At 37.6% G+C, this 72,089-nt stretch overlaps 1 protein-coding gene across 1 annotated transcript; it reads left to right on the forward strand.

Moving 5' to 3' along the window:
- Positions 1-9,129: 9,129 nt before the first annotated feature.
- Positions 9,130-53,859, forward strand: LOC149210892 (uncharacterized). Its single transcript, XM_089399130.1, is given in 5 exon segments — positions 9,130-11,844; positions 43,778-44,983; positions 51,436-52,553; positions 52,636-52,748; positions 52,751-53,859. Coding segments are annotated over 5 exon segments (5,487 nt in total). The 3' UTR covers positions 53,086-53,859.
- The last annotated feature ends 18,230 nt before the right edge of the window (positions 53,860-72,089 follow it).

The following is a 72,089-nucleotide window of genomic DNA, read 5'->3' on the forward strand; positions in this document are numbered from 1 at the left end:
TGCAACTAGAGACATTTTAGCCAAGGAACAACCAGATATATATATGATCCAAGAGACCAAACTAAACAAGAAAGAAAGTAAAAAATGATTCAAAAACTAAAAAATTATGAAGAAGTAGCGTTAGAAGCCATAGGAGCATCAGGAGGAATCAACACCATCTGGGACAAAAGAAAATGGGAATTAATGACCCACAAAACCAGTAGACACTGGATTTGAACAGAGTTAAGGAACCTCAATACAAAAGAACAATATAGCATTATAAATGTGTATTCCCCAAATCACTATAGAGAGAAAGAATAATGCTGGAAATCAGTTAAAGAAGAAATAGCATATAGACAAAGTGGGCACTTAATCCTGGGAGGGGATTTAAATATGATAAGGAACATAGAAGAAAAATTTGGCGAAACCTCCCACAATGATCCTATTAGCTCTGCTATGCAGCTCCGACTTTCTAAGGTCAGAGGGAAGCACGGTCTGTTTGGTTGAGTCCAAAGGGGGCTCACGTTTGGTCATTTTTTTCCCTTTCTTCCTTCACCCCGTGAACCTCTAAACCCCTTCCCATTTCCTAAATAAACCATAAAACCCTACCCATATGCCCTCATGTGCTCATAAAACCCTCATCGCATCCTCGCCGTTGATCACCCGGCCGATCCAATGACTCCCGTCACACTCGATAAAGGCGACCTGCTCTACCACTCCCCACCGTCATATCATCTCCGCCAAGATCTGACAGTCTTCGCTTTCATTGCGCTGGCAACTTGATTGAGCGATAGCGCGCGATGAGAGCGGTTTTTCTCTCTCATCCGCTGCTACATTTCGATAGCTGAGTGGAATCGCTTAGCCTCGGGAATTTACCACTCAGCGCTCGGAAGCAGTGCGATGAACACCATTACCGCTTAACCAAACCACCCTCGCCCGTTAAATGCCCATGCAATTCCGACGCCCGATGACCGTCCGATCTGCCCGCTGAAGATCCAACGGTCCTAACACACCCCGCTCCCACCTCAGCTGATAGCTTCTGTCGAGCCATCTCCACCGTCCATTTCCCCGATCCGACGGTCATTCTTCTCGTTCACCCAAATCATCCACCTACCCATGCATTCCACGTCCTATGACCATTCTGTTTTCCCGAAGAAGGAGATGACCAGCTCTGCCAGTATCAGTCACAGTTAGACCCCCAACAACCATATTTAACAGAAAGCATGGCCAAAGGAGAAAAGGACACAACACGACTCTGTAACTGAATTTATTAGTCATGGACTCCACCGGTACGAGCACTCCAACCGCCTAAAGGACAACACAACACCTGAACAGATCAGATTCACCCACTGAATCAAGTAACCTTGTCCAGAGACTCCATCAGGCGGTTAAATGCAGTTGGTGGTCAATTATGACCCCTCCATACCTGAACGACCAAGTGCCCTAGTATTGTAAACTTATAAATATCCAGAAGCAAGATGTAATCAAGGTTGGCATTTGATGTAAGGTTCAACTTCTGGAGACTGTAGACATTTTGTCACTTGCAGCGTCTCATCTTCATTTTCAGCAAATACAAGCTTCTTTTGCTGTTAACTGCTCACTATCCATCTTCCTCTGTTCTAAGCTTGTGCCTAATATGTTGTGTTCTTGATCTCTTGATGTTCAGTACTAGATAACTATCATCTTATCTCTGTGTTAGAATGTTGAATGCATCATTGAATAGGTTACTCAGGTTTCTTTCTATCTAATGCAGGAGAGCTGTCATCCTGTCTTTGCATTAATAGATTAGATTTACAGGTTTCTTTACTAGTTGCAGCTGGCCATCACATGGTCTTGTGTATCTGCTGGTGTGATTAGTATTCTCCATATTCACCTAATATCTAAAAGACTGTGAGTATTGGTGGTCTAAAGCCTTGTAGTCTGAGGGTGTTCATGCATGTCTGGAGTGAACAGAGTAGAAGTGGTTATCTGGCTTGAACCAAACCATCATTCCATCCATTAAACCTACAACAATAGTTGAATTTATATGTTACCAGGCATCTCTGAGCTACAACCTAGGAGAGTTTCTTGGAATCCTAACAGATCCGTTAAGAGAAGCTCTTGAAGAAATAATAGAAGATTACAAATTAATAGACATTCTGCCAAGCAATGGAAAATGCACTTGGAACAACAAAAGAATTGTAAAAAACAACGTAAAAGAAAGGTTGGACATAATTCTTATTCATGAAAGCATAGCAGCTGCTTACACTCTTGTGAAAAGTAAAATTGTTCATAATTTAGCTTCAGATCACAAGCCGGTGGTGCTAACAATGCGAAAACTGGAAAATCAAGGACCTCTCCACTTCAGATATAATCCAATTTGGGACAACAAGGAATATTTTGGCAAACAAATAAAGGAAAGTTGGAAAAAAAGTGTCACAGGATCTCCCGAGTATGTTTGGGAAACTAAGCTAAAAAACCTAAGGATGCACTTAAAAAACTGGGCAAGAGAAAATGATCTTCGAGACAAAGCTAGGAAGGTCGAACTGCAAAAAAAGTTGGATAATCTTTGCAAGGAAAAAGAGAACAAGGAAGAAAGTAAGCAAGACCAAATACAAGAAAAGGAAATATATATGGAAATATATAAGCAAAATAGGCAACATGAAGAGGAAAGCAAACTGAAATCAAGATGTCTCTAGCTAAAATCCAGAGATAAAACACAACCTTCTTCCACAAAACAATGAAAATAAGGAGGTCAAAAAATCAGATAGAACAGATACAAGTAAATGGTAAGAAATAAAAGGAGTAGAAGCAGTAAAATACGCAGCACATAAACACTTCAAAGAACTCCTCTCAACAAGTGACCAACAGGTAGCTAATGAAGAAATTTTGCAGCATATAAAAAAAATAAGTGACCAGCAAAATAAGGAATTAGATAAAGAAATTATTAAGGAAAAAGTCAGAGAAGCTGTGTGGAATCTCCACCCTGATAAGGCACCAGGTCCAGATGGGTTTACAATAGCCTTTTACAGACAAAATTGGGAAATTATCAAAAAAGACCTAATGAGAATGCTAAAAAATGCTTTCCAAATTTTTTTTTGGAGGAAATACAAACTCCTTCCTAGCCCTCATTCCCAAAGAATCCAATCCTACAACTTTTAACAGATATAGGCCAATCTTCTTGTGCAACTCTTCTTATAAGATTCTTACCAAAATTCTAGCAAACAGAATGAAGAAATTACTTCCGAAAATAATCTCAGAAAGCCATGTAGGATTTGTCCCCAAGAGGCAAATCACAGACAATGTGATAATTGTTCAAGAGGCTATCCACATCAGTATACAAAGAAAAGAGAGATGAATGATTGTTAAGTTAGATATGGCTAATGCTTTTGATAGAGTTAACCATAACTTTCTTGCAGCAGCCCTCAAAAGGTTTGGCTTCTCAACAAACTTCATAGAGATTATCCAGGCATGTATTTCAAATCCTTGGATAGCCCCTTTAATCAATGGTCAGCCCAGTACATTTTTCCTAAGCACTCGAGGGCTGAGGCAAGGCTGTCTTCTTTCTCCATTCTTGTACATCATCATGGCTGAATCGCTGAGTGCTATGCTAGAAAACTAGAGAAAAGAGAAAAAAATAACAGGGATCCAAATATCGAGAGGAGTCAAAGATATAAACCATTCTCTCTTTGCAGATGATACCCTTCTCATAGGCGGGGCATCCTGCATTATAGCGAAATGATTCAAAAAAGTCCTAGATGAATTTCTTCTAGCTTCAGGAGGAATCTTAAGCAACTCCAAATGTAGAATACACTACTGGAACACCCCATCAAAAACAATGCAGCGTATCTCTCAAATCCTGGAAATACCTTTACAAATAAATTGGAGCCACTTCACTTATCTTGGGCTACCCTTAGCAAAGGAAGTGGTAAAATCAGAAGTCTGGAACAAGCAAGTAGAGAAAATGAAGGGAAAGATTCAAAATTGGGGAGTGATGTGGCTCAACCTGGCAGGAAGAGTGACATTGATTAAAGTACTTCTCTCGGCCTTGCCTATATATCAATATGCAATCATTATGGCTCCGGAAAGCGCCCACAAGCAAATGGAACTGATAATTAGAAGCTTTCTCTGGCAATGAGGAAAACAAGATAATAAAAAATTCAGCCTTGTAAAATGGGAGCAAGTCACTCTTCCCTATGAGAAAGGAGGTATAGAAATTCGTTTGCCAAGACTAATGAACATTTCCCTAGGGACAAAAATTATCTGGAGAATGATAAATGGGAATGGCCACTGGTGGTCAAAAGTACTATCAATGAAATACTTAAACTGTCATAGAACAAAACTGCTCACTGAAACTATTCTAGACAAGCCATGCACCCAAATCTGGAAACTGGTAAAAAGGATAACCCCTCTCATTAGAGACCAAATATCCAAAAATCCAGCGAATGGAAAAACAATTTCTATATGGGAGGATAGAATAATGGGGAAAAATCCCTTAAATCAACAACAAAATTTAAGGTGACTACAGAGATGGATGGAAGGGAAAATTTTAACACTCTTTATTCTATCTCGGATTGGGATCAGAATAACTAGGTAAGATGGAAAAAGCTGGCAACACCACCAAGACTAAAAAGTAAGTGGGAAATTTTAAAAGCCCATCTGGTAGGGGCTGCCCCCATCAACATAGAAGAGCAGGATGACTTTGTTTGGGATCCAAATGGAGGGTATTACATAGCGAAAATGGGGTACAACCTCCTCCAAAAACTCCACAATCAAAACGACTGGAGCCTTTGGAAGGCAGCTTGGAATTCAGAGAGTTTGCCCAAAACTAAAGTCTTCACATGGATACTTCTCAAATCTAGGAAAGATCCTAGCAAAAACTTGGAGTCAAGTTGTAGAGATAATAAGTACAAATGGAATCTCAAAAATGGACCAGAATGACCTACAACAAGAAGAGAAAGACTGGTACAACAAAGCAATGCTAGAAAACAAAGCAAAAGCAGCAATTACAACAAAAAATAAAGAATATCACACAAACAAGAATTGGAAAATAAGACTGGATGATAAAAGAATTTGTAGAATGGATAAAAGAGCAGGAGAGACACATTCTCTTTTTTGATGGAGCTGCAACAAATAACCCAGGTAAAGCAGGGGTAGGAGGAGTCATCCTAGATCCAAATGGAAAAAAATAATAACCTATGAATGGAGCCTTGGAGAAATGAAAAACAACAGGGCTGAAGCATACAACCTTCTCCTAGGCACAAGGCTTTTAAACAAAAATGCAATCAAGGAGCCTACAATAATAGGGGATTCGGCTATCATAATAGCAGCTTTGGATGCTAAAAGGGACTTCAAAAGCATAGCCATCAACAAAATCTATCAAAGGATCAGAAAAAGCTTTGAAACCCTGAGAAAAATAACCATAAAGCATGTCCTGAGAAATCAAAATAAGGACGCTGATAGTCATGCCAACAAAGCAACTGACAGACCAATTGGGATTGTCAAAGAGAATAATGAAGTTTATGAAGAAAGTATACCTTGACCCCACAACCAGTATGAGGATCAAGAAAGAGGACATAATCCAAAAAATCTCACAAGAACCTTTACAAGGGGGAAAAATATAAAAGAAGAATCAAATACCAACTCAGGTTGGAGAGTACATGAAGAAAGAAGAGAATATAAGTCAACAGAGGTTCTCAACTGTAATCAGCATTGCATAGAGCACTCGACTCTCAAAATCCCAATTTGCTACACTATATGATGAAACAAGATTCCAATTGTCCTCCTCTACTGGGCAAGGTCGGCTTTAGTCGTGTCACCCACGAACCCCTGGATAGTAACAGTCAGATCTCCATGGTCGACTGTGCAAGCTCCCAAGCGACCCGAGATAGCAAGGCATTCAACAACAGCAAGTCTCCCCTCATCCGAGACCAATACATTAGGACAAGAAACCACAAAAGATGTGAAGATTTGCCGCAAAGAAAGCATGAGGAGACAAATGAAGAATCCTTGCACAAGAACTGTTGGATTCGGGGATCAATGGATAAGGAGTGCCAGTAGAGGTATCGGGAGAGGAATCCGATGGAGGCAGATCAAGGGTCATCGGGCGCTAACTTGCACGAGACTTAGTCAAAGCGAAAAGGTGGGAATTCGCAGGAGCGGATATCAGAAGGGGATTAAGTGATAAATGGTTTCTAGTGGGAACCCCCCGATTCCACTCACTGCTGGACACGTAGCAAGCTGGTGGGGCGAGAATACCGCTTTATCGGGCGGGTATTCTCCGCGCGGTTTGCCCACCCGATATCATTGCCCACCGTTGGATATACTGCGTGGGGATCGACGGTTGTGGAGAGACGTGTAGTTTGAATTGATCGACATTAAGTGGTGTCCGTCAGATTTGATGGAGGAAACTTACAGTGGAGATTGAGTCTTTTAATGGCCAGTTTTGATATTCACGCCAAGTTTGTGGAAAAGCGGATCTATAGCCTCATGTGTTTGTTTTATTGCTCGCCTTTTTGAAAGTTAAGTGCGGGTTCTTTGGCTTAGACCGCTGCTTCAACGCTAAGTGTGGGTTTTTGTATTTTTTGAAGTTTTTAAGAAACAGAGTTGTTAAAGTAGTTGTGGGGACTACGCTCCTTGTTGTGCACTACTTTGATCCTGCCCTCCTCGGATTGTACAAGGAACTAGCTTCCTTTTCCCCTTTTTTTTGCAATATATAAAAAGTAACCGACTGTGTTAAAAAAAAAAGAATCTTGTTAGATTGTAAGTATTACATTTTAATTTAACAAATGTTATAAAATTAAATTAAAATAAAATATTTGATTTTGAAATGAGTTATGGTTTTTGAACGTGGTATTGATAAGTTATGGTATTGGAACAAAACCTATATTAGTATGACACTTGACGAATATAATTTTTTTAAACTATTATGGAGGTGGTGAAATTTTTTTGTAGAGGCAGTTTTTGAATCGTGTTTTTGATAGTGGAAATGGATTCAGCACCATAAAAAATGTCTAAAACACCTAAAATTTTAAAGTTTAACAACTATAACTTGGATTTACAAAAATCCTTGCCATATTTTCTTTAAATATGACTAGAATTTCCGACTAATTAGACTACGACTTGTGATCTTAATGTCTCGGCGCTTCATTTCTTCCTGCCATTTCCGTAATTGCTTCTAAAAGTCACCTCCACTTCTGAGTACCTCTACTTCTTCAAGACTCTTGAGGCTCGCTAATCCTTGGGGTGTGTTTGTCAGTTTGTTTCAGTATTTGAGTCGGAAATACTTTAATAATGGCATTGTTGTATTTTGCAAATTTGGAAACCTTTTTAAACGGCTAAAATGTTTTACAATGAGCTCCTCTAGCTTTGGAAATGCTATAGCTTCTCCAAATTCCTCTCGAAATTCAACACATCTGTCATTGTGCGACAACCTTAGTCTTCTCAAATTAGGAATTTTTGCAGTCCTTTATAAACAGTGGCCAGGGAGTCATCGTATTGTAACTCCAAGTCATAGGTTCTGAAGCGCAAATATTTGAGAACAATTATTATTAGGTTAATTTGTTTATTTTAGAATAAAGATTAAGGAATTTTAATTTAATTATTAGGTAGATAGTAAGGATATAATATTTACAAATAAAAAGTTGAAATTTATATCTAAAATATTTATGTTTTTTTTCCTTTTTAATTAAATTAATTAATTAAAAAAATATCACATGTCATATGAAATAAGTTATGATTTTTTGGGCATGTGATATTGATAATCCGTGGTATTGACCCATACTATTACAGCAAAGCTATGGTTAAAAATCTTGCAACAAGTTTTTTTTAAACATTTATTTAACTTATATATTAATTCTTTTATCATTAATAATAATATGAATAATAATAATTTAGTTAATTTTTATAATTTTTTAATTTTAAGAATATGAAATTAATGAAATATATACTTTGATGCCTATATAGATTAAAGTGTATCCACATATATAACCATTTAATTTATATCGCTATATTAGTATTATTTTTTTATTATTAAAATTAATGTTCTCTTTATTTTTTTATACTTTAATTAAAAAACTGTGTCTTTTTATACCTTAATTAAAAGACCTAGAAGAAAAAGTTAGTTAACAAAGCAAAATATTGATAAATAAATGAAATAGTGGAAGAGGTTTTGCTTTACATTGATTGATTAAAGATAAGTTAGTTAATGAGGCAAAGTATTGATTGATAGATGGAATAAAGTAAGATGTTTGGCTATATTGATGGATGGTTTTTTAAATGAAAAGAACCTTATTTGTTTAGTAAATTTATTTTTTTAATAAAAAAACTTTTTCCGTTTAATAAATTTATATTAATAATATTAATTTTTTTAATAATTATATTTAATAAAATGAAATATTAATTAAATTTAAATTAATTAATTAAAAAATTTAATTAGTTATTATTTATTTATTTATTTTTATTTTTTTACCTTTATCACATAAATATTACATAAATAATTAACCATTTGTTTAAAATGAATAGATTCATACATACACTCAGGAAGACAAGTAGTTATTTCTTTGTTTTCTTAGGAGGCTTAAGAAATAGCTATCTTTTCATTTCTTCTATACATTGGCGATCGAAGAGATTTCGAAACAAAAGCAAATCAAAGAAACTAAAAATAGTACTAGTCGTTTGGGTTTTAGAGGTTAGATTGGTACTTGGAAGTTGGGTATGTATAAGACTAGGTTTGAAAATTGAGTCTGGTGTCTCTGTCAGGAGGTATCACGGAGGTACGTAGGTTCAATTCTTACTCTTCGAATGGTTTGTCGCGTCAAAATCAGATATGCCGAGGCCCCATAACAAAAGACAGTCTGTGATTTTCAAAATTCTCCTTCCCTTTAATCTTTCATTATGATTGGGATTCCACCCAACGATACGTAGGTTCAATTCTTACTCTTCGAATGGTTTGTCGCGTCAAAACCAAGGCCCCATAACAAAAGATAGTCTGTGATTTTCAAAATTCTCATTTCCTTTAATCTTTCATTATAATAATGGTTTGTCGCGTCAAAACCAAGGCCCCATAACAAAAGATAGTCTGTGATTTTCAAAATTCTCATTTCCTTTAATCTTTCATTATAATTAGGATTCCACCCAAGGGTACGATGATAGCGTTCACGACAAGGAATCATGTCGTTAATCCACGATGAAGGTCAGATTGCTCCCTCACTGCTTGTTTGTTTGAAAAAGAGTGGGGAGACAAGTGAGAAGGAAAAGAGGAGATTGAAGGAAAGGAGTCTCGTCGAAGAGGAACAGAAGAAAAACATGGCAGAAACAGATTTTCTTGTTTCGTCTATAGAAGATATGACTTCAATGCTCACTGAAAATCTCTTAGAAGAGAGTTTCAGAAAGGATTTCAAGTCTCTCTGTGACGATATTGAGAAAGTTGAGGATTTTCTGTCAGTGGAGCACTGCGGAGCAGCTGGCAATGTCTCCAAATTTTTTTTCAGCAATGGGATGAGTCGCAAGATTAATAAGTTAAATTGCAGATTTGTGAATTTTCAATTACGCTGGTTCTGTCCTCCATGTGAAGGCGCAGATATGAATCCTTCTGCTGAAACAAGTAGACGGAATGCAAGTGCTCATATTCCTAAAGAGCAACCAATACCAGTGGGCATGGAAATTGACATTACAAAGATTTCTGATCTATTACTGCAACAACAAGGCCATCAAGTAATTGCCGTTGTGGGCAGGGAAGGGCAGGGCAAAACTCTTCTGGTCCAAACAGTTTTTAACATGCAAAGTGTGGAGGAACATTTTGAACATCGTTTTTGGGTGGTAGTATCTCAGAAATTGGATGTTGATAATGTGCTCAAGCAAATGGGAAGGGCTCTAAAACGTGAGGATTTCAGCAAGGAAAAGATTAGGGAGCCCCATGTTGATTTAGAAGGAAAAAGGTGTCTGTTTGTTTTCGATGACGTGTGGGATAGAGATGCTCTAGTTCAGCTACTTGAACCAATTGTGTTTCCAATCCAAAGCAATTATAAGATTGTCATCACCAGCCGTAATACGAATGTTGCAGAAGGTTTGCGATATGTTCACACCCACCACCTAAATCGTTTATCTGAGGATGATAGCAGAACATTGTTCTCCAATTATGCTTCCGTAGAACTCCCAGAAGAGGAGCTGAAGAATTTAGAAAAATGTTGTGGGTCGCCTTTGGCCATCAAAGCAATTGGGGCGTCTATGGCAAGCGGTAGATGGCTTCCCAATGATTCGAAAGCTTCTGTGAGCTGTCTGAATCAACTCGGCGCAATGAGCGGCAGCGACAGCGTTATCCCGGCTTTAAAGTTAAGTTACGAGGTTCTGCCTGATGACTTGAAGCCTTGTTTTCTGTACTTTTCTGTGTTTCCTAAAAATATGGAAATAGAATGTGAATATTTATTGCATATGTGGATTGCCCAAGGATTTGTTTCTGGCGCTTCTTTATACAACATAGGGCGTTTTTACATAGAGGAACTTATTGGGCGATGCCTTATTGAAGTTTCCCAAGTTGGTGGGGATGGGCGAGTAAAGGTTTGCAAAATTCATAATTTGCTGCATGATTTAGCTGTTCGTGAGTCACATACTGAATGTTTATTAAAGCCAGGAGAATGTTTGTTAAATGCCGAAGAAGAAGTGGGGAGATCAAGAGTACAAGGGCGGGGCCTGCGTACAATTTCATTGATTAAAAACGATATATCTGCAATCAAAGAGGCCTTCAAGTGTCCAGAGCTCCGTATTTTATTGTTATCTCAAAATTTTTCCCTTAAATCAATCTCTGCAAGTTTTTTTAGCAATCTAACATATCTAACAGTGCTAGATTTAAGCGACACTGCCCTCAGTACATTGCCCAAATCCATTGGTAAATTAAAACATCTGAAGTTTTTGAATTTGTCGAGCACAGGCCTCTTGGACATGCCAGAGTGCTTGAGTGGTCTGGTGCGCCTTCAGTATCTGAATGTTAGTCATTGTTCCAATCTAAAAAATCTGCATTCAGGGATAAGTAGGAACAAGCTTATGCTATATCTGAATATGGAGGGTTGCGGAAAATTGAAGTGGCTGCCTAAGGGAATATCGAAGCTGAGCCATCTGCAGACACTCAAAGGTACTCTATCTGGTGCTCGTAACGACGCCAAAGCTTTGCAGCTGAGCGATCTCAAAGGATTGATTAATTTGCGACACCTTGCATTAGAAATCGGTCGGCCTTCAGAAAATATTGCTCAACCAGAGGAGGGAACTTTTGGGGAAATGAAAAAGATGCAGAACCTCTCCGTGATAAACAACGGTTCAAGCCACCTCAATCTTCCGAGTGACATGGGAGACATGGATCGCCTTCAAGTAGTTTGCTTACGTAAATGTGTGATCCCAAGTTGGATATTTGAGCTTCCTAGCCTCACGGAGCTTGATTTACAAAAAGATGATTCCATAGGCAGTGTCTATAAAAGACTAGCCTTCATCCCTAATCTGAAGAAGCTACACTTGTCGGACAATGACACCTGTATTGAGTTTCCAAAGGAGTTTGGAGAATGCACGGCGTTTCCAAAGCTGGAAGAGCTCATGGTAGACAGTTTTAGCCGTTTGGAAAAGTTTCCGTCGTTGCAGGATACAGCAATGCCAATGTTAAAGTATTTCCGACTCAGATGGTGTCACAGATTGAGAAATATAGCCCAAGGATTGGAGCGCCTCAAGAGTCTCAAAGAAGTAGAGATACTGAGGAATAAAGGTGACCGAGACCTTTGGGAAGGTGAATGGCTACGAACTTTGAAAGAGAGACGCATTAAGCCCAAAGTGTCCCGATATGATCAAACTACAATTGATGGAATTGACAGCTCGACACTTCAGTGGCGGTACACTTGTTGCACGGTATATTGAAGCAGGTATATTTGAAGTAGGAAATGAGAGATATAAATTCTATAATTACAGCATGCATGCTTCTATTTAAATTTTATATTTTAGATGATCAAACTTGTATTTAGAAGTTTTCATGTATGGAAAGTTTGTTTTAACTGATACTCCAACCAGGGAGAATGCAGAGCAGCAAGATCTTTAAGGTCTGAGAGAGGCTGTTGTCAGTAATCTTTTTTTGAATATGGTTGCACACTGATTTATCCTGTGATTTACGCCGAAGAATTTCTCATAAACCTGATATGGACCACAGAAGCCTCAATTCAACAAATGAAACAAGATTCCTAACTATGAAGATTTATTCCCATTTTATCATGGAGATTTTTAATCTATAAATAGTCTGAGTTACAATATCATAAGCCAATATGATGGCTAATGGATACCACATGTCATAAAAATCATAACTCCCTTTATAATGTACTTATTCACCTAACATCTTTTTAATTAAGCAATTTAACTAAAAAGGTAAAATGAGCATAACTAGTTTGGAGATAAATCTCCATCATTGAATTGTTTATATGTTTTTTTTTTTTAATATTTTATGGAGGTTAAATCCCTACCATTCACTTAATAATTATTGATAATTAAATTAAAATTTTGAAAGCCCTATTCCAAAATAAACATGGCTATGTTGATAATTAAAACACAAAAAAACATAATCGAATTATTACTTTTTAACTCCAATTCATTGAATTATTGGGATACAATTAAATAAATCCAAAATATTCATAAAGAATGTCATGGAACATCTTTGCAAAAAATGCTAATTATAACCTACAAAGTACTTATTTTTACCAAAAAAATATATATGATAACCCAGAATAATCAACACACTTCAATAAATATGAAAACAAAAAGATTAAAATTATATTGTATGATGAACTATTTACAATTAGTTTTTTCTTTTTTAATTAACTATATGAGACATATATGAACATGCAAGTCTTATATGACTAGCACAACCACATTAATAAATGTAGTTGATATATGTAGTAGGCCTCAACTTAATATATGCTAGCACAACCACATTAATAAATGTTGTTGAAAAACAACATAAACTTTATTGGTATAGATCTAATATTAATAATAATATTCATATGCATATTGATAAATATATAATAATAATTATAATAAATATTAATTTATATTTATATTTATTATATTAATATAATTAATATTATTTTACATTAATTAATTTTTATTAATCAATTATATTAATAAATAAACAACATATTATTAAGTTATTATTAATTTTAATATTAATAAATAATTATTTATAATTAATATTCATATTAATAATTAATTAACATTAGGGGAGGCAGGCGCAAGAGGGCTCCTCTGTAGCCCCGAGGAACATTTGGAGACCAAATATGCATGGGGATTGGAAATGACCACCAATAATAAGGCAGAGCTCTTTGTCTTGTGGAAAGGTCTGGATATTGTTATAGCCCTAAGAATAAAGAGAATAAACATAGTGGGAGACTCAATGTTGGTCATACGAATGTTCTCAAATGGACATTTTATTGACAACAACTCGCCCATCTTTAAATGAATAAACCTCCAATACGTAAATTTGAGCAACATTTCATTTTTCATGTTCTCTGGTGATTGAATTCGGGTGTCGTTGAAATGGAAAATTGAGGCGTTATATTGGGAGTCAAGAGGTATGAGTTGGATAGGAGGACCGGCAACTACCTCCCTATCCCTTGATTTAATGTAGGACAGACTCTTAATAACTCAAAGAAGGACTCCCAATGTTGGTGGGATGGCACAGAGGTGAGGTTGCAGACGAATGGATAGGTGGAGCATGAGCATGATGCATGGCGATCTTCCAGACCTCCAGGGAAGCACAGTGTATGGTTTTAAGACGATGTCAAAGAGGAGTGGGGAGGATGCGAGGATCCCACCATTTCGGAGAATTTGCAGGATCATACATAGTAGTAGAGAATTAATAGTGAGGAGGAATTTTGTTGCAAATTTCCTATGAACATGGTTTGCTAGATCTCTAGGGAAAAATGTATATTTAATGAGAGTTCAGCTCAAAGACCTCCATGGGTTAATCACACGAGCAACGGAATTTGGAGTGAAAGGAGAGCGGGGAATATAAAAGTCACCAGCACCCCCAGTACTGTTGCTCATAGTTAAAGGCTTGGTGTACAATGGTGAATACATTGAGAGATGGCTTAGCGTTAAAATGAGTGCATCAAGATATCATGGTGGGAACCCTTCTGAGGAGGAGTTGGCATGCTAGAAGTGGGTCGTTGAATTCCTGTTCAAGCTAATCATGGGGAGACTCAACCTCATCACTCAATGAGTGGAATTGTTGGAAAATGGCAGGGTTGTTAACACTGAGAGAATCAATGTGAAGTTTGAGGTTGTGGAGGAAACCTTGGAGCGAAAAAATGTAAAGATGGAGATAGGCATTCTCACTACCAATTCAGAGTTGGTTGGTGACAGTGTGTTCGCCGAGGTCAAAGAGATAATTACAGGGCTACCGAAGGAGGTTGTAGCAAAAATTCAGAGCGATGGAGGAGCTGGCGACTCTGGTGCATGATCGAGCAACTGAGGAAATTCTATTGGCGAGCACAAGGGGAAGCTCAATCTTGGATAATGTTTCTTTATGCTTTGTAGATGTATTTTGTTGTTAGGACTATACTTCTGGATCTATGGTCAATTTCAGTGTTTTTTAATAGTATATAAGGCTACTAGGATAAACAAAACTGCTTGAAGGCTATACTGGACAAAGAAGCATATGCTAAGTTTGCAGGAAGTTTTTTTATCCTACTATAAAACAGTGCTGGCCATGAAATCCAGATTTTGAATATGTTAAAAAATTTACTGCATAACATAAATGATTACTGAGAGGAATAAATATAAGAAATAACCAACAACAACCATAAACACATAAACACAAATGTTTATCCGGGAAAACCCCAAATCTGGGGAAAAAACCCAACCTAATAAGATCTTATTAGCATTGGCCAAAACCCTGGCCAATCCGACCAAGTGAGCCTTCACTGCTCACCTCCAGGTTTTGCATTATAATGAAGTCCTTCCAGCCTTTTATAAGCTCCATTACATATAATACCATGAGCAGAATACTATGGGTGCACAATACCATGTGCCCCAAAACCATCACTGTTTAACCTGGTCAACTTTGACTCTATCCTGAGTCAAGTTTACCTAACAATTCGCCCCTTAAACTTGAATTGGGGTTCCTTGACTAACTCCAACCAAACCTGCTAACTGAGACAATCCCGCTCACTCTAGCTCTTACCCCCCTCAAAGTTTTTACCTGGGGTATTGTTAACCCGACATCCCCCCTATCACCTAGGAAGCTCCATTACATATAATACCATGAGCAGAATACTATGGGTGCACAATGCCATGTGCCCCAAAACCATCACTGTTTAACCTGGTCAACTTTGACTCTATCCTGAGTCAAGTTTACCTAATAGAATACAAAGTATCTGTTCTATTTAAAAATAATAATTAATATTAACATGAATACTAATATTAATATTAATATTAATTATTGTTAATTAATCAATTATTTATTTATTGAGAAAATCGTTGATGTTGGACCATGGTTAACCATAATTATAAACCCAAGTGATTTTTATTAAACCCAAGGATCAATATTATAAACCCTATGAATAATATTATACCCTTGGAATATGAACCCAAGGTATTATAAACCCAAGGTAATAATAAATATAAGGGATTAATATTAAAAACCCAAGGAAATAATATTAAACCCAAGGGAATAATATTATAAACCCTAGGTATATAAACCCCAAGATAAATATTATAAACCCTAAAATAATCATGGTTGACCATGGTTGATTTTCATATAGAGACAATCTTTGTCACAATGTGATGTTGGACCATGGTTTACCATGGTTAACATGTTTGATTTCCATATGGGGCCAATTTTTGTCACAATGCGACATTGGACCATGGTTGATTTTCTTATTGAGAAATATTTGTCATAATATGACGTTGGACCATGGTTGACCATGATTATAAACCCAAGGGATTTATATTAAACCCAATGACCAATATTTTAAACCCTATGAATAATATTATACCCTAGCAATATGAACCCTTAGATTAACAAACCCAATGGATTGATATCATAATCCCAGGGGAATAATAAACTCAACGGATTAATATTATAAACCCAAGGTATATAAACCCTAAGATAAATATTATAAACCCTAAAATAAACATGGTTTACCATGGTTGTTTTTCATATTGAGTCAATCTTTGTCACAATGGGATGTTGGACCATGGTAGACCATGGTTGACCATGGTTGATTTTCATATTGAGACAATCTTTGCCACAATGTGACATTGGACCATGGTTGACCATGATTATAAACCCAAGGGATTTATATTAAACCCTAGAATTAATATTATAAACCCTATGAATAATATTATACCCTAGGAATATGAAACCTTAAATCCCAAGGGAATAATAAACCCAAGTGATTAATTCTAAAACCCTAATGTATTATAAATCCAAAGGAATAATATTAAACCCAAGGGATTAATATTATAAACCCAATGTATATAAACCCTAACATAAATATTATAAACCCTAAAACAAATATGGTTGACCATGGTTCATTTTCATATTGAGACAATCTTTATCACAATGTGATGTTGTACCATGGTTGATTTTCATATTGAGAAAATATCTGATGTTGGATCATGGTTGACCATGGTTATAAACCCAAGGGATTTATATTAAACCTAAGGATTTATATTATAAAACATAGGCATAATATTATACCGTAGGAAAATGAACCCTTAGATTAATAAACCTAACAAATTAATATTATAAACCCAATAGAATAATAAACCCAAGGAATTAATACTAAAAGCCCGAGGGAATAATATTAAAACCAAGGGATTAATATTTTAAGCCCCAGGTATATAAACCATAAGATAAATACTATAAACCCTAAACTAAACATAGTTGATCATGGTTTACCATTTTTTATTTTCATATTGAGACAATCTTTGTCACAATGTGACATTGGATCATGGTTAACCATGGCTGACCATGGTTGATTTTCATATTGAGACAATTTTTGTCACAATGAGACATTTGACCATGATTGGTTTTCATTATAAACCCTATGAATACTATTACACCTTGGGAATATGAACCCTTAGATTAATAGACCCAATAGATTGATATTATAAACCTAATGGAATAATAAACCCAAGGGATTAATATTATAAACCGTAGCTATATAAAACCTAAGATAAATACTATAAACCCAAAAATAAGCATGGTTGACCATGGTTTATTTTCATATTGAGATAATCTTTGTCACAATGCAATGTTGGACAATGGTTGACCATTGTTAATTTTCATATTGAGACAATATTTGTCATAATGCGATATTGGAACATGGTTGACAATGGATGTCCATGGTTGATTTTCATATTGAGACAATCTTCGTCACAATGCAACATTGGACCATGGTTGACCATGGTTTATTTCCATTTTGAAACAATCTTTGTCACAATGAGGCATTGGACCATGGTTGACCATGGCTAACCATGGTTGATTTTCATATTGAGATAATCTTTGTCACAATGTGACATTATACCATGGTTGACCATCATTATAAACCCATGGTATTTATATTAAACCCTAGCATTAATATTATAAACCTTATGAATAATATTACACCTGTTGTAGCGGCTACAACCACCCTCCAAAATTTTGCCTTAGCTTCATTTTGAAGCCTCCCTACTAACCATCCTTACCGGCATGCCTTGCACTGTCAAGTACACAAGCTTCAGTGGTTTTCTAGCAAATTGCCAGCCTGTGTGTTGTCCCTTAAGAAACCAATTTCCTGGTTGTGTAGAAATTGTGCTTAAGACATTAATGTTTATTGTTTATGTCACTTAGTTGTATGTTGTATTCTCAAATGAAGGACTTGAAAGACCTGGTTTTAAACCCTCAATACTTAGGTGACATGAAAGTCTCAGAATTCCATTTGATTGCTGAATATAAATGTTGAATGAAGAATGCTTAGAGAAGTTAGAGACAATATGTTGTTTTACACATAAACTACTATCTGTAACTTAGAAGAATTGCAGAGGTAGGAACTTCAAGTATAGGAGTGCTCTTTTAAGGAAATTTAACTTCATTCACATAAGCAAACAAAGACCTGCAGCTTCATTACCATACTTAAAGGAAAGAAGACATATGATGACACATAACAGAGAAGTTACAAAATCATACCCAACAATGTGTGGAAAACTTCTGATTCTTTCATTAATCAATAGTTTTATCAAGAATATAGTGGCCTAGTCTCTCGGTTCTTCAAAATTCGAACCCTTTTTCTATAATTTTGCCTCTTTTTATACATCATGTGACAGTTGATAATCACCAAAACTGTCAAACTACTTAACTATCTCCTAACTGTCTAAAGTAAAAGTCATTACAGAATATTACATTAGAGGGTAAAAGACACCTCATTCTCAAGAAAACAAAACAACAAGAAGTAACAGAAATTAGAAAACTGATGATGGTTGCTCACTGTTCGGGTCTATGGCTTGACTGCTGATGAAGTCTCTCTGTAGAAGTTATGATAATAATTAAACTGTTTTAACACAACAAACTGCATTTTAACAAAACTCTGTGCATGAACTTGGGCCCACGTATGTATCAGAAATGTTCTAATTGGCTAAAATGTAAAGAAACCCTTATGGCCCACATATATATCAGGAGTGTTCCGATTGGCAGAAACACGAAGAAACCCGACCAATCACCGTTCCTTTGGAGTTTCGGTCATCGCCACTAATTCTAGTTATTCTACTAAAACAACGGAATTGGTTGATTACGCGGAATATGGCTTACCACGGAACTAAAAAGACTTCAAACTCTGGTTCATAATCTGATCGCGTCTGCCTTTTCCACAGACGTTTTCCTTCCCCATGAACCTGATATGGAAACAAAACTGCAATTTAAAGATTTCTCGGGTCCAAAATTTATAATAAATTTCATGCACTTTTCGACGCGATATCCATCAGATCTCATCCTTTCCTGATGAGCGGATATGATTAATCCAGATTTCAACGGATTAAATCACATTCTATAAGCCATCGCACTCATTTTCCAAATTAAACCTTGCCCTTGTTAACCGCGCGATTACCGTCGGATCTGCATTCTTCAAACGGACGGTCCTGATCAACTAAGGTGTTAACCCGATTTTATAACTTCTCGTGTGTGATTTCCGATTAAACTTCATTCTTTTTATCCATGCAACTACCGTCGGATCTGGTGCCTGTCAATTGGAAGGCTCAAATCTTCTCGCGGGTTTATCATGTTCAAAAGTCGTCAATAAAGTAAAACAACTTATTTATTTCTAAATTTCCGCATTTTCTCTTTTTCCCATTATAACATAATATTTGATTTTTTTCCTTTTTGCGATAAAACTAAAAATAAAATTAAAAGGACAATGGATGCTACAACATCTGGCTCCACCTGGGGAAAGTGCTTTTTCCACAGAAGCACTAAGAACGGCAGATCAGTGCCTTCACCTCAGGCATGGAGTCATATATTGCTTAGCAAATTTAAATTCTATGGAATTTGTACAACGAATTCACTCCGATATATACAATGATAGGATGCTTGTGCTTCAGAACTGAAAATACTACTTGCGGCACTGCCCATTGATAGGCAACTATAGAGTTTCACCATTAATATTCTCCAAGAAGAATGTATTATTTGCCCTTTCTTCTATGATCCTGAATGGACCATACTAGAGAGGATCAAACTTTCCATATTTACCCTTATCTTCTCTTCTAGTATCCCACCTTAATACCAGGTCTCCAACCTTAAAATCAATTTATCTGGCTTTTCTGTCAAAAATACTCTTCATCTTTAATTGATACATAATCAAATCGTCTCTTACCTTATCCATTCTTTCGCTTAATTCCACTACCTTATGCAGCCTTCTTATCAGAGCATTGGGTTCTTATTTTGCCTCCTAAATCATTGCAATCACAGGCTTCACAGGATAACTAGGGAACAGAGCATGGGTTCCATACATTAACTCAAAAGGTGATTTTCCTGTAAACCTTCTTGTAGTCACTCGAACAACCCATAGAGCAAACTCTAATTTAGAATCCAAGTATTTTTGATTCTCTGCAATAGTTTTATTAAGGATCTTCATCAATGTTTTGTTAGTATATTCAGTGAATCCATTTCCCTGTGGATGATAAGTTGTTGAATGAGATAAAATAACATTATACTTCTGACAAAAGCAACAAACTTACTTGAACTTAAGACTTGGGCATTGTCTGTTATGATTTTGACAGGGCATCCAAATTTGCTGAAAATATTTTCCTCAAAGAACTTCATCACCACCTGGTCATTTCCCCTTTTAGTAGGTATAGCTTCTACCCACTTGGTGAAATAATCGGTAGCTGTGAGAACCCACTTGTGCTATCCACTTGAAGGTGGGTTAATCTCTCCAACAAAATCTAGTCCCCATTGTCTGAATGGTTCTTCTATGAAGACTGGGATCAAAAGCAAGGGAGCTAACCTCTTCTTCTCAACAAAAAGCTGACACTTATGACAACTTCTGAAAATCTTATATGTATTACCAAATAGGGTGGGCCAATAAAACCTTGCCTGGAGGATTTTATGTGTAGTAGATTTCCAACTATAATGTCCACCACATAACTTCTCATGATAATCTTTAATGGTCTCTGTAAATTCATGCTCTGTTAAACATAACAGCAAAGTTCCCACAAGATCCTTCCAATACAATATGCCCTCAACAATCACATATGGCTGCGCTTTGATATTTAATGCTCTATATTTTGTTCTATCCAAAGATTGAGGACAAGAGAGAAAACAAAAATAATGGACTATGTGCTTGTACCATTCTGAACATAAAAACTTATATCTGATCTTCATACATGGACTTGATTTTTCTTCACCTTCTTCAATTATCTCCTCATTTGCAGGTGTCAGCAAGTTGATTCCCAATGCTTGAAAACTTGACTCTGTCAACATCTTGGAAAATCCCTGCCCTTTCACCATCTTTGTGGGCTTTATGTCTAGGTCATGCTCTTGGATCTTAGCTATCCATTTCCCTATTTTTCGTTCCACATCACTCTAGACTAAGACATATTTTACTGCAGAATTTGGCACATAAGCAATGATTTGTGACTGCAGCACATAAGTCCTGAAAGACATTAGGGCTTTTACCAAAGCATATACCTGTTTTTCAAGAATATTGTACTTTGTTCAGCATTTCTTAGAATCTTGCTAAAGAAAGCAATTGGATGCTCCTTTTCTTCATCATTTTTTTGTAACAAAACAACAGCTATTGAATTAGGTGATGCAAATGGAAAAACTTGAAAAGGCTTTTGATAATAAGGGCTAATTAGAACTAGAGCTGCTTGTAATGCTTCTTTAATCCTAGAAAATGACTCTCTGGCTTCCTTGGTCCAATGCACTTCATTTTCCTTCTTCAAAATATTGGTAATTTATTTTACAATTTCAGCATAATTGGCCGCAAATCTCCTTAAAAAGTTTATTTTTCCCAGAAATTTTTGAACGTCTTTCTTACTCTTGGGCAAGGGTATTTTTTGCACAACTTGCACCCTTGCTGGATCTATCTTCACTCCATCTCTAGAAACAATGTGCCCCAGCAGTTTGCCCTCTTTTAGAGCAAAAATAGACTTCTTAGGATTCAAGGAAAGCCCAAATCTTCTACATTTCTCAAAAGTATTTTTAAGATGGTCCAGATGCTCCTCATCAGACTTAGAGAAAACAATGATGTCATCCAAGTATATCACTACAAACTAATCCCCTACAAATGCAATGTCCATTGCCCTTTGAAATGTTGCACCTGTGTTCATCAACCTAAAAGGCATTCGAGCATACATAAAGGTTCCCCAAGGAGTTGTGAATGCAGTCTTTTTATGATCTTCTTTGTCAACAACCACCTGGTTATACCCAAAGAACCCATCCAGCATGGACATTCTGAATGATCTTGTTACCTTCTGCAGCACATGATCCATTTTAGGTAACAGATAGTTATCTTTTAAGGAAGCCCTGTTGAGGTTTCTAAAGTCCACACATAGCCTTATTTCTCCATTTTTCTTCCTTACAGGCACTAAATTGGCTGCCCAGTCAGAGTACCTGAGTGGAACTATTATCTTGGCATCAAGCAGCCTTTTGACTTCTTTCTCAATCAATGGTAAAAGCATAGGGTTTATCTGTCTAATTTTATGCTTAAATGGTTTAATCCCCTCTTTCATGGGAATTTTGTGTTGAATAATACTTACATCATATGTTTTGAGATCCTCATAGGACCAAGCAAAAACATCAATATAGTCCTTGAAAAGCTTAATATATCTCTCCTTGTAATTAGGTGGAACTCCATTAAATAATTTGACTAACTTGGGCTCCTCCTAGGTTCCAATATTGTGATCTTGAATCTGCTCATCCTGTGGAATTTTCTCTGAACTAACTGATACATCATTGGAGTTAAAAAGTCTTTCAAGAGGGACAAGTCCCCTTGGCAGAGTATTATCTTTCAATTGAATAATTTTTTGATTAACTATAGATTTTTTCAAACCACTTACTTCTGCACCTTCTGTTGCTTCATCTTCATCTTGATCAATCTTTGTGCCCTGAAAATCTTCAATCATAGTCAAGAATTCCTTAATCTGTTGATCATCCTCAAATATCTGCCAATGTTTTATATTATCAGGAACAAAAGGCCTGTGCCTCATTTCAACCTCATATCTTAGCTTTGGATTAATAGGAGGCCTAAAAGTACGAGTAGCCACAGCCAAAGAGTCTGCTAATCTGTTTCCATCTCTTGGAATGAACTGAATGTTGAAAGCTTCAAAGAAGTTCTCAACTAAATCCCACACTTCATTTCTGTATGCCCTAAGCCTAGGGTGTTTTCTCTGATAGTGGTTCTTTATTTGCTTTATAATTAGCTCTGAATCTCCAAAAACAGAAATTGACTGGACTCCCATTTGTTTTGCTGTTTGCAGAGCAATGATCAAGGATTCATATTCTGCCACATTATTTGTTGCTTCGAACTCCAATTTAAAAGAAAAAGGGAACATATTACCTCCAGGTGTGATTATAAGGAAACCAACACCTGTTCCTTCTTTAGAATAGGCTCCATCAAAGAAGCACTTCCACACCCCTTTTATTTACATCTTTGTATTTACATTGGCTGAAGTTAGCTGCCTCTGATTATCTTCAGCCAACTCTGCATTGTCATGCAACACAAAGCAAGAAAAGCCATCTTTCTTTTGGCTATATATAGGTGAATTACTTGCTCCGTTCTTTGTGATTGTCTTTACAAATCTAGTTTCTATGTACAACCTCCTTTCTTCTCCACCAAAAATTGGTATGACAACATAAGTAAAATCTAGTTTCAAAACACCACCCAATTTAGCTCCCCATGACCTAGATAGCAACATTCCAAACCTAGCAGGGATACCTGCTACCACTGGACCCATTACCAAGCTTCTAGTTGGGATCTGGGCTAGTGATACCACCATATCTTTAATGACCCCCAGACACTTGACTTTATTTGAATCAAAATAATACAAGTCTCTGTAAGGTTTAGTAACTTGTAGGTTTAGTTGTTTCAACACTAATAATGGCATAAGGTTATGTGAAGCTCCTGAATCAAACATACAATTATGCAAGACGAAATCATGAATCAATAAAGAAATGTAGAAAGGAGGTGTTGAAGAATCTACCTCCTCCACATGTGGACCAAAAAACACTACTGGTTTATCTTCTTACAGATTCACAGTGTCAGTTATATTTACATTCTCTTTTAGATTGATAAACTCCACAATCTCTCTCTAACAAACTAATGTTTTGACCAACTCTGTAAGGGGCACTTGAATTTTGATTTTTTCTAACTCTTTAGTAAGACTAGACACATGAACCTATTTAGTATTCCTTTCATTTTCATCTTCACTTCTCTTCATCACTGAAACCTCTTATAGAATGGAAACAAGTTTTTCTAAAGGAAGTTTTTCACTTCTATCTTGAGAAGACTCACCTTGCAGTATTTGAGTCTTGCTATTTGTATTCTCCTGTTGCTTTCCTTTATTCAATTGTTTTGTAGGCTGTGGTTCTTATGGAGTTTCCTTCTGTAAGGTAGCTGGAACTTGCTACTCACCTTCATTTTCTTGAACTCTAGATATTTTCCTTGATCTCAAGTCATATTTCTTATGTAATTCTGCCTGCATAAAATCAGAAAAATACTTCCAATACTCATCAATTTCATTTTCATCATAAATGGCATATGTTTCAGCATATTCATATTCTTCTCCGTCAACACCTAGTTCATCTTCATCTACTGCATACAATGTGGAAATCTGATCATCATGGTCCCTGGAATGCTCTGGTACTTCATCAGGATTTGCCTCTAAATACAATGGTGCTTGAACCTGATCTTGGTCTTTTCTCTCCTTCTGCAAGATTTGCAGAGGTTGTCTTCTATATTGAGGATTAAAGTTTCTGTTCTATTGTGCTTGCCTCTGAGAATTCTTACTCTCCAATTCCAATTTAATCAATTTACTAGACAAAGTTTTAGTTACATTATTCATATCCTCTAATGTTTGACTTTGAGAGGATTCCACTTTAGCCTTTCCTTTATCTTGGATAGGCTGTGTCTCTGGTGCTTTACCTGCAGCCACCAGATTTGCTTCTATTTCTAATGCATTAGTTTAGATCTGATCAAGGGTTGTGGATCTTCTCTCCCTCAATGTGAATCCAAAATCTGACTCAAAAGCCCCTGCAAAAGTTATTTTTTCACCAGCATGAGGGGGCTTAATCTCCACTGGAAGACCATTGTACAATTTATTGAACCTTCTGATGAATTCAATAACACTTTCATCAGATTTCTTATTAATATCATTAAACTCTGTGAGTGAATACCCATGGTCTCTTTTCTCTCCCCATCTCTGGGTGAACAGGCGCTCCATCTCTTCCCATGTAGGAATAGAGTTATTAGGAATCCCTTTAAACCATTTTCTTACTTCTCCATCCAAGGATTGCATAAAAAGTCATGAAACAACATTTATTGCTACACTAGAAATCTTTTTAGCCTCTTGGGTGGGTGTTAGAATACATGTTCTCCACCATTTAAAGCATCTAGATTGAGCAAGGGCAATGTGGGTTTTAATTCTTTAACTATGATAATTTATTCTTTTGAAGCGCATTATGCAGTTTAGGGTAAAGAGACTTCAAAGGACATGCCATTTGAGTTCTATAATATCGGTTACACTCCATGTTAAGATCCAGTGAAGTCACATAAGTTCGATAGAACTAGGTTGATAAACGGGTCACTGTCTAGACAAGGAGGAGGCCTTGAAATGCCCAGGTTACTAAGCATTTCTAGATATAAAAGGCACCATCAGAATTTCTAGATGGGTTGTGGTCCATCTGTAAACTAGTAGAATACTTAGTTAGGCTAATAGTCCAGCGATTGGTCAATAAAAAATTGTGTTGCTTATACCAAGCTTGACTTGCTTAGTGGCCTGCATGCTGCATTTCCCTGTTTTTCAATGAGATGTGGTCTAGCTGTAGACTGGCAGAATTGTCAGTTAGACTATGGTCTAGAAGTACATTAGAGAAAGTTTCTGATCATGATTGATGAGTTCAACAATTAATGCTTCCAACACCAAGGTACATAGAAGGATTGGTGCTAATGATTAGTGGCTTGTCATTGCCATTGATAGAGTGTACCTTGTGAACTTCAATGGTGAGTTGTACTTAAATGGACTAACCTGGTTCGATGTCTTCAACTGAGGTTTCTTTGCACTTTTGTAGTTTTCTTTGGAATGCCTCCTTTTTGTTTTGTTTTTGACTCTTGAGGTTGTATAAAATATTTTTGTTTCATTCATTGAATGCCCAAACTCCATATATATCGAGTACTTGCTCCCATTATAGGATACAGTAATAGTAATGATTGTCATAACTTGTCTTAGCATCTTTTTTAATTAGACACCTTGATTGACTAGTTTTTGTTGCCCAAATTGTTCTAGTTGTCCAAATTGTAGTAGCTGAGACAACTATTATCTCTGCATCTATCTGTTGTGAACTTGCTGCAATCAGCTTGATCAACAAGCTTTCATGGGTATCGGTTGGGGACCATTCCATTCTTTTAGTCATAAGTTATTTTATTTACGGCCAAGGCAGGTCGGTTCAATAACATCTCCAGATGTTCATCAACGCGAGCTGGTTTAGTCTTTGCGCACACATCCCAAGCCCTGATTATGATAATTTGGTTGACATGATTGAGGCCATAAAATCTAATATACAATTAATTGAAGTTATTTTGAATGAAAAATACACCCAGAAATTTGCATAAAATGTAATAGCATTTGAAGAAATGGTTAATGTGATGCATTCAGCCTAAAAGTACATATGTATACATAGCATACGTCATAACTCTGTTTCAGACCTGTAGAAGGATGAACCAGCTTCAACATATGAGGTGACACAAAATTTAATGTGTAGGAGTCTGATGTAATGCATCCATATTTTGGATGCACATTTTGAATACTGTTGTCATCACCTTGGCATCTGATAAAAGGAAGCATGCTCTCAGCAGAAGATTTCGACATCACTGTTAACTTCAGACTGTTAAAGGAGCACTACCACAGGAAGCTACAGTGCCTCGGACCTGTAATGGTGGTCTGGAACCTCTGCAGTAGCATCTAAAGCCTGCGGTCATGGGAATCAAATAGACTGGGCCGAATTTTCAGAGCAGTTTTGCATTAAGGGTACTGCTAATTTGTTTGGCAAGGTGTGTGTATATATATACACCCATACTTGTTTGGCGCTGGAAAAATTTAAGTGGGCCAACCCATGTAGTAGGGTCGACTCTTGGAGACAAATTTTAATATAAACGCTACACCATTTTGTGTTGGCCGACCCTTTCGGTTGAGCATTGTTTGGTTTGAAGTTCTGATATTTTGACGTGGTTGTTTGGAGCCGTCACTGTATGCAGGGGTTTAATGGTCTTGATCATAAATTTGGGGGCAGCGTTTACTTGGAAGTACATTTGAAGACAGAGCAAACCCATCGGAGGCTTGGGGTCTGATCATGCAGTTTTGAGGCCCACTTGCCTATCTTTGGGAGGGATCTTTGAAAGTATTGTGGCTGTGCTTTGAAATGTCAGAAAATTATTGGTAAATTTGGAAGGTTGAATTTCCTCTTTTGAGGATTTCTCTAGCTTGAAAGGGGTCCATGGAGCATAATGAGATGGTTGGCTTATGTTGGGAAGTTTTATCATAGTTCTAAGTTTTTGTGATATGAATTCACTTGGAAAGTTACCTTGCATGACTTGTGGGGGAACTCTATTCAAGATGAGGATGTGGATTAACATTGATGGTATCTTTTGGAGCATTCTTGAGCACATTGGACCACATTGTTTTGGAAGGTCATACCCTTATGGGCTTGTCAGCCCACTTTGGAGGGTTTTATCATTGTTTTGAAGACCAATTGAAGGATTATTGTGCAATGAAGGGCCTTTGGAGGTATTGAAATGTTAACAATCATGAAATCCTACCAACTATAAATTATGTAACCACTCTCAAACATCCTTAAACAATTAATGGTAATGTTAAAAATTTAAGTAAAATAACACTCGGATCTCTAGAAAATGCGCAACGACCTTTATAGGAGCGCAATGACCAGGCTAAACATGTAGTGACCCTGTTGAACACGTCCTCTCACTCTGTTTTTCCCAACTTCACCTTAAAATTGCCAATTTTCTTTTGCTAAGGAGTTGTGAGAGTGCTAGAGTGCAAATGAGGCTTTCATGAGTGCCTTGAGAGGCTTTATACTTGAATTGACTTTAATTTATGAGTTTGCATACCCACTTTCTAAAGTTCTTTGTCATTTTTCAAATTCTCACTTTAATGCCTTTTTTACTTTCTGACCCTTTTTTGCTCTTGATAGGTGGATGATGCTTTGATTGAACTGATTTCTTCAATGGTTTCATTTCTTGCAGCAAGGAGACATGCTTGGGCAGCATTGGGAACATTTATTACATATAATGACTTAAATTACATCAAAAAATATAAGCAAACTAAAATACTTTGTTTTCATATCAAAAACATGTTTTTGAGATGAAAATTACATCAGTGACAAAAGATATTTATACAATCATTATGACTTATTGACAATTACTCTTTGTTTATTGGTCATCCTCATACCTTTGCTGCCCTTTATTTACATTTGAAATCATGCTTTTGACCTTGGAAATGAACCCTAAAACCTAATGGAAAGACAACTACCTTGACACTTATAGTAACATATTTGAAACCTCAACTGAATGAGAAGAAGAATATTGCCATCAATGACAAAGGGGGAAATTGTTAATCTAGGTTGTCATTGATGTCAATATAGCAGTGTTTGTGATGGCAAATTCTTTGATACATGATTTCCCATTGGTGCCCATTGATCATAATTATCATAGTGATGAAAGGTTGATATATGATGATATGATGAGATGGAGGACCCAAGTGGATTGAATAGCAGGAGGTCAATTGAACAGCAATTGAACAACAAATGACACATGAGGTCAATTGAACAAAAATTGAACAACAAATGACGCAGGAGGTCAATTGAACAAAAAATGACATAGGAGGTCAATGGAAAACCATCAGTGGACCATTTTAACATGACCTAATGGAATGATTAAAAATTCAGTATGAGACACCTAAAATGAAAATGCAAAGAGCAAATTTGATCCCTAATGGAAGTATGCATATACTGACACTAACATAACATTTTGTTTGTCATCTTCTTCTCAGACATATGAGGGAACATATGGTCCTTTACGGAATCCAAAATCATCCATACTTGGCCTTCAATTCCTTTTTATTATGGGTTATCAATTCCTGCAAATCTATGGGAAAAGTCACAATGTCCGAGACAATATCCAAAAGATTATTCTCTTTTAGCAAGAGTGTAACTTTCAACCTTCCATACTAAAAAATTCGAGACACCATCCAATTTTCCCTCAAACCTAATGCCAACCAATGTCGTTTCTAAGAAATTAGTTTGAAATACTCTAATTGTTAGTACTTTCCAACAATTGATCTACCATTGTAAATCTTTGAAAATCTCAATTAGAAAAGTTTGTTCTAATATCATGTGAAAATTTCAAGCCCTGAGTGACTAGTGTCCCTATGATCTCATTATTAATGCCAAAATTAAATTCCATACCATAACATGAATCACACAATAGCTAGAAATTAAATGGCAAAAGCATACAAATTAATCAAATACACGATAATTACTCCTTCAAATCAAGTTTTCATTCACTCAAAAAGCTTATTAGAAACCTCCACACATCCTCCAATGAAAACAACACTACATAGATGCCAAATAACACCCTAAACTGAGCTTGTACAACCTGCTCGAAAAGGTTCAGAGTACTAAAAACAACCAGAAACTACAGAAAACTACTATACAACTTATGAAACAACCTGTACAGAGACGTCCATACAACTGTACATAACTATCCCATACAACTGTATGGCACTATTCAACACCTGTACTAATTTTTTGCTGCCTAGATTCACCTCTACTTGAATGCCTCGTTTGTGTTGAAAAACCTCTACCTTGCCCCGTCTCTATACTTTTAGTAAAGAATCTGTTTTTAAGATTACTCATTTGCTAAATATATCAAGTGAATTACAAAATATAATTAGTTTTCAAGGATACTTTTAAAAAATATCTCAAAATTTCTTCACATTTTTACACTCCTGTCCAAACACTAGCCAAACTATAATTCTCAACATGTTCCTCCTCTCCACTTCTATGTTCTCTTCTTCTTGAGGAAGTGAAAATGAATTCCCTTCTAAAACAATAGTAAGCTTAAAATCCCTTTTGATTCAAAATACAACCCCAAACCTTGTGCAAGGACTATTTATTCCCATATCATAGACTGCCCACCCACAACAATAGACCTACCTCCATCACAAGAGCAATATATCTTTGACAACAACCACTTCTAAACCAATTACAAGTCCATTTTATACAATGAACTAAAATGTTAAACAATTAATTATAGTCAACAAACTACTTACAACATCAACAATATATCAATCATAGTCCATGCCTACCAAACCACTAGAGTGCAATCTGAATAGACTGCCCACCAGCAAAAATATACCTATCTCCTTCACAAAAAATAGACACTTATAGATTGCCCACCAAAAAGAATATACCTGTCCCCTTGAAAAAAATAGACACTTATAGACAATTACCAGTTAATTGACCGATATATGTTTACCCTCTCCTATTGTGGCAATCTAGTTCCATTAATACATTAATCATAGTGAAATTGTGACATTAGCATGAATCATTTCTTCACAAGACTGAAAATTCAAGATTGTACTACAATACCAAATTCTTCATGTGCAATAGAAAATGCTTCTCTTTCAAATAGCTCTTCTAGTGTTTGAGAAGAGCCTCTCCTGCCTCAACATTTATATCTATCATCTATCTTATGTAAATAGCTTACTCACATCAACAATTTCCTTCAATTGAGACGCAATTGCAGTTTCTATAGGGCAGCCCAAAGACAGATTTATGTTATCCACCAACCCTCTAGTAATTTATTGTTCACCCATTTCTTTCCAGAATTGAATTGCACACGCATTTTATGAAGTTATCCCCCTGCTTAGGAACAAAATTTTAATATGGTGGAACAATAGAGCTTCATTGTAATTTGTCTTCATGGGTGGATGCCCCTATTGCTTGGAACATGTTATCTAGGAGTTGGGCCACCAATTTGGGGGGTACATTACAAATGGATCTATATTATGCTACGATCACTATATGTGATGGAACTGTTGTCACTCTTTATGAGGTGCCTCCTCATAAATACCATGTAGAAGATTTTGAAGAGTATGTGAATGAGATTTACTATGAATAAGAAATTGGGAACCAAGTGATCTTAGTAAAATCGATTGCACCTCATGAGGAGATCCATGAAGATAAGGAATGTGACAAAGTATGGAAGATGAATTTTGATGGAGCTCAATCCTAGTTGGGTGTTGGAGTGGGGATTGCATTCACATCTGCTGAAGAGGATGAAAAGTCATTTTCATATCGCCCAAAGTTCGAATGTACAAGTAACATAGTTGAGTATGAAGCATAGTTCATTGGTCTTGAACAGTCTTGAATTGGCCCTACACATGGGAATAATGTCTGCAAATGATCGATGACCAATATATTATAGTCTTGTAGATTAAAAGATAGTTCACCACAAAAAATGAAAGATTCAAAATGTATAGAAATGCAATATGGGATAACATTAAGATTTTATAAGAATTTGAAATTAGGGCAATGCATAGAGAATATAATACCAAGGTTGATTTGTTGGCAGTGTAAGATCCCACTTTAGGACTATATGAGCAATTTATCACTTGCGATTGCAAGATGTAGATTATATTCAAGGCCTTGGTTCCTAATAACCAATAACATTGACAAATTTTCCATGATGATTATTAGATTATGATGTTCCTAAAAAATATGCTAGAATTTGAAGGGAGTTACATCAATTGGTAAGGTGAGAATGACATTAACGATTATGATATAGAAGAACTTCCCAAAAACAAGATTCCTTAGAGTGTTGTTCCTTTAGAAGGCATGTTCACTGGACATGACATGTATAAGAAACCACTAAGTGAGGATTGACTTGATGACATTTCTGAGATAAATATTGGATCTAAAAAGAATGCATAGATTGTTAAATTTAGCAAGGGTACTTCCCTTGAATAAAGGAAGAAAACTAAAAATTTGATTAAGGAATAATGGGATATATTTTCCTAGTCATGATATAAGGGAATACAAAGGAGATATTATTCAACACAGATTTTTTCTTAAAGGAAGCCAAATAGTTTAAACAGAAGCTAAGAAATATCAATCCCAAACTTTCCCCCTCATTCATGAGGAGCTACAAAAGATGCTTTCTATAAAGATTATTGCACCCTCTAGGCACTCTTCATGGGTGTCAAACTTGGTGGTTGTGAGAAAGAAACATGGAGTGCCTGGATTTTAGGAATTTTAACCAGCTTTCACCTGAAGATAATTATCCCCTATTGAATATGGAGCAATTGCTACACAGAGTTTTGGGAGCAAAGATGTTTCCTATGTTGAATGGTTTTGCTAGATACAACCAATTTTTGGTCAAGAAAGAAGATTGGCATAACAGAACCTTCATGACACCATGGGTTACGTTTTAATACCTTAATATGCCCTTTGGATTACTTAATGTTGGATACATCTCCCGTGCATCTCCCATAGGGAAATGGATTTGCATTTAGAGGCCTAATTGGTAAATCAATTGAGAACTATTAAGATGATCTTTGAATGTTTTCAAAGGATTGAAATTCCTATGCAGGTCACTTGAGGCAAGTTTTTGAGAGGTGTCATAGATACCAAATTTCATTAAGGCCTAAGAAGCCTCTATGTTCCACACCAATGTGACTTTTCATGGAAGAATGCATCCTTGAGACAAACTCCAGCAGTTTGTGGTAGAATCGTAGACTTCCTCATAAGCACATTCTTCCATTTCTCTTTACCTCAAGCTACAGGAATCCTCTGTTTCAAGGTTACAACTTTCTAATTCCACTAAGGAACCTGGATTGGGGAAGCTCTAATCCAATGATTCTTGAAATATTCATAGTTATGATAGTATTTGCAGGTTCAATTGGTCAAATGCAATTGTAAATTGTGAATTGACACTGCGATGTAATATTGATGGTTTTGAATGCTTGAGATATCCACTAGTTCACTAGCAATAGGTCCTCAAATGGTTCTTCATCCTCTTTGGGTCTCCTCTTTTGCATGACTAAGCAATAAGAACAGGGGCTGAATCTAATGAGAAGTGTAACCTATGAAGGAGATTCAAAATTTTGGCCAGGGACGTTGCATTAAACACAAGCAGGTGAAAATCTAATACACCACCTACATGAACTCCCTTGTCCTCCACATCCATTGATTCCTGCCTATACAGACAACCTCTTTCTCCATAAAATAGAAAACATTACGGGGCATACCTTTCTATGCTGGTTAACTACTGGTTAAGTGGCGGAAGCATGCTGCTGGTTAAGCTGGCTGGTCTTTGAAGAGCAGAGGTGCGAAGGCTGGTTGGCCTTTGAAGAGCAGAGGCGTGAAGGCTCTGCTCAGGTAAGGTCTTGCATCGACAACCGAATCAAGTGCTGAGAAACTCGATAGCTGTCCTGCTAGGGTTCAAACGAGCAGAAAGGCTTAGGGTTGCAGGTGGGTTGCAGAGGCTCAACTCCAAAATAACTCTTTCCCTCTGTTGTGATGTGTAGCTCGAATCAAGTGCTGAAAAATGTGTGAAAAACTCGATAGCTGTCCTGCTAGGGTTCAAACGAGCAGAAAGGCATTGCAGGTGGGTTGTAGAGGCTCGACTCCAAATAACTATTTCCCTCCGTTGTGATGTGTAGCCCTAATCAAGTGCTGACAAACTCGATAGTTGTCTTGCTAGGGTTCAAACGAGCAGAAAGGCGTTGCAGGTGGGTTGCAGAGGCTAGACTTCAAAATAACTCTTTCCCTCCGCTGTCATGTGTAGCCCAATTTTTAGCCCGATTGTTTCCCTAAGATTGGTGTATTTTTCCCTCCTCTTGGCCAAAAAAATGTATAAAAAATACCTTATGTTATATATTGTTGTATGGTATATTAAACTCCTTTAGGCCCTCATTATAACCCCAATATTTTATTTTTTGATTTTTCCATTTTTGATGCCCCAATATGAACGCACGTGATATAATATTGGTTTTTCAGTGACGCTCCCGTGGGTTAGTATAGATAAATATAGACTTTTGTAACACATCTAAGGTTGCATTATGTTCATTACTCTTATTTGAAGAGACCGTTTAAGTAAATTTGTTTGGTTTTGACAATTTTTTATCTATCTATACTACAATTGTTATTGTCAAGCAAGTAGATGTTGTTTGTGTTCTCTCTCTTTCATTGGCACAGAGTGATTCAAATTATTTGTTCTTAGGCCTAGGAGTCAATTCTTATTCTAGGCTCAAACATCTTTCTTCTCTCCGAATACAAAGAATTCATAAAAGTTCATTAATTCATTGGAACTTTTGTTATGTGGCTAATACATGCAGAGTGTAAATGGTAGACATGAAATTATGAAGCTACGCTCTGCAAAATATGGACTATAGGTTTGTGTGAATAGATCTATTTTTAAATTTTCTATTTAGATGATATAGTGAAAATGTGTGTAGTGACTCTGATCGAACACTCACATGTGAAGTTTTTTTATTGATTGGACTATAAATACAATCCAATATCTGTAGGTTTAAAAGTTTCAATTCTGATTATATAATGTAGAGCAATCTGGCTAGAGATGCTTGTGAGCCTAGTGTTATATTGAAATGAGCATCTCTTTCTCACGTTTCCTTTTTGTCCAATTTTCTTTTGTTTCTCATTATTGGCAAGGAGCTGAGTGATTTTTTTACTTGATCTAGTGTATGAGGGAGTTCATTGATGCATTTTCTATGCTTCTTGAGTGCAAAGGGTTTCTTTTCCTTCATTTTCTCTTTTCATATTTGTCATTGATTGATTCCTATCCCACCTTGGTACTTTTTCCATTTCTCAAATGTCATATAGTAAAGCTTAGGATGTGGAGGAAGCAAGAAGGGGAAGGATACCATCATTACTATACCATTGTTCTAGGACATTTACGTTAATGCAACTTTTTTCTTAAATTTAATCTTCTACTACTATAGAAACTCAAATTTTGATTGTATTTAATTGTTCATATATTTCTCTTGATTATTTCCTTCCACATTTACCTGCTCCTCCTATCAGCATTCCTTTGCACCTCTCGGTGCAATTGCTAGTAATACTAATATTTATAATTTTATTTTTCAAATTAATTGACTTGCCGTGAGTGTGGGGTGAATGAGCCAACAACTTAATCTATATATGATAAATATTTTTTTGTGTAATTACAATGCGTTAACCATTTCATTGTGCATTTATTCCATTGTCATCAACTGGTCGTTGTAGCCGTGTACCTTGAATTGAATTCCATGCCTCGAGCTCTCTGCTAGATGGCGCCGAGACAACGACAGATGTTAGACGTAACACAGGACATAGGCTTCCCGCTGCATGTTTTCCAACGAGAATGAATATCTATATCCGTCTCTGTAAAAGGAGACAAAGAAGTGGGTCCAAACAGTACTTAAGTATGTGAAGTGAATATGCAATCAAGATAAAGGTCATCATTTTTCCTCTAGTAGAAAGTAACTAATAATAGTATTAATTTCAAGCATAATACTAATAACGGATAACTAGTAATAGTATTAATTTCAAGCATAATATTAATATGAAGTATTTCTTTTGATTAGTAAATTGCAATAGTATTGATTTTAGGATTTTAAATTTGATAATTTTTTTAATAAGTAAATGGCATTAGTTTTTTCTTTTGTCTAGTTTTTAGTTTTTAAATTCCTACATATTATTTTTAAAATTTGTTATACAACATTAAGGTTGATTTAGAAGAAGTAAATCTTGATTGTTCGTTTGAGGTTTGTATTTTTATATTTTATATTATACATAATGTTCCACACTTTATTATTTACATAGACTTTTGATACATGTTACCATTCATATATAAAATATATGTTATTATAAATTTAAATAAGTTTAAATGTGGTTATGCTAGTTTCTATTAAAATTCTCATTCTTAATATCGAATATAAATCAATGATTATTTACTTTAATTAAAGATGGATAAATCAATGATTATTTACTTTAGTTAAAGAGAAGATTCCTTGTCTCGAGAAGAAGATAGGTAGTTATTTATTGCTTCATTCCGAGTCAAGGAAGTGGTTATTTCTTGCTCTCTTTTCAGGTTAGTCAAAAGTCAATGTTTTCCTCCCTTAAAGCGAAAGAAAGTAATTATTTCTTATCCCGAATCAAAGTTGTGAAGATCTAAGTGCGGTGCAAAAGATAAAATGGAAGAAGTTTCCAAGTGAGGAGCAAAAGAAAAAGTAAAGAGAAGCCAATTGTGCTTTGGGGTTTCTTAACGCTAAGTTATGAAATAATCTCATTTTCTAGAGGGATATGCCCACACCGTTTTTCTAGGTTCTCTTTTCCTTTAAGCTTTGATAAACAATAATTTTAATTCCTTTCTTAATCTTGCTACGGTTAAAATCACGTACGTAGAGGTCCTTATCGTTCTGGTCCCCATTGATATTTTCTCTTTTTCCTTTAATCTTTGATATGGATAATTATCCCCATAGCGATATCATAAATCGTTATCACTACGAATTTTGTAGCTACCACACATACAACTCATCCATTTCAAACGGTAAGTTAAGGTACGTCATTTTCTAAATTTTTACCATAGAATTCTATAAAAAACTAAAATGAAAATTGTTGGAAAAACATTTCTCCTCCTCATTTCATAAAATTGCAAATACCATTAGTTGGCGGGGGCGGGGAATACATTCATATTCATATCTTGTCATGTTCATATCATATTCAGAAGGCCACATACTTCCAAAACATATTAACTATTACATTGTTATTATGAGCCTACAATGGCTTGTCAAAAGTGCTTAAAGGATAATTGGATACAAACGCAATCATGGTTGTCACACAAGAACCAACCGTCATGCAATCCAATAAAGATATACTTTGCAACAAAAAATCAAATTATCATTATGCAAAGTTCAAAGATCAAAATAGAATGCAACAACAAAATATGGTTGTAACACAAGAACCAACCATGTTGCAATTCAAGTAAAACACTTTGCAGAAGTATGAAGTTATCAAATGATATCATGCAAAGTTAAGCCAAAGCAAGGATCAAAAGAATTAATGTAATATATATTGCATGAGGAGATTCAATAGCTTCAGTTGGAGGGTATGTTGGGTCTTGAATTGTCATTCATTTTCATTACACTTTCACTATTATATCCATTATATCACCTCCATTTCACCTCCATTTCACTACCATGTCACTACATTCATCTCACTTTCATTATCATTGGATCACATTTATGTTTTTCCAAACTTTATTAATTCTTAGCCTTTTTAAGTGAATTTGTGGTTAAAAATTAGAAAATAATGTGCATAAGATTATACCTAACAAGTGGGATGAGATTGTTGACATGTGTAGGTCAAAAGGAGGTTTCTAGAGGACCTTTATGTGGCACCCTAAGGCCAAATTCGAATTTGAGTGGAGAGGATCATGGGATCATGAGGATATGTGTCACATTTCCTATTTGTATTGAAACTCTAAGAAGACATGTGTCTTATCATTTCCTATTTTGATTAGGACTCTAGAGGTAGAGGGAGAGATTCATGGACTCTCATTAATGAGATGACTTCTCATCTTTTTGTATAAATAGGAGATCTCTCTCCTTCATTTGGTAGCTTTTTAGTGTTAGAAAGCTTGGAGCTTAGAGCTTGGTAGCTTTTTAGCTTGGAGTTTTTGGAAAGCTTTTGGTAGCTTTGGAAGCTTTGGAGAGCTTTGTAAACTTTTGCAATTTTGAAGAATTTTAATGAAGCTTTGATGTTCTCAACATGGAAGGAGATGTGAAGTAGATGTCATGGAGCATATTAGAATGTAAGGTAGAGTAGATTTTATTTTGTAGTTTTGCTTTGATTTCATTCAAGTATGTCATTTTATTGTTTTCAAGTTTAATAGTTTATATTTTCCATTCATGCAATTTTAATTCATGCAAGTGTATTCAACCGGTTGATTGTAGATTTATCTAACTGTGTAATCTATGCTTAGCAAAATAGTCCAAGAAAGTATTTTCCAATTGGTGCTTGGAGCATTAGAGCACACAGTAGATTAGTTTTCCTTTACATGTTTTTATATTTGCTTATTAGAGTAGTCACTCATTACATAAATAGATGTTTCCAAAGCCTTTCGTTGATGGTTTATCCTCAAACTAAATGGTGAAATGTTGAGTTTATGGATGATATTTCTTGTTGTTTAATGCCTTTTTCTTCTTAGTGTAGTCACTCATGATATAAACAAATATTTCTAGAGCCTTTCGTTGATGATTAATCCTCAAACTAAATGGCGAAATGTTGTGTTTATGAATGAGATTTCTTGTTGTTCATTAGTTTAGAGTTAAATAGCTTAATGCCATTTTCTTATCAATTTAGTAACTTATGATTTAAATAGATATTTCCAAAAGCCCTTCGTCGATGGTTGAACCTAAGATATTCCAATGAAATTTGATTAGATGTAGAATAGCCTCGTCCTTGTTTCCATCTATGAATTTGGGCAAATTAGTTTGCCAATCTATGCAAGGAATTCGATTTGGAAAACTAGGAAGGAGCTAGATATTAGAAGCCATGGTGTAATTTGAGTATTTGTCAGTGTGGTATAGAGGATATAGTGAGGAAGAAACTAATGAGCATAAATAAACATGATTTCATTTGCTTAGGAAGACAAAACACATAACTATGAAAACTAGATAACAGAGCTTGAAAAACGAGAATTCTGAGTATTTTATCACAAGGCATTCATAGAAAGAAGAGATATAATGTATATAAAGATGTTTAGACCATGAGCAAACAAAATGAATGAAGTACAAGCACCATGAACTCACTGGGCTAGAGTTCCTTGAAAATAGTTGCAACCTGTATCTGTATTAGCTGAAAGATTATTACAATGCAAGTCTCCTTCACAAAAATTTCAACCTCTTCTCCTGAGGAGAAATGATACATATATACTCTCCTAGACCACTTGTGCACCTTCAGGACTCGAATTCCTTGGTGGAGGAACTACTCCAAGATTCTCTTAATCAATAGGTGAGAGTGAGAAGGTGCAACTCGAACACCTCATGAAGAGTTTGTTTAGGAGTTTTCTTATTTTATGAGGCCTAATAAACATAAAATACAACCTATGATGTACATTTATTCATGCCTACATCACCTAACCTCGTAACTTGTGCCATTACATAGAGAATCTTGACTTTGACCAAGTCAGACTAGAAACAAGAAATTTTACACAATGAAATTTTCCAAATTAAAACACAGAAAGTGCAGAAGTGCAGCGCCAAATTTAAGATGATTTTGAGGTGCCTTCCAGGGGTCAAAATGTAAATATGAGAGAACGGTCAACTAGCACTTCATGTCTAGTTTCTAAAATAGTTTGAATTTCTGAATTTGGAGCATGGGAAGACCTTCCAAAATCCATTCTCCCAAGGTCACTAGAGAAGCACAGCGCCTATCAAAAAATGGTCCAAAATGCTAGTTTTTTGCCACTTTTTTGCACTTTTCTCCAAAACTAAGCCACCTTTGCAAAATATGGGCAAATGGATTCTTAGAGGATGTCAAGAACTTTCCAAAAATGTATACCTTTCCTCAAATGGAGGCCTGAGGAAAAAGCGCAGTGCCTTCTGGAGCAGCTGAATTTCTGAACTTAGACCAAAATTTTTCAAAAAACTCAAAATGATCAGAATTTGCTCAAAATTGGAGGGAAGGTGTAAAAATAGGTTTTCTATAGCTTCATGGATACTTCAACAAGAATCTCCAAGTTTCCCTCACCCTTTTGATGTTTTTTGGCCTCCTTGAGCTTATTTTCAAGTTGTTTCACTTTGACATTGGTGATCATGTTTTGAGCTTGATAGTGATGTGCCATGTGTATGAGAATTTGATTGTCTATGTTTTCCTTCCCCAGGAACTTCTCTAAGTGTTCATTCACCATTTTAAGCCAATATTCTTTATCTTGATGAACCTCTAGGGAGATCCTATCTTCTAGGTCAAGATCCTCATTAAGTAGAATTTGTTCTTGTTCCTCTTGCAAAGATTTCTTGAGGCCTCTTGTTCTTGGTCTTTTCCTTTTCCCTTTCACCTGTGATGCTTCAGGCTCGCTTGATGTCACGATCTCCTTACCTTTGCCAATTTGTTGCATTAACTTGGCTTTTTCCTTTTCTAGTATCAACTCCTTGGCTTTGAGTTGAATGTTTTCCTGTTCAAGGAATGATATAGCATACTTTTCCCTTTCCAAATTGATCACCAGCTCCTTGATTTGGTAGTCCTTGTCCTTGATAGTTTGTCTCATGATTGAAGTCTGATCTTCTGCCTCTAAATCTATAAGCTCAAACTCATGCTCAACTGTCTCTTTATCCTTTGTTATCGATCCCTGTTTTGTTGATGAAGAAGGCTTGGACCCTTTCTCTTTGTGAGAAGAAAAAACAAGCCTCTACCCTTTCTTATACACTTTGGTCACCTCAAGTTTGGGTAGATGAGTCTTCTCCACTGATTTGCTAGAGGACCCCACCTCCATGTTAAAGAAAAATAAACTGTGAGGTATGAATGGAAATGAAGTGATGTGAAGGTGGTTTTTGACAAATTGATAGAGGAGGTTTGAAAACGGTGGAAATGAACTTTGGAAGTTGATGAAAATGAGTGAAGAAACAGTGGAAGAGTGATCTGCTTGCAAGGAGGAAAAACAAGGTTTGTAATGAAAAATGCCTAAAAACCTCTAGGAATGAGCTAGGGTTTTACTTTTTGAGAGGTAAAACTTTGTTTTGAGGTGAATTGAATGGTTAAAATGGTTTATTAAACATGTATGTAGGTGTAGGAAACCATTTTACATGTTTTAGAAACTAAAAACTAAAGATGGCCATTTTCACCCTATCATTTCCCATGCAAATTTCACTACAAACCCTAACTTGAAGAATCATTTACATGAGATGAATTTGGAAAAGCAAAAGAGGGATAATGATGGTGTAATTACTTGTCCCTTGGCTTGTATGTCAATAAAATCAAGCTTTCAAGTGAAAAATTGAGATTTAGGAGAGTTTTGAAGGATTTATGAGCACTCTGTCCTATGCATAGCGCAGTGCTCCTACACGCAGCTCAGTTCATAGAAGCACAATGCCATCTTCCAAACCACTTTTGGAGGCCTTAAACTGCTCCAAATTGAGAGCTTGATAGCTCGTTGGAAAGCACTTGAAGTCTTCTATAAGATGAACACCTAAAGCATGTAATGTGGACACTCCATGAAGGAGAAAAATTGATTTTCCCAAGGTCGCTCCAAAAACTCAAGGTTTCTCTGACAAAAGAGAAGCTCCAACTTGTAGAGCACTTTTGGATGCATTTCACTAATCCAAATCATGATCTGAAGGTACCATTGGAAAGCTTAGGATGTTTGCTACACAATAGAGTCCTTAAGAACTACCAACACCTGCTCCAAACCCCTGAAAATTTGTCTTTAATTCAAGCTATCCAGAAGTGAATTAACTCTCCCATAGAACATGTATTCTGGGAATTTATTTCAAATCATAACACCTGTGCATAAACTGAAGGAGGGTTTTGTGCCTTGGACTATAATGGACAAAAACCTCTTTCACTTTTGTAAAATTATTCTCCATTTTGTCAAAAACATATTTTGAAGAAAACACGTCCCTATGAGGAATGATGAGGCGAGGAAGTGTACTGCAACATTGTCTTATTTGAAATTAGATATTAGCTTTACCTTTATTTTTCTTTCCCTAAGTTGATAACTCCCTTTACCCACTTAATCACATTATGGACATACTTTTGGCAACATATGGTATCGTGATGACACATGAAGTGAAACCCTAGACCATGACCTAAAATGAGGAATTTAACGATTTCATGAACCAAGACACTTAAATGAAGATATGATACCTCGAAGAAGACAATGAACATGATGAGTGATGAAGACCATGAGTAAGTGAAGGGAGCAACAGTGACCTAGACACGATAACCAGTGACCAAATTTTTATTTGAAGATTCACTGAAATGACAAAAATTTGACTTGACACCCTAAAAACACCTTGTAAGAGCATATTTGATCATTGGTGACAGGCTAAACTGACTGACACTAACAAAGACAATCTTAGTTGGGGATATATTGCAATGAATCAATTTTTGTGCTCCCAGTATTAAATATGTTGTGTCCATTGAGAAAGGTTCCAGATTTTAATAATTTGAATCCTATGTGGTTTGGTTGGTGAGGTTAGTATAGATAAATACAGACTTTTGTAACACATCTAAGGTTGCATTGTGTTCATTATTCTTATTTGAAGAGACCTTTTTAGTCAATTTGTTTGGTTTTGATAATTTTTTATCTATCTATACTGCAATTGTTATTATCAACCAAGTAGATGTTTTTTGTGTTCTCTCTCTTTCATTGGCACAAAGTGCTTCGAAGTATTTGTTCTTAGGCCTAGGAGTCAATTCTTATTCCATGCTCAGACATCTTGCTTCTCTCCGAATACAAAGAATTCATAAAAGTTCATTAATTCATTGGAACTTTTGTTATGTGGCTAATACATGCAAAGTGTAAATGGTAGACGTGAAATTACGAAGCTACGCTCTGCAAAATATGGACTATAGGTTTGTGTGAATAGATCTATTTTTAAATTTTATGTTTAGATGATATAGGGAAAATGTTTGTAGTGATTGTGATCGAACACTCACATATGAAGTTTTTTATTAATTGGACTATAAATAAATTCAATATCTGCAGGTTTAAATGTTTCAATTCTGATTATATAATGTAGCGCAATCTGTCTAGAGATGCTTGTGAGCCTAGTGTTATATTGAAATGGGATTAGTTTTTTTTAGTTTTTAAATTCCTGCATATTATTTTTAAAATTTGTTGTACAACATTAAGGTTGATTTAGAAGAAGTAAATCTTAATTGTTTATTTGAGGTTTGTATTTTTATATTTTATACATTACGTTCACACTTTATTATTTACAAAAACTTTTGATACATGTTACCATTCATTTATAAAATATATGTTATTATAAATTTAAATGTGGTTGTGCTAGTTTCTATTAAAATTCATATTTTTAATATGAAATATAAATCAATGATTAATGATTATTTGCTTTAGTTAAAGAGAAGATTCCTCGTCTCGAGAAGATAAGGTAGTTATTTATTGCTTCATTCCGAGTCAAGGAAGTGGTTATTTATTGCTCTCTTTTTCAAGTTTGTGAAAAGGCAATGTTTTCCTCCCTTCAAGCGAAAGAAAGTAATTATTTCTTCCTTTCATTCCGAGTCAAAGTTGTGAAGGTTAAACGAATAATGATATGGCCTTAAAAAAACAAAAAAATCCAAGTTCGGTGCAAAAGAAAAAGCTAAAGAAAGTAATTATTTCTTCCTTTCGGAATCCAAGTTCGGTGCAAAAGAAAAAGCTAAAGAAAGTAATTATTTCTTCCTTTCATTCCGAGTCAAAGTTGTGAAGGTTAAACGAATAATGATATGGCCTTAAAAATAAAAAATAAATAAAAAAATCCAAGTGCGGTGCAAAAGAAAAAGTAAAGAGAAGCCAATTGTGCTTTGGGTCTTTTAACGCTAAGTTATGAAATAATGTCATTTTCTAGAGGGATATGCCCACACCGTTTTTCTAGGTTCTCTTTTTCTTTAAGCTTTGATAAACAATAATTTTAATTCCTTTCTTAATCTTGCTATGGTTAAAATCACGTACGTAGAGGCCCCTTATCGTTCTGGTCCCCATTGATATTTTCTCTTTTTTCTTTAATCTTTGATATGGATAATTATCCCCATAGCCATATCATAAATCGTTATCACTACGAATTTTCAAAGATAGTTACTTGTTTTCTTTAGGCTTTAATCTGGATTAATTATAATTACACTCCACACAATGCTATGCTGATATGAAATGGGAAATTTTTCATTTTGTGTAAAACAACCTATCGGATATAAGAAGATCAGATTCTTTCCTTTCCCCAAAGAAATCGCTTATTCCCTAGGCACGTCACCCTGTTACACTTGACGACTAAGGTAAGATTATTCTTTCTTACTGGATGAGCTCAGGACACATTGGATATCAAAAATATCAGAATATATTCCTTCCTTCCTCCTCCTGGATTACCTCTTAACTTAAACCAAGGAGTTCACTCAAAACCCAAGACGTCGCAGGCCTGCTTGAAAAAAATAGAAGAGATTGGAAGGAGGGAGAGTGAGTTTGCGGAAAGAAACATGGCAGGAACAGCTGCAGCTGCTATTGTTGGTACTCTTATAGAAGAATTGACTTCAATGGTCTCTGCATATTTGTTAGAAGAGGCGTTGCTAGTTAGTAGTTTCCGAGAGGATTTTGACTCCCTATGTAACGAGCTTGAGTCCATTAAATCCTTGTTAAAGGACGCTATATTGTCCAGCTGGCTTGAGAAACTTGAGGATTTTCTGGACGACGCTGTTGACATAGTGGAGGAATGCGGAGAAGCTCGGAGCTTGTGGAACCCGATATTCCGCCGTAGGATGGGCGGCAAGATCAAGAAGTTAAATGAGAGATTAATAAAGATACATGTGAGTACCAAGTACATTAAATATGCTGTCTTTGTATATGATCTGAATGCCCGTGTTGAATCACAAAGATCGATTGCAAATAATCAGCCTTCTGTGGGCATGGAAGATGACATTAAAAAGATTACTGATTTGATATTGAAGGAAGACGGCCCTCAGGTGATTGCCGTTGTGGGCATGGGAGGCCAAGGCAAAACTCTTCTGGTCCAAACTGTCTTTAACCAGGAGAGAGTTGATCAACATTTTGACCATCGTTTTTGGGTGGTAGTATCTCAGAAATTGGATCTTGAGAATGTGCTCAAGCAAATGGGAAAGACTCTGAAACGTGAGGATATCAGCAAGGAAAAGATTAAGGAGCTCTTTGGTGATTTAGAAGGAAAACGGTGTCTGTTTGTTTTCGATGATGTGTGGGATAGAGATGCTCTAATTCAGCTACTTAAACATATTAATGTTTGGCCAATCCAAAGCAATTATAAGATTGTCATCACCACCCGTCATAGAAAAGTTGCAACAGATTTGCAAGCTCCGCTTGATATCCATGAGATGGAGAATTTATCTGCAAAAGACAGCTGGGAGTTGTTCTGCATTCATGCATTCCCGGACTGCCCAGACCACCTTCCTCCACCGGAGCTGACAGAAGGCACCATCCTTGCTATTTTAGCAAAATGTGGTGGGTTGCCGTTGGCTATCAAAACAATAGGCGCATCTATGGCAAGAGTACGGAGGCTGTTGAAATTATAATTTCAACTGCAGTGAACAGAACAGTAGCAGCTACTTTATTCATTTGCCCTGATCCGGTGCCCCACATTTTTTCCCGATCTTTTAAATCACCGCCATTACCATCTTTTCACTCTTTAATTATTTTTGTGTTTCCAGAAGGAAGAAGATCAGATCCAGCGCTACACCATTACTTTTCAACAACCATATTAATGAGCAGAACGACTGAAAGAGAAAAGAACCAGCCTCGAGCCGACGTAGCATTTATCAGTCATAGATTTCATCACCACCGACTCAAGAAATACAACAAAAGATCAAATATGTTAATCATGAGCAGCAGAGACTTCATCAGCAAGTTAAAGCGGTGAAGACCCTTTCCCGCACTATAAAATGCAGACACAGCAGTGTAGAAAAACATAGATAGATTGAAAGTCCTTTTGTAACACACAGCAGTGTAGAACAAGAGAGTTTTTTTTTGTATTGCACAGCAGTGCTGAAATTTTCTGAGATAGTTGTTTTGTGGAACTGAAGCGTTCCTGTTGTAATCCCTCTGTCAAGAGGAAGATGCTCTTTAGCATAATATTTTGTGAAGATCCCTCTACGTGAGGAAGACTTATTTTATCAGTTAGTTTATCGTTCATAAATAGAAGTTTCTTTTTGCCTGTTGCTGTTACACCGTAACTCAAAAAATACTTGACGTAAAAAATTTACGTTGCTGCAACACCACGAACAGCGTTGCTGCAACACAAGTTACAGCAACTGAAAAAAACTGTGTTGCTGCAACACCGTTTCCAGAGAACGAATTTTTCTGTTTTTCTGAGTTAAAAACAGAGTATTTTTCTGTGTGAAAAACAGAGTATTATTTTGATCAGTTTTTGATCCTGAGACAAAGTAGAGTATTATTTTATGCTCTGTTCTTGTGTTTTTGAATTATCAGAAAACAGAGTATTGCTCTCTGTTCATATTTTTGTTGTTTCGGAATTTATCAGAAAATTCTAAACAGTGGAAACAGAGGATTTTTCCACTGTATTTTGTTTGGAATAACCAGAAATTCCCGACATGGTATCAGAGCTTGTCCAGGCTCTTTGAAGACATCAAAGAAGCTGAAAGAAGATTTGTTGCTGCAGCAAATTATCTAGCAGAGCGAAAACGCTGTCAAGGTATTTTTCAGATTAGTTTTTTTGTGTAGCTGCTGAAGACAATTAAGTGATTTTTTTTACAGTCAAGTATTGTAAGAATGGCCAGCACCAGCGTGGGTATGTTTAATACCCAGCTCCCACAGTTCAATGGGAAAAATTATGACTACTGGGCAATAACCATGAGAGCCGTGTTTGCCTCACAAGATTTATGGGAACTTGTTGAATATGGATTTGAAGAACCAGCAAATGAAGAAGAGTTTATTGGATTAACTCAGGCAGAGAAAGAGCTGTTGAAGAGCAATAAGAAGAAGGACTCAAAAGCCTTTGTACTTTTATATCAAGCAGTGCATGAGAGAGTGTTTCCGAGGATAGCAGCAGCCAAGACATCCAGAGAAGCATGGCAAACTCTCAAGACAACCTATCAAGGCATGGAGAAAGTGAAGACAGCAAAACTATAGTTGCTGAGGAAAGATTTTGAGAACCTGCGTATGAAGGAGTCAGACAATATTGACTCATTCTTCACACAAGCAATTGGTTTGGTCACACAGATAAGGTCTCATGGAGAAACTCTTGAAGAAAGGAGGATTGTGGAGAAACTATTGAGGTGCCTACCCTCAAAGTTTGATGTGATTGTCACCACCATAGAAGAGACAAAGGATCTCTCAAATTTTTCAGTTGATGAACTTCATGCATCACTGATAACGCATGAGCAGAGGTTGAGTAGAAATGAAAACTCATCTCTAGAGCAAGCATTCAAGACCCAGATGTCATTTGGAAGAGGAAGAGGTCAAGGCAGAGGAAACAAGAGAGGAAGAGGCAGAACCCAATACAGAGGCGGAAGAAACAGTCCAGCAAACGTTCAAGGAAGAGACAGCAATCCAAATCAGAACCAAGGCCATGGCAGCAGTCAACAAAGTGGACAACATCATGCTCAAGGACAAAGGTATGAAAAATCCAATGTCCAATGTTATTATTGTAAAAAATATGGGCACTATGCAAATGAATGTAGGAAGAAGCAGCATGATATGAGTAATAGATCTAGTGCAAATATCACTAGAGAAAATATCAGTCAAGATAATGTGTTGTTAGTTTGTAATATGGCTGAAACAAACAGTGAGGATATATGGTTTCTAGATTCTGGTTGCAGCAACCATATGACAGGAAACATAGCCCTGTTTTTTGTTTTAGATCAGAGTGTGCAATCACAAGTCACACTTGGGACTGATAGTAAAATTTCTGTTATGGGAAAAGGAGAAGTTAAAATATTTACAAAGAAAGGTGAAAAGAAAACCATAGCAGATGTCTATTATGTTCCTGGAATGAAGTGTAATCTCTTGAGTATTGGACAGCTTGTTCAGAAGGGTTACAATGTTTTCTTTGAGAATGATGTATGCACCATCATGGATAGATTACCCAGCAAACGTTGTATTGCTGAAGTGAAGATGACAAGGAACATGATGTTCCCTCTCAGAATAAAGGCAGATTTGAAAAATAAAGAAGTAATTGCAGCAGTGACACAAGAGGCTCTCCAAAGCGTACCAAAGGATGAAAATTGGTTGTGGCATTTGAGATTTGGACATCTCAACTTTGGAGGTCTTAATTTGTTGAGTAGAAAAGGAATGGTAAGAGGATTACCATTGATAGAAAAGCCAGACAGCCTTTGTGAAGGTTGTATATTGGGAAAACAACACAGAGAAAGTTTTCCAACCGGAAAAAGGATAAGGGCAAAAGCACCCTTAGAAATTATCCACTCAGATTTATGTGGACCGATGCAAGCTCCATCACTTGCAGGCAGCCAATATTTTCTAACATTTATTGATGACTTTACCAGAAAGACTTGGGTTTAGTTTCTGAAGAATAAAAGTGAAGTGTTTGAAAAATTTAAAAATTTCAAAGCACTTGTAGAAAATCAAAGTGGGTTGCGTATCAAGATTTTGAGAAATGACAAAGGAGGTGAGTATATTTCCAAAGAATTTTTACGTTTTTGCAGAGAAAATGGAATTCATAAGCAATTTATAGCAAGGTACACCCCGCAGCAAAATGGAGTTGCTGAAAGGAAAAACAGAACAATCATGGATATGGCGAGGAGCATGCTGAAGGCAAAGCATTTGCCAAATGATTATTGGGCTGAAGGTGTACACTGTGCAGTATATATTTTGAATAGATCTCCTACAAAAGCAGTAATGAATAAAGTGCCAGAGGAAGCATGGAGTAGGAGAAAGCAAGGAGTCACCCACATGAAAGTTTTTGGTTGTGTGGCTTATGCACACATTCGAGATCAACTAAGGAAGAAATTGGACAGCAAAGGGGAGAAATGTATTTTCATTGGATACAGTGAGGAATCCAAAGCTTACAGGTTGTATATCCCATCCACCAAAAAGTTTTTTGTGAGCATAGATGTTCAATTTATTGAAGAGGAAGCTTGGGATGGAAGCATAGAGAAAACAGTTAATGTTAAAAACTGTTTGTCTCATGATGATGATGATGAGGAGTTGGCTGAAACACATCCCCAAACAGCAGCGCCAACAACAGAACAGCAAGAGACACCCTTGAGGAGAAATGAGGGTGCTTCTCCAAGCACACCACAAGGAGGAAATTCAAGTGCATCTACAAGCACTTGCACACCGAAGGAAAGAGGTAAGAAATTCAGAAATTTAAGTGATATTTATGATGAAGGAATGAATTCCCTGTTTGCTTTGTATTGTAGTGTTGATGACCCTGTTCATTTCGAAGAAGCAATTAAAGATAAGAAATGGATAGAAGCTATGGATGAGGAAATGAATGCCATAGAAAGAAATAAGACATGGGATTTAGTTGAGCTACCAAAAGGTAAAGAAGTCATTGGAGTTAAATGGGTCTACAAGACCAAGAGTAATGCTGAAGGAAAGATAGAAAGGCATAAGGCAAGACTTGTTGTCAAGGGATACAAGCAGCAGTATGGGAGAGATTATGAGGAGACTTTCGCACCGGTTGCAAGAATGGAAACAGTGAGAGCAGTGCTGTCCATAGCAGCACAAAACAAATGGAAAGTTCACCAAATGGACGTGAAGTCAACATTCTTGAATGGAGTATTAATGGAAGAGGTTTACATTGAGCAACCTCTAGGCTATGAGAAGAAAGGCCAAGAGCACAAAGTCTGCAGATTGAAGAAAGCTCTTTATGGGCTAAAGCAAGCGCCCAGAGCATGGTACAGTAGGATAGATTCCTATCTACTGGAAAATGGATTTGAGAAGTGTGAGGGAGAACCCACTGTTTACATCAAAGAAAAAGACTGTAAAATTTTAATTGTTGTGTTATATGTTGATGATGTGATTTTTACAGGTAATGATGACTACCTCATTGAAAATTTCAAATCAGTCATGAAAGAAGAATTTGAGATGACTGACATGGGTTTGCTGAGATACTTCTTAGGAATAGAAGTAGATCAAAATGAAAATGGAATTTTTATTTCACAGGCAAAATATGTAAATGAAGTGTTGAGCAGATTTAACATGCAGGACAGCAAGGCAGCAATCACTCCCACAGTGATGGGATTAAAACTCAGCAAAGAGGACAGCAGCAAAGATTTTGACCCTAGTGTGTACAAGAGCATAGTTGGCAGCCTCATGTATTTGACTGCAACTAGGCCAGACATAATGTATGCTGTTAGTTTAATTTCCAGATTCATGGAGAAGCCAAAAGAAACACATTGGCAGGCAGCAAAGAGAATTCTGAGGTATGTTAAAGGTACAAAAAGGTATGGCATATTTTATACTGTTTCAGAATGTTCAGATTTAGTTGGATACACAGATAGTGATTGGGCTGGAAGTGTAGATGACCGGAAAAGCACATCTGGTTACATTTTTCACATAGGTTCAGGAGCCATTTCATGGGCTTCCAAGAAACAGCCAATTGTGGCATTGTCTACAGCGGAAGCCGAGTATGTGGCAGCTACAGCAGCAACATGTTAAGCAGTTTGGATGAGGAGAATGTTGAAAAGTCTATGCCAGGAGCAGGCAACAGCAACAATTATTTTTTGTGACAATAGCTCAGCTATTGCATTATCCAAGAACTCTATATTCCACAAGAGAACGAAACACATAGACACAAAGTTTCACTACATCAGAGAATTGGTGAACAATGGAGAAATCATTTTACAACATTGCAGGACTCAGGAACAGGTTGCGGGTATTCTGACAAAGCCATTGGATCAGAAAAGTTTTGAGTTTTTAAGGAAACTTCTGGGTATGACTGAAAACCCAGCAGTTGAAATTAAAGGGGAGTGTTGAAATTATAATTTCAACTGCAGTGAACAGAACAGCAGCAGCTACTTTATTTATTTGTCGTGATCCGGCGCCCCACATTTTTTCCCAGTCTTTTAAATCACCGCCATTACCATCTTTTCACTCTTTAATTATTTTTGTGTTTCTAGAAGGAAGAAGATCAGATCCAGCGCTACACCATTACTTTTCAACAACCATATTAATGAGCAGAACGGTTGAAAGAGAAAAGAACCAGCCTCGAGCCGACGTAGCATTTATCAGTCATAGATTTCATCACCACCGACTCAAGAAATACAGCAAAAGATCAAATCTGTTAATCATGAGCAGCAGAGACTTCATCAGCAAGTTAAAGCGGTGAAGACCCTTTCCCGCACTATAAAATGCAGACACAGCAGTGTAGAAAAACATAGATAGATTGAAAGTCCTTTTGTAACACACAACAGTGTAGAACAAGAGAGTTTTTTTTTGTATTGCATAGCAGTGCTGAAATTTTCTGAGATAGTTGTTTTGTGGAACTGAAGTGTTCCTGTTGTAATCCCTCTGTCAAGAGGAAGATGCTCTTTAGCATAATATTTTGTGAATATCCCTCTACGTGAGGAAGACTTATTTTATTAGTTAGTTTATCGTTCATAAATAGAAGTTTCTTTTTTCCTATTGCTGTTACACCGTAACTCAAAAAATACTTGACGTAAAAAATTTACGTTGCTGCAACACCACGAACAACGTTGCTGCAACACAAGTTACAACAACTGAAAAAAACTGTGTTGCTGCAACACCGTTTCCAGAGAACGAATTTTTCTGTTTTTCTGAGTAAAAAACAGAGTATTTTTCTGTGTCAAAAACAGAGTATTATTTTGATCAGTTTTTGATCCTGAGGCAAAGTAGAGTATTATTTTATGCTCTGTTCTTGTGTTTTTGAATTATCAGAAAACAGAGTATTGCTCTCTGTTCATATTTTTGTTGTTTCAGAATTTATCAGAAAATTCTAAATAGTGGAAACAGAGGATTTTTCCACTGTATTTTGTTTGGAATAACCAGAAATTCCCGACAGAGGCTTCAGGTCGACTGGGAACGGGCTCTGGGTCGTCTAAATGATCTCAGCGCAATGAACGACAGGGTTATGCCTTCTCTAAGGTTAAGCTACGAGGCTCTGCATGATGATCTGAAAGCTTGTTTTCTTTACTTTTCTGTATTTCCAAAAGGTATCGAAATAGAATGCGAAAAATTAGTTCATATGTGGATTGCTCAAGGACTTGTTTCTTTCCAAGTCGCAGCAGAAGACGCATATCATGCAGGAGATTTGTACATAGAGGAGCTTATTGATCGATGCCTTATTGAAACTTCACAAGTTGGTGGGTATGAGAGGATAAAAAGTTGCAAAATACACGATTTATTACATGAGTTAGCTGTTTCCGAGTCTCTCAAACAAAAATGTTTGTTAAAGCCCCAAGAACAACTGGAAAGTTTTCCAGCGATAGATGACATAGGTTTGCGTAGAATTTCACTCATTAAAAATAATATAGGTGAAATCAACCAGACCATCAAGTGTTCAAGGCTCCGCATTTTATTGTTATCTGAAAATTTATCGCTTAAATCAATCTCTCCAAGTTTTTTAAACAACCTGACATATCTAACAGTGCTAGATTTAAGCTACACTGCCCTCAGTACATTGCCCAAATCCATTGGTAAATTAAAACATCTGAAGTTTTTGAATTTGTCGAACACAGCCCTCTTGGACATGCCAGAGTGCTTGAGTGGTCTGGTGCGCCTTCAGTATCTGAATGTTAGTCATTGTTCCAATCTAAAAAATCTGCATTCAGGGATAAGTAGGAACAAGCATATGCTATATCTGAATATGGAGGGTTGCAGAAAATTGAAGTGGCTGCCTAAGGGAATATCGAAGCTGAGCCATCTGCAGACACTCAAAGGTACTCTATCTGGTGCTCGTAACGATGCCGAAGCTTTGCAGCTGAGCGATCTCAAAGGATTGATTAATTTGCGACACCTTGCATTAGAAATCGGTCGGCCTTTAGAAAATATTGCTCAACCAAAGGAGGGAACTTTTGGGGAAATGAAAAAGATGCAGAACCTCTCCGTGATAAACAACGGTTCAAGCCACCTCAATCTTCCGAGTGGCACGGGAGACATGGATAGCCTTCAATCTTCCGAGTGGCACAGGAGACATGGATAGCCTTCAAGTAGTTTGCTTACGTAAATGTGTGATCCCAAGTTGGATATTTGAGTTTCCTAGCCTCACGGAGCTTGATTTACAAAAAGATGATTCCATAGACACTGTCTATAAAAGACTAGCCTTCATCCCTAATCTGAAAAAGCTACACTTGTCGGACAATGACACCTGTAAAGAGTTCCAAAGGAGTTTGGAGAATGCACGGCGTTTCCAAAGCTGGAAGAGCTCATGGTAGACAGTTTTAGCTGTTTGGAAAAGTTTCCGTCGTTGCAGGATACAACAATGCCAATGTTAAAGTATTTCCGACTCATATGGTGTCACAGATTGAGAAATATAGCCCAAGGATTGGAGCGCCTCAAGAGTCTCAAAGAAGTAGAGATACTGAGGCGTAAAGGCGACCGAGACCTTTGGGAAGGTGGATGGCGACGAACTTTGAAAGAGCGCCATATTAAGCTCAAAGTGTCCCGAGAGGATCAAACTACAATTGATGGAATTGACAACTCGACACTTTAGTAGCGGTACACTTGTTGCACGGTATATTGAAGCAGGTATATTTGAAGTAGGAAATGAGAGATATAAATTCTATAATTACAGCATGCATGCTTCTATTTAAATTTTATATTTTAGATGATCAAACTTGTATTTAGAAGTTTTCATGTATGGAAAGTTTGTTTTAACTCATACTTCAACCAGGGAGACTGCAGAGCAGCAAGATCTTTAAGGTCTGAGAGAGGCTGTTGTCAGTAATCTTTTTTTGAATATGGTTGCACACTGATCATATTTGGCCAGTCAGCAGGACTCGCTTGTATCCTTGTTATCACTTGTGTCACACTAATTATGCATTTATGTTTCACACACCATATCATCCAAAAGCTGTTTGTCAAATCCAGAAATCGATTTATTTGCTGTACTGATGAAATTCTATGACCATCTTAAGTGTTACAATGTTACGAATTTTATTTTATACATTTGTGATTCGAATTTACCGTCTCCCTGCCTCTGTAAATATTTTGTGTTCATCCAGCATTCTGTGAGCATCATGGAGATCATTTATAATAGCCCTTGCTTGTTGTTCATGATTTGCAGGCTTTTACAGGTCGATGCAGAGGAATAGACGAAATGCCCCTCCTATATTTTTACAAACATATTATGATTTCAACAGTGTAACTATTTTTAATTAGTGTTGTTATGAAGACACAGCTTCTATCTCCTTAATTGTTGAAATTCCAGGTTGTCCACTTTCAAAATCTGTGATTTTGTTTTATTATTACAGGTTCTGTACTTGAAATAGGCATAATACGTTTTTTTACTGAACAGAGTCCATGGAAGATACTTTCAGCGGTGAAGGGCATGATTAAAATGTCATTTATATTTTAATGCTTTGTACATGCTACACAAATGAATTTATACGGAATTGCACAGAATAATCTTGAATGTCTGTAGTGTTCTAGCTAGGGTACTAAACTAGACTATATTAATTATCGACCAGGATGCGTAAGCTTAGAGGCATGTGTCTAAAATATATAGACATAAAGGATTGTTGGTTAAGTGGTTATGATGTAGGTCACAGGGCTTCTTTACGGGAGACTGGAATATGTCACCTATCATCCAAACACTCAGGTCACTCTGCTAATATACCTGATTACAATGCTATCACTAAATGCATTTACCAAATCACACACTGAAACTAAACACTGTGTATCACTGCAACAATGATCTTAATCTCCTTACAAAGATATTACACATAAAACCCTTGTTCAGTAAACACCCAACATTCGCTAACATTTATACAATATCAAAATATACAGAGATCATAAATAGATTGTGAAATGAAAACAAAGTTTACGACAGTGCTTTGAAAAGACACACAGGGATCGAATCCCTTACAGGACGCCCTTCCAGATCTCAGTGATGACTGTCCAGCATTACCATAAACGCAAACCAACCATAAGCGCAAACCATATACATTCAATGGAAATCAAAAGCTATGGAAATCGAAACCCAAGTAATTGTAACTGCTATGCAAACCATTTAATATCTATTGAAATCGAAATCCAATCAAGCGTAACTACTGTGCAAACCACACGATAACCTAAGTGCAAATAAATGAAAAGAACAGTATACCGGTTGAGCGCAGGGCCCGTCCGCACTCCAGAGGTACACTGGACTATAATCGACTGAAGATCAAATCAATGCACGAGACACAAATCGGAACTGTAACTGGTTCTTAGTATTAAGTTTCAAAACAGAGTCTTTGGAATGATACAACGATTAACCTCTATCCATTACTCGGACTGTATTTACATAACCATGTCATTAATGAATGTACATTCGGAATTTGGCTGTTGCCGCTTTTATTACATCGAGCTTTTCAAAATGTTTCTATCCTAACTGATCAAAAAGAACAAAAACTAAATCAAGATAGAATGAGCTGCTGTTTCTGCCTTTGTCGCCAGTGTGCCATGCTTTGACCTGAGTTGACCGCGCATGTAGGAGAGTCGATCCGGCTGTATGATAGGTGTTTGTCCATCCTTGGACATTCTATTTTTCATCCATGCCTTTCACTCTAGTCCAGCCGCTGTGACACATGTCAAACAATGAGCTGATTACAGTATGTTGAAGCTTCCTGTAACCATTTCACCAAAAACTTCTAATTCTTCAACATAAGATTCCTAAATCAATTTCTATGCATTTTAATAACTATAAGACCATTAATAATTAATTTTCAAGGATTCTAAGGAATATATGATGAAAAGGCATGGGTAAATGACATGTTTTTAGGAGGAAAAAGGGGTCTTGGGATGATACCAACATCTCTCCCCGACTTAAGGAATTAGCATGTCCTCATGCTATCCCCGAAGTGCTTCCCTTGAACTTCGTCCCTGCCTGGATCTCTGCTGCCTTGAGCAATGTGTCCACATTCTTTTTCACCTCTTTATCTGTCTGACCCTTGAGCTCCTGCTTTAACTTTTTGTATTTTTCTTTGAGGGTCTTCTTCTGATTATACCACTTAGTGGCCCAGTTAGAAATCTCAGTTTGCTCAGCCTCTAGTTCACTGATTCTTTCCTTTAACTTTTCATTCTTCTTCTGAGTTTCTTTACTCTGCGCCCGGAGCAGTTCATTTTCCCTCTTGATAACTTTTTCTAGCATATTAGCTTCCATGAGCTCTTCCTTTAATTCTTCAATTTGTTTTTCCAATTTCTTCTGTCTCTTAATGGGAGGTGGTGAACATTTTTCCTGCTTGTTATTGCTTTCTACCTCTACATCAATTTCTAGTCCTGGTAGTGAATGGTCACCACTCTCAACATCCATTTGTGCAGGTGCATTGGATTCAAACTGGTCTTCTTGCAACTGGGCTTTTGGTGTCCTCCTTGTTCTTCGTGAGTAAGTGATGAAGATTTTATCTTTCTCGGCCCTCTTAGCATCTTCCTTTTTCATGTTCCTGGTCCTTATGCTGCCCACAGGTAGAGGTGCCTTGCTGGTTTTGGATACTGGAATTTCTTCATCAATGTCCTTCATGAACCCTGAGTCCTCTTGCACTTCTTCTTTATCTTCTTCATCTCTAATTTGATTAACAACAAGGAATTCTTTCCATGGTTTCCCTCTTCTGTGCAATTCATGCTCAATGAGAATTTTAATTAAGCCAAAATGATACAGGCTCTTGTCTTCATTCCCCTTCTGCTTCTGGATGGTCTTAGACATCTTGGTCAGGCTTTGTAACAGAAAATATGGTATACTGATAACACATTGTTTCTTCAAGTGGAGGAGTAGTTTAATGTGGTATAAGTAGACAATACTGTAGCGGCCTTCACAGGTTATGAATTTTTGAAGGATGTAAACCATCTCATCCCAAGGATGCATCAACCAACTTCTTGGAACACCCTTCTTCCAGTTCACTGATGAGACTCTAGATCTAGACATAAACTGTGTCCACACCTTCTCCTTAAATTGCTTTGTTTTAAAATACTTCTCCCCTTCTGGACTGATCCCTATTGCCTGAGCTATAGTATCCTCTGAAATCCTAAATGAGAAGTTTCCTATCAGGGCTTTTTCTCCATTGAAGGTGAAAGAAAATTGCTTGGTAACTTCCTCATTGCTTCCATGAAATTTCTCTAGGAATGGTAACCACTGTATTTCTCTAAGAATTTCAATGCAATCCTCATGATATTGTGAGCTATCGAACACACTCGGTTCGACCCTATTAGTCATGGTGGCAGAGGGTCGTGCTTCTAACCCTTCTCTGTTTATGTTCTTACAATTTTAACAGAGAAAATTTAAAACTGGTTACCTGGTATATCGCTTTCCTTATTCTTCAATTTGATGCTCGGTCGGTCGACTGTATTATGACTGTGGTGGAAGTCGCAATAGGGTGGTTATACTTTCCCTTTAGGCACTCACTGCTCCCATTCCTCACTGAGTAAATCGGACCCAAATGATAATAATCGAACCTAAATGATAATGCTCTTCCGGCGCTCACTGCTCCCGATTATACTTTGAAAATTATGGGAATCAAGTGCGAGAATGACTGTGTGATAACCGGCTGTACTCACTTCACAGCATATTCATTCATTTGAAAACAGAGGAATGTTGTACGCTTACATATATGTCACCACAAGAGCGCTAGGAGCATGTATATATAATGCTGGGTATGGTTTTGGGAAGTCCCTTGAATCATTGGGTACGTCGGGTGGTGGAGTTATGATTTGGCTGTGTGGAATAAAATGAATAGGCCGCCTTACATCTGTCTCCTTCCCTTATATTTAAAAACACAATCCGCCACGTGTCCTCTTTCAGTTGGTATTCGGTCAGATGGAGGATGTTGGTATGACTGTGGGATGTATGACAAGGTTGATGTGCTGATAATGAGTTTTAGAAGTATGAATGGGTTGATGTTATGAGAATGATGAGAATCGGTGGAATAAGGGATGATAGGAAATGTAGGTGTCCTTGAAATCAATCATAACAGTTCACAATCATCAAAGTTACATTAAAAATCAATCTAAGAAATCAAATGTTTAAGAACAAGAAACATATTACTCTTTTGTCGGTCATTGTTGTATTGACATGCTGAGTAGCTAATCCCTTTTTGACTGTTCTTTTGCTTGTTGTAACAGGTCCTCTAAGGAAGATTGAATGCACAGGTCCTTTTGAGAAAAATTTGAAGATGTAACAGGTCCCTTGAGAAAGATTGAATGTAACAGGTCCCTTGAGAAAGATTTGAATATAACAAGTCCCTTGAGAAAAATTTGAAGATGTAACAGGTCCCTTGAGAAAGATTGAATGTTCATGCAACTCCTTATGTTGATACAGGTTCACTGAGCTTGGGCATTTAATGGAGTCTTGATGCCCAAATCCTTGTAGAAACTTGATGAAATTCTGTTGAAGTAGCCCTTGGTGTCAATTTCTTTAACAGGTCCCTTCTGAATATCTTAAACAGGTCCCATACTGCTGGTGTTGGTAGTATAATTGTCTGGACAAAACAGGCCCCCCTGCATAATATTTATAACCAGGTCCCTCTGAGATAAAATAATGACAAAACAACTTATTTATTGAAGTCTGGAATACTGGAACAAGCTGCTTTGGAATATTTACAGTGAAAAGATGAGAATGAAATCTTTTAAAAATTGACAATGGAGAGATAAAAGAACAAAATGTTGATGCCTCTCTCCCCGACTGAAAGTTTGACTTGTCCTCAAGTCATGATTCAGCTGATAAATGAAACAGTGAAGAAAAGAAAGAGAATTCATACCCGCCAGACACTGGTTTTCAAGTAGGAATTCGAGGTTAGAGTGTGCCAGAGACTGGTTTTCACATCTAACCCATTATTATATATATATATATATATATATATATATATATATTTTGTTATTTTTTTTAGTTTTTGTTTTATATATTTTTTTTATATATATATATATATTTTATCTCTTTTTAACTTTGAAATTGAAAGGAAATGAAACTAAGGCAGTGATAGTGCAGCTGAGAGCTGCACTACCTCAACCTCTCTTTGCTGAGATAGTGTATGGAGAAAATCTTGTTTGCTGATGGGCTTGGTGTAGAGTTTCAGGCGATGACCATTGACTGTGAAGGAGTGGCCTTCTCCATCAATAGTTGTGAGTCTGACTGCACCATTGTCATAAGCCTGAACAATTTCGTAGGGGCCCATCCAATGGGTGGTAAACTTGGCTTTGTGATCTCTAAACTTAGAGTCAAACAGCAAAGCCCAGTCACCTTCCTTAAACTGCTTCTTCTTGATATTTGAATCGTGCCACTGCTTCCTCTGTTTTTGCATGAGGATTGTGGTCTCCTCTGCTTGCTGCCTCATTTCATCCAGCTGATTCAACTGCTGGATTCTTTCTTGCTGTGCTTGGTCCAAGTCAATTTGCAAATCAGCAGCCAATTTAAAAGTATGGATTTGGAATTCGATAGGAAGCAGTACCTCTTTGCCGTACACCAACTGGTATGGTGTAAATCCCGTGGTGTCTTTCCATGTAATCCTGTAAGCCCAAAGTGCTTCTTTGAGCTTCTCCTCCCAGTTTTTCCGGTTCATTGCAACAGTTTTAGTAATGATGCCTTCCAAGGTTTTGTTTGTGGATTCCACCTGCCCATTGGCCTGTGGATGGTAAGGGGTGATTTTCCTATGCTTGATTTGGTATCTGTCTGTGATGTCCTTCACTAGCTTGGAGGTGAATTGAGTACCTTGATCAGTGACAATTTCTCTTGGTACTCCATACCTCACAAAAATCTCCTCAAAAAGGAAATTGACTACTGTGTGTTCGGTTGCTCTAGCCAGTGCTTTTGCTTCAGCCCACTTTGTGACATAATCAGTACACACTAAGATGTACTTCTTACCATTGGAGGTTGGGTTGATGGGTCCTATGAAGTCTAGAGCCCATTTTTCAAATGGCTCCAGGTGAACTTGGGGCTGGAGGGGCATCGCATCGGTAGCTGTGGGCTTGCCCATTCTTTGGCAGCTGTCACAACTCTTTACATACTTCTTGGCATCCTTGAAAATGGATGGCCAGTAGTATCCAAGAGTAAGAACTTTGAATGCTGTCCGCTTTGCTGCAAAATGCCCACCACACGGTTCATCATGGCAAGATTTTAAAATATCAATGACCTCATCATTTCTTACACATCTCCTAATTATCATATCAAAACCAGTGTAAAATAAGTTGCCATTAAGCCATGAATATCTAGCACTTTGTTTAACTAGTCTCTTCTTTTCCTTTGCAGTGAAGTGTGGGGGTGTCCTTCCTGTAGACAAATAATTAGCCAAATCAGCATACCAAGGATTTATTATGGAAATTGCAAATAAATTCTCATCCGGAAAAGAATCTTCAACTGGAACAATCTCACCTGGATTCTGCAGTCTAGAGAGAAAATCTGCCACCTGGTTCTCCTTGCCTGGTCTATCTAAGACTGTGATGTTAAATTCCTGTAACAATAGTAACCATCTGGTAACTCTGCCACTAGTTATTGGTTTATTCATTAAATGTCTAATGGCCGAATGATCAGTATGTACAAAGACTTCATAACCAGTTATGTAATGGAGGAATTTATTCACAGCATAAATGATGGCAAGTGTTTCCTTTTCTGTAACTGTGTAGTTGAGCTCTGCAGGTGTTAGATTTTTACTAATGAAATAAATGGCATAAGTACAAGATTCCTCTTTTTGGCCTAAGGATGCACCTATTGCAGTGTCGGATGCATCTGTAAAGATATGAAATGGTAGGCTCCAATTAGGCCCTCTCAAGACTGGTGCGGTGGATAGTTTCTTTTTGAGCTGTTTGAATGCTTGTTGGCAGTTCTCATTCCAGTTGAAAAGTACATCTTTGGTTAGAAGTTTAAACAAAGGTAAAGCTATCTTACTAAAATTTTCAATAAATCTAAGGTAATAGCTTGCATACCTAAGAAAACTTCTTACCTCTCTTTGATTCTGTGGAATTGGCAAATCAGCGATAATCTGGATCTTGGCTGGGTCAACCTGGATGCCTTGAAAAGAAATATAGTGGCCTATCACTATCCCTTCGTTTAACATCATAAAGCACTTTTCATTGCTGAGGGACAGGTTAGCTTCAATACATCTTTTCAAAACTCTCTCAAGATTTTCTAATGCATGTTCAAATGAATTGCCATATACTGAAAAATCATCCATGTAGACTTCAACACAATCATGAATTAAATCAGCGAAAATAGCTAACACAGCTCACTGAAATGTAGCTGGAGCGTTACAAAGTCCAAATGGCAAAACATTGTAGGCATAGGTCCCCCAAGGACAGGTAAATGTGGTTTTGTCCTGGTCTTCAGAGGCTATCCTGATCTGGTTGTAGCCACTGAAACCATCAAGAAAAGAAAAGGATGATTTGCCAGCTAGGGTGTCTAACACTTGGTCAATAAATGGCAGTGGGAAGTAATCTTTGAGCGTTGCTTTGTTCAGCTGTCTGTAATCAACGCAAATGCGCCACTTACCATTCTTCTTGTGCACTATCACCAATGGGGATACCCACTGACTGTCAGAAATAGGATATATAAAATTAACTCTCAAAAGTTTTTGCAATTCCTCTCTGACAATATCTTGGAGCATGGGGTTCATTCTTCTCTGTGGTTGCCTCACTGGTTTAATGGTGCTATCTGTATATGTTATAGACATTTTTGTGCCTCGCAGCATGGAGCATGAAATGTCAATAATTACAGGGATCCTCAGTCCCTAAACATGTTGTTCTTACCCCTAAAAGAGCAAGGTCATCCAACAACAGCACTTCCAATCAGTTCTCCACCTGAAAACACTTCAAAACAGGCTTATTTTGGATCATGTCAGCTGCTCCACTGAGCATCTGCGCTGGAATGCAACTGCTCCTCCTTGTACCTGCGCTGGAAGTCAAATCTAATGAAGGCTACCTGCGCTGGGCGAGATTGGCCAAGTGGCACAGTCATTCTGCAAGGTGTCAACTGCCCAGGAAGCTTCCAAACTGACACTTGGTTCATGAGATTCGCCCTGTGATGAGTAAGAGGTACTTGATCACCATGTGTAAGCAAGGATCTCCAAGTGGACTTAAGAACTGAAGATTAACTGAAGAGGGAAAGGACACAAGGCAGCTTTATGTCAGTCTCAAGCTGACTCATCCTTTCTCAATTCATCTATATATTGAGCTCTCTCCTATGAGCTCAGGAGGCTGGAATTTTGTGTAAAGCAAGGAAGTGCTGTTGGTTTACAGTTAGAGCTATTGGGTGATTGTTTTACTAGAGGTGAAGAGGAGAGTTCTTGCTGCTGGGGAGGTGCTGCTGGATTGGAGCCATCAATGGTTGTAACCTTCTCAGAACCCTGTTACTTCTATCAATAAAGCTTTGAATGTTCTCCTATATACTTGTATTGCATTGATGTATTGTATTTACTTGTATATTTGATTCACTCTAATCCATGCATCAGTTATGAGTACATGTATCTTGTAGTTTCCTCTCTTGTTTTGTGCAGGATCTGTGTGTAGCTGGACCGGCAAAGAGAGCAAGGAGCTGGGAACAAGAGACAAAGAGAGAGGATAAGGAGCAACTAAGCGAAAGATACCAGGTTGGTTAATCTTTTCTTCCTTCTCTCTGTACTTTCATAAAGGAAAATATCAAAGCTTTACTTTCAGTTGTTGCTAAAGACTGTCACCTTTAGAGTAGGGATAGGGTCATCCGAGTCGGATACTTTTCCCCACAACAAACTGGCGACTCCGCTGGGGAGCCTAGTATCTTGTTGGTGTTTGTAGTATTTTGCTATTCATTTCTTGAAGAAAAGAGTACCAAATCGAAAAGCTTTTGACTATATCAAAAGCGAAGTAGAGGGGCTGTTACTCTTGCTCATTTGCTGAGCAAATTCAAGATTTGAAGAGCTTATCTACAAAAGACTCTTTACTCTTTGTGATAGATCTTCATCCTCTTGATCATCCCTTAGCCTGTACTTGACCTATAGCTTTTTATTTCATCAAAAACAGTGCATTTTTGAGCTTTTTATGACCCGGAAAACTTTGTAGACGCAACTCTCGTGTCCCAGAGCAGGCTCTCCACATGCAGTCTGCATTACAGCGCAGGTACTCCCTTCGGGAACTGCGCTGAGAGTCAAACTGACAGACCAGAGCCTGCGCTGGTCCAGTTAGCCATTGTCTTGCTCAGTTTTCCTATTGTGTCTTAGCCCTATTTTCACTGATTTTTTGCTGATTGCTTGCTGGTCATAGTACTTGCTGTAAACCATTTCCTTGACATTATTCCGCCTCAGTTGTGTGATGAAACTGTGACTGTTCTTTCAGTATTTCTTGCTTCAGTTACAGTTTCCCATTGTGAAAAACAAACCAGTATAGCTGTGGCCTCTTAGATCCTGAACTGTAAAAGTGTTTTTGTGATCTTAAGAGCTAGTTTTATTACTGTTCATGGCTGTTTGAGTTTGTTTGTTTTTCATTTTATGGTTTGAATCTATACATTTCCTGTGTTTAAACAAGTCTATCATAAGGTGTCTTTTTGATTTTGGACGAGCTTGTTTATTTCTACTTGAAATTAGATTCAAAATTATACAACAGTTTCCTTTCTGTCTTACATCAACATTAAGGATAACGAAAAGAAATACATGCATTGTGCATTTTGCATTTGACTGTATGTTTGACGATTTAGGAAAATGTGCATTTTAGTGTGTGTTCTATGATCTGTTGAAAAAGTTGTATCTTTCTTTTCCCTTAGTAGATTAAGGTTTTCAAAGTTGAAAGATTGAAAAGATTTGCTTCTCATTCTTAGATTGCATATAGGAAGTTGTATATATACATCTCGTGGCGACCCTGAAAGGCAAACTACTAAGCAAGATCAACATTAAAATAAACTCAATTTACATAACAACGCTTTGTAACTTAACGCAAACATCTAGAGGTCTAGGTAGAGACGTGTTCCGGCGTCATTAAACTTAGTGACTATCGATTTCTACGAAGGTGGGTGATTCCTCCTGAGAATCGGTGGCACTAATACGGACTTGTGCTCCCGCGTACCATCGCGTATATTGGGAGACCCCTATAGGCATTTATCCTTTATCCTTAGGAAGCCGTGTCGGCCGCCCTACTGATCGCGATGCAGTGAACACAGCATTCACGAAGATCGACCACCCGTACCGTAAAACGTATTCTGTGGTTTCGCGAAAGGTTTGGCACACCCTCTGCCTAGATCTCCAGAGCAGTTTCTTTTGGCCTTTTTCAAACTCTATAACTGAAAAAGTCCAACCAAGCATTTGTCACTTCGGGCTCGTTAATACATCGAAGGCGACTAGAGTCATCTTTAGCTTTTTCTCGACTCTTAAAACATGAAAAAGCAAGTTTGTGTCTAAAAGCGTCGTTAATAAAATTTATTTTAAGCGGAACATAATCACCTATTATTCCCACGTTGATCTTTCGGTTGAGAAGTATGGAGCCCACCAACCAAGGAAGTAACCTTGGCGGAAGTCCAAATCCCTTCTCCTCTTGGGGAGATGTTGGTGCGCCTCATATGGCTACATTGTCACTTCCAGGATTGACAATCGGCCTCCCTGTATGGCTCTTTTCAACTAATGTAGTCCAGATCGCCACTAATCCTGAGCAGTCGAATCAACAGTCAGAACAATCTAGAACTACCCACCAGCCTTCCACTTCTTATGATACTTCCTCTGATCCTTCATCTTCGCAAGGTAGAGCTGGCAAAAGTCAGCCTCCCAAGGAGAAGAAGGAAAAGAAGAAGAGAGAAAAGAAGCAGAAGGAGCCTCTGGCGAAGGCGACTGGGGGCAAGCAGAAGAAAGCTGACAAAAACCCACACACTGCACCGACCGGGCCTAAATCGCCATGTGTCATTTGCAAAGGGATCCATTTCCATCGTGATTGTCCTTGTATTCCCCGGATACTAAGGGACTGGTCCCCAAGGTTGCACAATCCGGTAGCATCAACCTCTGGTTGTCATGTTGATTGCATTCCGTCAACTAGCGAGAGTGAAGGACGAAGAAGGGGACCAAGATCACCCTGTCTATTGTGTGAAGGCAGTCATGCCATCCACAAATGTCCATTCTTAGAGGAGGCGAAGAGAGTTCTGGAAGATCGTCCGGTGTCACCGTTACGACTTCCTCCTGGATACCAAAAACTCATGCCTAATCCCTCGATAGTTGAAAATCCAGCTGGCCCGCGCAAGTGGTCAGCTGAAGTGTCGGTCATTGAGAATGAATCTACTGAATCCAGACCAGACGAAAGTCTAAAGGTCGAAACGGCAGTTGACCCGGTTCTTCCTTCAGAGGTTCTATCGTCCAATGACTCCGTCGTTGAAGACCCGTCTTCAAATGACACCGTCGCCGAAGAGTCATCTTCATGCGACACCCTCACTGAAGAGAATAAGGATGACACCATCCAGGCTCTTTTCATCAACACTGACTCTGATGAGCGTCAGGGCAATGCGCCCATTCCTTTATCGCAGGAAGGAACATCGTCAGAGTCATATCCGGCCGTATATTCGGTCCCACCACCAAGCAACCTGGTTGTATCCTTTGATTGGAATCAACTAGGCAGACCCCGGTTACCAGCCAGTATACCATTCAGAATCATTGTCCAGATCTACAGAATGATTATGGCTGGTACTATCATTGATGAAGGGGCGTCTGTGAGTATCCTTTCCTCTATTGCTTGGAAAGCACTGGGTTCCCCAGCGCTTTTACCTGAGTTGAGAAATCTCTCAGGTTTTGATAAAGGAACCAGTCGACCATTAGGGATCCTCCCCAATGTGCCAGTTACATTGAAAGGGAAGACCGTTAATATGAACGTGTTGGTCGTCCAAGGACCCTTGGATTATAACCTACTCCTCGGACGCGACTATATTTATTGCATGGGAGCGATAGTCTCCTCACTCTTTAGAGTAATGTGTTTTCCACACGAAGGAAGGATGGTCAAGCTCGTAGACCAACTTTCATTTCCAGGATCTCGCATCGCAAATAGTCAAATACCAATCCTAAATGGTCTGTTCACTCAAGGAATGCCTCCACCCCCGGTTCTACTTCCCGATGAATGCGAGTGATTCGGAAAGAAAGAACTGGGACCCAGGGGGCATGCACCCTGGCCTGCCTTGGGCAGAGGAAACCTTGGGTATAAAGTTAATTTCCGCAGAAGAATATGACTAGTTCGTACCCCGTCCGAAAGAAGGAAGTGGGGTTGTTCTGGAATAATAATCTTTTGTTAAAGTTATGTGTTTGACAAAAGAGTCATTCACCTTTGTCTAAAAAAGTGGGCAATGCCCAAGTAGGAATTCCCTTATTGCAACAAGTAGTAAACATCTTTGAATTCAAGCCTCGCCCATCGAAACATATGTTTTGAAGGATAAGCAGGGGCAGCCTACAAAGAAAGGGACTATATTGTTGTGACAGAGGGTAACCATCTTTGGACAACCCAATGATAGACACCGCCGAAGAAAGAGTTTAGTTTGCGGCAGCAAATAAAACCATTTTTCGGATAATAAGAAAGAGGCAAGAGCCTCGAAATTATACTTTATACCTGGGGGCATGCAAACCTTTTGGAGTGTGAGCAAAGAGCGGTCATTTTATCTATTTTTTTTGGATTGGTCGTTTCCTAACTTACACAAAGAAAGGATGTGGGGCAAAAGTTAAAACTTGCCAAAATTGGAGTAATTAGTGAGGTATCGCTCCTTAAATAAGATTACCTCACCGGAGGCGTTCCTTGTATTATGACTGGTATATTCGAGCAGTTTTAGCACATAGTTCATGCTCGTTAAAAAATAAACGCAAGAATCGAGCAGTTTTAGCAATGTTCATGCTCGTTAAAAAATAAACGTAAATTGTGAGCAATCTTTCCCTAGAGTTCAAGCTCACTCAGAAAAAATGAATCGGTAAATAACCTTGGTAAAGTGTAACCTTTGACTGCCATATTAAAAGCCCTTGGTCGTGTTTATATGCCATCACCTCCATCCGTTCAGTTGGCCAATCGTTCATCCCCATATGATTGTTTACCTTCTTTTGAGGAACAACTGCGAAGAGTGATTTCACTAAGCCATCCTTGTGACACTGCCGTGATTTGAATATTCCAACCTGTACCTGGAATCTGCTGCTACCCTGTTCATCACTCGTTCCTCAAAAGACGAGTCTTCTTTGAGCTCTTTTCACTGACTCGTAAAATATGAAAAGTTTGCCGAGTTTTGGCCTTCCAACTCGTTAAAGCGACCGGAACGCTATCCCTCCTCTAGATTTTAATCTTTTTGGACCTGAGGGATTATTGCACAAAAAGATCGAGCGCTTGTTTGTTCGGCTCGTTAAAAGTACCGAACACCTATCCCTTCTGTATTGTTTTATACTTTTTCGGACCTAAGGGATTAGCTGACGAAAAAGGAATTATGGAGTTAACTTTCTGTACCTTTTCAGACTCTCTAAAAATGAAAAGGACCGAGTTTTCCTTGTCGTTAGACTCGTTAAAATGATTGAATAGCGACAAACTTGTCTTTAGACGAGAACGAGTTTCCCTATCGCTAAGCTCGTTAAATCATAGCGATGGGCTTGCCCGAAGGGCAGGTTATAGAACAAGCATATGTTATCCTCCTCAAGCTTGACAAAAATAAAGAGGTACTGGTCAGAAATGACTGGGGAAAAATTGGGAGAACATCAAAGCCTAATGGTAGCAAGTCGCTCTTGAACATGACACTTTGTCCTCCGTATCACATCGGGTTGGGTTGTTTCATTCACCGGTCTCATCACCATGGTCCTCGCCACACCATCCATAGTTGGGGTAATGCTATCGATCCATCACATCAGTGTCGTTATATGTTCAAGAGAGGTCATTCTGAAAGTGTCAACCGTGTCCCATCCACTGCCATACATTATCCTTCATCCATTCATGATCGCCACCCTGAATCATATATCATAGTTTGTGTTCACCTCCACTAAAATCATTAGCTCCGTTCCGTGTCATTGATGTGGGATTTATTAAGGCCCTCCTTTGACGGATCGCTTCTTGTCGACTTCAGCTCATTATCCAAGAAGTTGATCTAGGAACAACCCCATCAGTACTTTGAAGCTTGCATGCCTCAATGGCAAGTTTCTCACTTCCGGCGACAGGTATACATCAATGACCTTCGACCAGAGGATTTTACATGGTGGTCGACACCAAGTCCTTTATTCCCACCATGTGAATTGTACTGTTGTACCTTGAGGGTCATCATCCTTATCGGTGATTCCTCTCGCGCTTGTTAACGGTTTACATCATTGACCGGTAATCAAGCGATGTCTTTCCATGTTCGACTTCAGCGAAATTCTCACATGGATCGACTTGTACATTGAGTGAAGATCGAACGAGTTTGAAGACCTCGGATCTAGTTTCATCCATCCGGGCTGCGATACATATTCAGGAAATATAAAAGCATTTTCCATGTACATCATTGCAGCAGATGATCATCCTACTCAAAGGATGATAATTTCAGCAGAAAATTATCAGTCTACTATCAAACGATCGTCTGTCATATGTACCAAAATGTATTTATAAAAGCTGAGCATGGGAATGCCCGCCTCAGCTAGATCATGAAAATAGAATGAAAAATAATGTATTGTATTGTATTGTATTACAGGGCACCTCCTCAGCACTGGAATGAACTTTGGACCCTCTAGATAAAGCATTTCACCCGATAAACGGCCTCATACTTTAGGGGGCAACTGTTATAGACATTTTTGTGCCTCGCAGCATGGAGCATGAAATGTCAATAATTACAGGGATCCTCAGTCCCTAAACATGTTGTTCTTACCCCTAAAAGAGCAAGGTCATCCAACAACAGCACTTCCAATCAGTTCTCCACCTGAAAACACTTCAAAACAGGCTTATTTTGGATCATGTCAGCTGCTCCACTGAGCATCTGCGCTGGAATGCAACTGCTCCTCCTTGTACCTGCGTTGGAAGTCAAATCTAATGAAGGCTACCTGCGCTGGGCGAGATTGGCCAAGTGGCACAGTCATTCTGCAAGGTGTCAACTGCCCAGGAAGCTTCCAAACTGACACTTGGTTCATGAGATTCGCCCTGTGATGAGTAAGAGGTACTTGATCACCATGTGTAAGCAAGGATCTCCAAGTGGACTTAAGAACTGAAGATTAACTGAAGAGGGAAAGGACACAAGGCAGCTTTAAGTCAGTCTCAAGCTGACTCATCCTTTCTCAATTCATCTATATATTGAGCTCTCTCCTATGAGCTCAGGAGGCTGGAATTTTGTGTAAAGCAAGGAAGTGCTGTTGGTTTACAGTTAGAGCTATTGGGTGATTGTTTTACTAGAGGTGAAGAGGAGAGTTCTTGCTGCTGGGGCGGTGCTGCTGGATTGGAGCCATCAATGGTTGTAACCTTCTCAGAACCCTGTTACTTCTATCAATAAAGATTTGAATGTTCTCCTATATACTTGTATTGCATTGATGTATTGTATTTACTTGTATATTTGATTCACTCTAATCCATGCATCAGTTATGAGTACATGTATCTTGTAGTTTCCTCTCTTGTTTTGTGCAGGATCTGTGTGTAGCTGGACCGGCAAAGAGAGCAAGGAGCTGGGAACAAGAGACAAAGAGAGAGGATAAGGAGCAACTAAGCGAAAGATACCAGGTTGGTTAATCTTTTCTTCCTTCTCTCTGTACTTTCATAAAGGAAAATATCAAAGCTTTACTTTCAGTTGTTGCTAAAGACTGTCACCTTTAGAGTAGGGATAGGGTCATCCGAGTCGGATACTTTTCCCCACAACAGTATAGATGTGGTGAGTGCATGTGTCGGGGTGAATCCCATGCATATCGGTGTAGTCCCAAGCAAAGGCTTTTTGGTATTTTCTCAAGAGTTTAATCAATTTCTCTTGTTGAGATGAGTCTAGGTGGTTGCCTATGTTCAGAGTTTTCCCTTGACTGATCTCTATGATCTGACTCTGTGTATTGGTGATGGATTGAACTGGAAAAATGTCGTGAAATGTAGTTTGCAATGATTGGATAGAGCATGTTTCTTGAAAGTTTTGAGCCAGAAGTAAATCTGCAGCATGATATTGTTCATTTCTCAAATTTTCAGACATATCAGGTTGAGAAAGAAATAATTCTACCAAATCATTATTGTCTTCCTGGAAATCATAGATTTGGTCAATGCTAAAAACAGATTGTACTTCTTCTTTATCATTAAATTTATCATCAAGCCACAAGTTATGTGTTACTGCTGGTGATTGTGCCGATGGATAAAGGGTGAGTTGTTTTCTTTCGGTCCCCCTTGAAATAATCATGTTGCCTGATCGACATCCTATAAATGCATCAGCAATCGCTAACCATTGTCTACCTAGAATGATAGGGTGTCCTCCTAAATTGGATTTGGGTTGAAGGACTAGGAAATCCACTGGATACTCCCAAGAGTCCAGTGAGACAATGATATCTTCCAAAATCCCTTCAGGAATGACTTTGGACCTATCAGCTAGTTCTAGAACAATCGTGGTATGTTGCAAGTTCATGAGCTGAAGTGTTCGCATGGTTTCAAGAGTCATGACATTGATTGCGGCTCCAAGATCTATCAAAGTGTTTGGAATCCGTATGTTGTTAATGATGGTGGTCACTTTGGGAATGCTAGGATCAACATACTTCTCCATGGAGATGGTATTGGTCATAAGGCCTGCTAAATTTCCTAAAACATGAATGGTTTGAGGATCAATCCTTTTCCTAGCAGGCTTCTTGAGGCACATGTCTTTGATGGCTTTGGTATAGATAGGAATGTCTTTTATAGCTTGCAGCAATGGGATTTTTATGTAGACATTTTTAAGTTCATCTAAGACATCAAATTGTGGTGTAGACAGTGGTGGTTTTACTTGGACCAATCGGTCTGGAAAAGGTGGATGCAGTGATTGCATCTGTTTGTCTTTGATATCACTGTTTGGTTTTGTTTGATTTGTCATTTCATTTTCTTTTTCTGAGTTTTCTTCTTGCTGGTCTGTTATTGGAGAATCTTTATGGAGCACCCTACCAGACCTCAAATTAATGTTTTGCAAAGGCAATGTGGAATATGAGGTTCCTTCCTCTACGTTATAGGCTGGCCTCTCTGCTCTATTATTCGGATTTGGGACAGTTTGAGAAGGAATTTGAGTGGGTCTGGGAGGTTGTGAGTTAGCTGGAAATTGGAGTTGTGGTGCATTTATTGGTGGAGGAGCAGGCAGAGCTTGTTGAGGAGGTTGGGGCTGATAGACAACTTGCTGAGGATACTGCTGATATGGTTGAGAATGTGATGGATACGGCTGTTGGTATTGCTGATATGGTTGTGAGTAAGGTGGGTATGATTGAGGATATGTATTATAAGATTGGGAGTACTGTTGAGACGGTCTCCATTGGTGTTGTGGTTGGTTTTGTCGCTGCCATGGCATGGGTACATTCCATGAGTTTTGTGCATACATTTGATCATTCATAGGAAATTGCAGATTTTGACTTGGAAACATACCTTGAGATGGTGGCCTTGGCTGCCATGGTCTCTTTGCGCCCATATAATACACCTTTTCCATCTCTGCATTAGCTGCCATATTACAGTTCTGCAAAACTTTAACTTTAGGACAGTTAAACATATCATGATGCTCAGTACAGAAAGCACAAACTTGGATATTCTCTAGAGGGAAATCTTTTAATGCATGTTTCTTTCGGCACTTTGGGCAGGAAAAAACCATGATATGATCTTCATCTTCTTGTTTCTTCTTGGCTTTTAAAGTATCAATTTGGTTCCCTAGAGTGCTTAACAAATCTGTTTTAAACTCTTCTAAAAGATTCCCTATTTCGGCCCTTGTAACACTTGCAGAGGCAGATTTTGTGACCCTTGATGACAGGCCTCTCTTTCCCATTTTAGCTTTACTCCTTGAACACTTTTAGCACAACTCAGCGATTTCTTCAAAGGGTAAGGCAGAAATGTCACCTTTGCCCATTAAGTTGAGATCATCCATGTATTCCTCTCGGATACCTTTCAAGAATATTGTGCGGACCAGATCAAGAGGCATAGTTCGGTGTTTAGATTTTTGTAAGTTATAGACAAACCGTTCTAAATATTCCTCTGAGGTTTCATCCTCTTGCTGACTCATTCTAAAGATGTCATCTTTAGAGTCTTTGGATCTGCAATAAGGCTGATATTTCCTTAGAAATATTCTCCTCATACCATCCCAATCAACTATAGCATGCTCACCAAGCCCCATGAACCATTTCAAGGCTGATGCCTTTAGTGTGGCTGGGAACAATCTGAGTCTATGTGCATCATCTGTATAGCCATAAGTCCAACATACAATATCAAACTCGAACAAGAATGAGTCCGGATCCTCCGAGGCCATACCATAGAAATTCGGTAGGACGGACGGGGGTATGTTTATCATTTTGATCTCCTCATCCTCCTGTGGTTCATGTATAGGGAACTTAAAAGTTGACTCCTCTTCATCTCCTTGGCGTGGTACTGATCCAGATCCTTCCTCTGTCATTTTAATTGGTCTCTCTGTGTCAGTGTCACTTGGTGGAAAAAGGAGGAAGGAAG

This window comes from Pinus tabuliformis, chromosome 1_2 (assembly GCF_031772625.1).
Source record: "Pinus tabuliformis cultivar Carrire ecotype Pingquan chromosome 1_2, CPIR1, whole genome shotgun sequence".
Lineage (NCBI taxonomy): Eukaryota > Viridiplantae > Streptophyta > Pinopsida > Pinales > Pinaceae > Pinus > Pinus tabuliformis.